General features: G+C 39.0%; 4 protein-coding genes across 8 annotated transcripts; 2 read left to right on the top strand and 2 right to left on the bottom strand.

Annotated features, from left to right (window-relative positions):
* Nucleotides 1–14,445: 14,445 nt before the first annotated feature.
* Nucleotides 14,446–18,577, bottom strand: LOC149847811 (uncharacterized). Of its 4 annotated transcripts, none has more exons than XM_090009525.1 (6): nt 18,474–18,577; nt 16,106–17,251; nt 15,834–15,910; nt 15,610–15,745; nt 15,450–15,496; nt 14,446–14,862 (listed from the first exon to the last, which is right to left on the bottom strand). In XM_090009525.1, the coding sequence occupies exons 1-5, from the start codon at nt 18,513–18,515 to the stop codon at nt 15,467–15,469; spliced, it is 1,431 nt and encodes a 476-aa protein (XP_089865651.1). In that variant the 5' UTR covers nt 18,516–18,577; the 3' UTR covers nt 14,446–14,862; nt 15,450–15,466. The 4 variants fall into 4 exon arrangements, with proteins under 4 accessions (XP_089865651.1, XP_089865645.1, XP_089865655.1 ...); XM_090009519.1 differs by lacking the exon at nt 18,474–18,577 and adding an exon at nt 17,481–18,411; XM_090009529.1 differs by lacking the exon at nt 18,474–18,577 and adding an exon at nt 17,481–18,411 and having other exon boundaries at nt 15,610–15,742.
* A 2,668-nt stretch (nt 18,578–21,245) lies between these two features.
* Nucleotides 21,246–26,248, top strand: LOC149847810 (uncharacterized). Of its 2 annotated transcripts, XM_090009509.1 has the most exons (5): nt 21,283–21,520; nt 21,951–22,035; nt 23,018–23,131; nt 25,704–25,805; nt 25,994–26,248. In XM_090009509.1, exons 1-5 carry the CDS (start codon nt 21,399–21,401, stop codon nt 26,048–26,050), a joined length of 480 nt encoding a protein of 159 aa, XP_089865635.1. In that variant the 5' UTR covers nt 21,283–21,398; the 3' UTR covers nt 26,051–26,248. The 2 variants fall into 2 exon arrangements, with proteins under 2 accessions (XP_089865639.1, XP_089865635.1); XM_090009513.1 differs by lacking the exons at nt 25,704–25,805; nt 25,994–26,248 and adding an exon at nt 25,390–25,662 and having other exon boundaries at nt 21,246–21,520.
* A 659-nt stretch (nt 26,249–26,907) lies between these two features.
* Nucleotides 26,908–27,989, bottom strand: LOC149847809 (light-harvesting complex-like protein OHP2, chloroplastic). The gene is made up of 2 exons (XM_090001985.1): nt 27,409–27,989; nt 26,908–27,092 (listed from the first exon to the last, which is right to left on the bottom strand). The coding sequence occupies exons 1-2, from the start codon at nt 27,840–27,842 to the stop codon at nt 26,978–26,980; spliced, it is 549 nt and encodes a 182-aa protein (XP_089858111.1). The 5' UTR covers nt 27,843–27,989; the 3' UTR covers nt 26,908–26,977.
* Nucleotides 27,990–37,658: 9,669 nt separating this feature from the next.
* On the top strand, nt 37,659–52,161 carry LOC149847808 (putative potassium transporter 12). Its single transcript, XM_090002310.1, has 12 exons — nt 37,659–37,664; nt 37,820–37,989; nt 39,632–39,725; nt 46,677–46,905; nt 47,057–47,305; nt 47,402–47,452; nt 47,557–47,817; nt 49,704–49,756; nt 49,869–49,983; nt 50,076–50,330; nt 51,044–51,733; nt 51,785–52,161. Exons 1-12 carry the CDS (start codon nt 37,659–37,661, stop codon nt 52,159–52,161), a joined length of 2,550 nt encoding a protein of 849 aa, XP_089858436.1.
* Nucleotides 52,162–72,089: the final 19,928 nt, after the last annotated feature.

The raw sequence follows: 72,089 nt of genomic DNA, 5'->3' as shown, positions 1-72,089 counted from the left end.
CAATTTGGGTGACTTTGACGATGACCAAAACTGACAAGCAGACGTCGATAACAGCTTGGAGTAACTCTGAGACTAATTTGATAAGCTCTTATACCAGTGTGGTATGCTCTGATACTCGTTGTCACAACCTTTTTTTCTACGTCTTCTTATCTCGTGTGGGGAGAGAACTTGGCAGGCTTTTTGGATCATGCGACACACAACTTGCCTTATACGAGGAGTTATGTAAGCCTGATGGAAGCAGATTCAAGATAGTGTATACGCTTAACACAGTAAAATATCTGAAGTGACATAGTCAAATGGGTTGATAGAGTGAGGCGATGCTAAAGTCTTTGGCATATAACATTCAAGCCAAGGAGGGACTGAAATGTCGTCTTCCTGTGATGAACGCACAAGCAATCGAGGGTCAATAGAGTCAGCTACACATCCGAATAAGAATCATAAACATTAGAGTGAGCATTGAGTTTCCAACATGCACTGAAGGAGGGGCATATTGTATTTTGGGACTTGCAGGCCCCAAGGAGCGCAACACGCTCCCTATGAGTAATCTCTCACTAATGGAGAAGATATTTCAGCCCCCAACCTAAGGCCGTTGCTAGTATGATGTAGTGAAACTCCTTATCCAAGAGGAATCACCATTTCTCTACATGCACTTGTCGAGCCCCTCACAAGAGTGTGAGGTTGGGCAACAAAGCGGGTGATAAAAATGAGCCATGCGCATACCCGAGATCCCCATGAGTAATTTGCATACTTGTAAGCACCCCCGTGCACTCAGATATTCTACTCACAAGATATAGGGGTTGCCCATTTCAGACCACATGGTAGTGCATCAATGTAGGTCAAGAGGAAGGTCCTCTATATTGGTGTTATAGGCACTCTCTCCCGCCAATAGGAGGAACACTAATATATCTTAGAAACATATCACTTTTGTTCTCAATGAAGTTCCCGAATGTAGACTTTGTATTTTGCCAAAACAATCACATCGGGGTCTTCCTCACGTATAAATATGTCAGCAAGATTTTGATCTTGGCTCAATGATTCTCAATGAGCATAAAGATACATGGCCTCAAATTTTGGGCAAACCTGCGTGGGCATCGATATGGCACCTCCAGGTGAAGTAGCTCCTTTCAGTGTTCTGACTTCACGGACGTATTCCCCACATATGATTGTGGGAGAGAATAATCGATTGTGGCACATGATTTTTGCATGAAAAGCTTCTGTTTATGAACATAAAGTTGAGATGGGCCGTGGGTGGCATAGCACCCCCGAAACATGACACATGGCCATGGGTGGCCAGAGAGACCCACATGGCATGGAGCATGGTGTTGAGCAGATGCACTTGAGATGTAGCATCCATACTAAGGCTTTCTTGTTGAGTTGCTAACAAGCAATGTTGTGTTGATTCGTATTGCCTTCGCATGTCATAGCCAACACATGAGTTTTTCACTTAGCAACATGCGCATCACCATAAGCCCCATCGCATCGCATACACATTGTGCCACTTTTGGTCGGTGATGAATAGAATTTGGCACAATGCAGCACACTCCTTAACATAACCTTAGCACACACACACACCGCTTATGGACCTCGCACCACACCACGTCCCATTACGCAACACACCACGAGCTTCCAAAGCTCGAGGTGTGACACGCTAATACTGACATGCCTATTAAAGACTAATTACCATTGAAGAAGAAAACGATAAAAATTACTTTTTTATAATCCAAGAGTAAACCCCATTGCTGATCACACATTGGCTGCCTTCGTTTGGTAAAAACCTTTGACGTGGAAGTACACCCAGCTTTGACCTTGCCACAAGAGATGCCACCCATGGGTTTCAAACTTGTAACATTCGGTCTGTTAGAAAAAGTTTCAAAATATAGCATATTTGTAAAGTTTTGGTGATTTATTATTTTCCACCAAAAGTGCTTTGAAAATGGTTCTTTACCACAACCCTGAAGTCTCAAAGATTAAACAAGCACCCCAACAGTTATGCAGTTGCTTCTGCAAATGCAGAGTTCCATCTTGCCGTGTGCGGTCTCCTTTGTGCTAAAACTCTATATGGCTTAGCCTTCGGCATGGTCTCGCTGATTGCATTGATTGCTACAGTATACTCAGCTGCAACAACACTTACCCCGAAGCACTTGACCCTTAGAGCGCTATGTTGGAGAGTCATTACCACTTGGAAGAGGCCCTTGGTCACATGGTTTTATATCATGTTGATCGTTATGGCACTGGTGCTTCTCTATGGGCTTTCAATTGTTGTAGTGACCAAGGTGGTTGTGGATGTGGATACTACTGCATGGACTACCTTGTTAGTAATGGTGTCGGTATTGTCGTTGGGTCTCTTTGTATATACTTTATGGCCCTTGGCTTAATTTGGTTATTTCTATTGTGGAAGAGAATTGTTATGGTATGTATGGAAGCACTAGGGAAGGCTGAGGTGCTCATCAAAGGGGGAAAGATTCAAGGGCTCACTCTTGTGCTGATAACATCACTTTGTGGTGTTATCACCTATACCCTTTGGAAGGTGGATACGAGCACACGATTCGCGCTACGAATTGGGGTTGACACAGTACTTGTTTGTTTAATTTGCTTTGAAAAACTGTGGACATATACCGTCTTTCATTGTTTTCTATTGGGAATGCAGGAGAAGCTGGAGAAAAAGTAGAGCTAAAAGGCCTGTTTGAAGGGGGATCTGGGTATACTTTTGTACTCACTGCTGTTAAATTGGAGCCGGTTATTGTACTTTGGTTGTCAGTTTTTAGAAGCTCAAGTCTTAAATGTAAATAAATGAATATATATATATGGGCTAATATTTGGTGCCATTGAAGGCACAAAACTACATAGAACTATTGAGCCAACTCAATCTGACCAAATTCATGTGTTCAGGATGGTTTGTTTGCTATGGATCAAACTTTGGATCGTGTCATTTTGATCCAAAATATAATTTTGAATTGGGAAATTTTAGTGCAATGTGAACCATTCATTTTTCTAAGCCATTAAAAACCTGCTTATGTGCATTCAAAACTCATTTTCACTAAAGAAAACATATACATGGGATTTAATCTACAAAAGAAATCTAAAACCTATGATTTTCAACTCAATAGTTCTATAGAATTATATAACTTCAATAGCACCAAATATTAACGATATATATGTGTGATTGTGTGAGTAGGAAGGGGACCATGCAACCAAAGGTATCTGCAACATCTATAACCAATGATGATCGGGCAGCATTCTTTCTCTAACAAGAGTTTTTTTATAGATCAGGCTCTACATATTGCATTTTTATCGGCCACACACACACACACACACACACACACACACACACACATATATATATATATATATATATATATATATATATATATATATATATATATATATATATATATATATATATATATATATAGTGGTAGCTGCCTGATCACGTTTGTGCCTGACACAAATGGATGTGCACTAAGGGTCCATCGCACGTAAGTGATGGATGCTCAGCGTGCGACCTGTATAAAAGGGACTTTTAGCCATGGCTTTGAAGCATCGCTACAAGTCCGAGAGGGATTTTGACTTTAGTGGCACTTTTGAAGTGTCACTAAAGCTATCATCATGATTTTCACATTTAGCGGCTTTTCAAAAGTTTCTTTTACAGAGGGTGCACGCTGGATGCTCAGGGCGCATCAATTTGTGTCAAGCACAAACGTGATCAGGCATCAACCACTTTCTCTCTCCCTTGTATGTTAACCAATGATGATTAGGCGACGTTCTTTCTCAATCAGTCGAGGTTTTTTTATGGATCGATCTCTACATATTGCATTTTTATCATTTATTTATCAAGAAATATTTTTTAGATTGTGAAATTTTCATATTTAGATCCATTTTTAAGTGCTAAAAATCGATGGCCGACAATAATTTGTATTATAAAATTATGATCCATTTATTTTTCATGTTTTAGAAAAACATGTCTAGTATAAGCAAATAAAAGCAAGAAAAATGTGTAGGTATCAAATTTTGCCTCGAGTTAAGCTTAGGTAACCCTTCCTACAATGATGGTGAGTCTAACGATGAACGAGTAAAACCTCGGCTAGGCGTGAGAGGCTTGGTGAGATAGGGATCTAGACCTAATATTCTCTCACTTTCTATGGTGATTTCTTTTTTTTTAAGGCAAGCTGGTGGATAACGCTCATGATTTGAACCCAAGAGACTGTGTTGTGAGTGTTGGTGTGAATCGGCTTATACGGATCATATCGCCAGAAAATCAACATGATACTGACCTGAATCAACTATTTTTTAATAAATATAAAAGATAACTTAAAATTTGATTTGGAGTCATATGAATCGCAATCATAAGAGGCCCTTTGTGATTTTGATTTTGGTAAATGAGAAAATGACTTTTGAGTTTTATGCAATTGTTTCATAAAATATGTGGTGTAAGATGCCCTAAAGGGGCTTGGCGTAGTGGGATGGGGCCTATCCTGCTAGGCAGGCAGTCTAGGTTCAAATCTCATGGGTGTCACCCCTTGCTCCAGGCGAAGCGTGGCAACTCTTTTGGGGGTAAGAGGTAAGCCCACAGAGTTTTACGCTGCCAAAACAGTAATCGTAAGTACAGCAGGCAGTAACAGCATCTGGGGGGTGGTTTGTCCATGTAAATATAAAAACAAAGCCGTGGAAGATCAATGAATTTTTAGATCTTTTGTGATCCTAGTTCCAATTATCCAGTAATTAGGAATTTATAAGTTTTACAAAAAGTTACCACATTGACAAACAGCTTGGCGGGACTCGATCCAGATCCATCATCAGATTTCAGGTGGATCAGGTCCACACCTGATCTGATGGGACCTGGACTCATTGCGGATTTTAGGTGGACTGGGTCTACATTCGACCCAAACCCATTGGGGGTTCTAGGTGGACCAAGTCTGATCCTGACCAGGACCTGGATGCTTCAAGTTGGACCAGGTACAGTTATGAATCCGAATATGTTTGATTCAGATCTGGATTCAAACTGGGTCTAGGTTTATGAGATCAGACCCAAGATCCATTTGGATTGGGTATGGATTTAGATTAGGTCTGGATTGGGAGATCCGACCCATGTAAAGTTTCGGGTTGGATCAATCCATGCACTGTATGACCCTTTTAAGAAGCAGAATCAGTTCAATGACCGATTTAGAGGATTTGTAACTTATGAGGGCACACACTTGATTCACATAGGTCTAAGTTCCAAAAGCAAAATCTAACCTTTAGTTTATGTTTGGCATGCTCTATTTATTATTTTTATGTGTTGACTAAAATATGATGTTTTATACCCTTTATTAATCACTATTGTTTCATGAACTGTGAGCCGCTGATTTTTAAGTCTAAAATAATGGAATCTTTTGGTGTATTAAACATGATAAAATCTTTTAACATAGTAAATAATCCATGCTAAACACATACGTATGGTTAGATCTACCATTTGGTAGCTAGATCTATACAAACAGTACCTCTTGGACGAGCAAGTGACGAAGCTAGAGATGTCAACCGGTTGGATCTAGGCATTACCAAGTTCGATTTAATCATATCTGACCCAATTGGATTTGGATTAGGAGTGGGATGAAAAAAGATAGAACAGAATCTGGATTTGACTAGTCCAAAACCCAATATTTACATTTAATCAGATTCAGATCTTAGTCAGATTAATTTGAGTTTTAATCAAAATTGGGATTCAGATGTTAATAAAAAAATAATACCAAATCTGAATCCAAATTTTAATGGGATCCAGATTTGACTACCGAAACTGTCTAATCGGATTGGGCAACTGAATCCATCTAATCAGACAGATTTGGATTCAGGTCATATATTGGGTTACATCCAACCCGTTAACATCCCTAGGTGAGGCTTTTTTCTTTTTTTTCTTTTTTCAAAAAGCAAGTTGGGGTTAGGCTAGGGGTGTCAACGGGTAGGGTTTGGTTAGGACCCTAGTAGAATCAGACTTGAAACAGATTTTTTGGTATGGTATCGGGTCTGAACTCAGGTCTAATCGGGTCTACTATAAGGGAAACCATACACGTACCAGATAAGAACTACATGAACAAGATCCAGACTATACCCAATAAAATAATATTTTTTTATCATTTTTACAATTAAAAATTGTGGGTCTTAATTGGAACTATACCCGGACTCTTTAGGATTTGGTCCGGGTCAAATCCAGGTAAACCATACGTTACAAAAAATCCTTTGGAAAAAATAATCTGCAGATTGGTTTCCTAATTTGACTGATGCACTTCTTTAAATTGACAAGCAGGTTTCGATATTCAATAAAACTTTTATGCATATGAAAATAAAAAGTGACCTGAAAGTTCACCCATTTAACTAAAACGTCGGTCCACAGGGAACATGCACGTAGATCAACAAAACACTTATTAAGGCTGTTTGGATAGAATTAATGTATTTGGCAAAAAGTTGGTCAAACTATCACCTGGTGGTTGTTTGGAAACTGATAGCTGGGATGGGAGTTGATGCATTTGGGATGGGAAGTGGTATTGTATTTACACTAAGGGCTTGTTTGGAATCTGTAGCTGGGATGAGCGTTTATGGAGTTTATGCATTTGAAGAAGTGGCAGCTGCCGAATCCATGATTTAGTGTAAACACAAAGGAGAAAGGGCCTCACTTCCCATCTCAAATGCACAGGCACCCATCCCAGTGCCGAGATTCCAAACAAGACGACCAAGGTAGTTTGACCAAGATTTTACCTCGCGACCACCAAATGCATAAACTCCCATCTGAACACCGAGATTCCAAACAAGCCCTAAAGCATGAAATTAACAGCTACCACCTCTATGTGGTGCTTCCCATCCCAACTACTATTTTCCAAACAGAGCCTTACTTATGGAACGACAGTAGTTATTGCCTCAAGTTTCTTTTGATATTCAATGTGTTTGATGCCGAGATACTCTCTCCAAGGAGAGATTTATCTTACCCAGTCTCTCGCTTTTGGTGGAGAAATTTTCGGCGGAATCAAACAAGCCATTAGGGGGCATTTGATTCATGGGACAAACGTTGTGTGGACAGAACGCCGGACAAAGGGTGGGGATAAAGTGGTCCCTGCAGGGACGCTTTGTCTCTGCGTATCAAACACGGGACCCGTGAATGAAACATGCCCTTAACGAAGGAAAACCCCAGTTCAGGTGATGAGATTTGGGAGAACATTCATGCAATATGGCAAGGGACGAGCTCACTTTAGGTGTTGAATTATTGACGTCCTTCAACTTGTATGACTTAAAGCAGACCCACCAGAATTCCCACTCCATGTGATACTGGTCTGACCAAGACCAACGATATTAGCCTCTCTGACCAAGACCAACATATCTATTAATGACAATCTTTACCATTGAATAAGAAAGAATGAGATTTAAAAGGAAAGACAAAAAAAATGCCTTGAAGATAGATATATGATGTTGACTCAGTAAAGCCCAGTTTGCGTGTTATACTAAACTGATGGAGAATATCGCTGACTTACTTTTGGTGGGACACCCACGAAATCGAATAGAGCCAAAGACTTTCTAATTATATATTAATCAAAATTACTATTCTATGCAAAATCCTTCTCTTACCAAATAGGTTATGCGTAATCTGCAAGGACTTCTAAAAAAAACAAGTACTATGCAAGGACTTTAGCATTAAAACTTAAAAAGGGACTATATCTTGAGGAAAGACAGCATTCACAAAGAAGCCAAAGCAGGTTATATCTTCCCCCTTGGAACACGCAGGTGCGTGTTCTCGGGTCTGAATGAGCGCCACGTATGTAAGCACGCGTGGCTCGTTTCCCCGTGTGTGTCTGCATCACTTAGCATCGAAGTTCATTATGTTTACAAATACTTAAGTACCCTTTCCCGTCATTAGTGTCATGAAACGATGTTTCAAGTAAAGGACAAAAATATCCTCTCGTCAGAGTTTGCAAATACTTAAATACCCTTTTCCTATCATTAGCGTCATGAAACGATATTTCGAGTAAAGGACAAATATGTTCTTCCACCATAAAGGGTTAAAATCATCATCGTTTTCGCCTTAAGTTGTAAACTCATCTACTTTAACAAGAGCTCCTTGCAATATATCGCCCTAAACGTTTTGGATCACCCTTTGACGATGCACCATCTACTGTAACAGGAGCTCCCTTTGACGATGCAGCCTTTGCCATCGTCTACTGTCGTCAGAGCACCCTTTGTCGTCGTCTGCTGCTGTCGGAGCACCCTTTGTCATCGTCAGCTACAGTCAGAGCATAGTCGGAGCATCGTTGCCACCATCGGTTGCATCTACCTTCTAGGTGTTTCTCCTCCACTATCGGATTAACGAAACTTATGTCCTAGAAAGTGAGTTTTGTATAAGTTTTTGTTATGTAAACAAATCGATTTTTAAATCTGAATGTTAAATCTTACAAGTGGTTATACTATACATGTTAAATAACACTAATTTTCATACTGAAACAAGAGTCGTGAAAGGCAACAATATATACTTATGAAGGCTAAATTTATACAACGATTTGTAAGTATGAAATTAACAAAGAGTTATACATTTAATACAATAGCGATTTGTTTGGTGCATCAATGATTTATATGTTTAAAGCAACAACGATTTATGATTTATGATTCATGATTTATACATTTAAAGCAGAAACGATTTATACATTTAATGCAATAGCGATTTATGATTTACAACAATGTGTACTTATGAAGGGTTTGGTTTCTACAATGATTTATATGTTTGAAGAAGCGCTTTGTACGTTTGATGCAACAACGATTTATACGTTTGAAGTAGTAGTCATGTATATTTATGATTTATGAAGTTACTACGATTTGTACTTAAGTTTGTCAAATCATACTACGATGTTTACTTAGGAAGCCAAAATGTTACAATGATATCTACTTATGAAGGGTGTGATTTGTACAATGATTTATACGTTTGAAGCAACAACGATTTATACGTTTGATGCAGTAGCGGTGTGTAATTATGAAGTTACCTTGTTTTGTACTTAATTTTGCTAAATCGTACTACGATGTTTATTTATGAAGCCAAATATTACGACGGCTTATAATGTTAGTGATTGTTTAACAAATGTGATAATTTGTAATAATATATACTTGAGAAAGTGGTTGTAACATACAATGATGCGGTTAAATTTATGTGTTGTGCAGGTTAGCAATGATTACAATTTGTAAGACAAGAAAACGTTCATCGTTTGAGGGGATGACTCCTGGAGAAATCATCCATCAATCTGATATATGTAAGGGTTATGTAAAAAACATTGAGAATGAAAAAGACAGGAACAAATTGTTGGATATTTATTATGTAGATCATGATCCTTCAGATATTGAAGATGAAAAGCAAACAAAGAAAGATGAGGAAAAACTAAAGATGATGAAGAAGAAGAAGGATGACGAAGAGAAGGGAAAACAAAGGAAGGAGGAGGAGAATGACAACTACACACTTATGAGCAAAAGGATTTCTTCTTGCCGACCATGAAAAATTAAATCTAGATGCACATCATTCTTCATGTTATCTGTCATGATCCTTAGTTGCATCGCACTATACTATGCATCAAGTTGTTATTTACCGTGCCAATAAAAGAAACGACTTATAGTATATGTGTGTTGACAATAGCGATTCAAGAGACAACGATTTAATGATATCTACGATACTGCAAAGCGATTTTAATTTTAATCGTTAAATGAACAACGATTTGAATACGCACATCGACACTAGCAAACACATAGTATATTACAAATCGATATACATATCACAGAATATATTACAAATCGATATGAAAATTTAGCATAATAGCTTACAAATCGATATTAACAAACAAAACAATATCTCGTAAATCGATAGTATGTTACTACAACCGCGATTTGCGTTATAATATTTCAATATTTTCTATACAAAGGCAAATCGTTGTTGCTTACATAGACGTCATTGCTTAAATGGCAAACATCACAACCGGAATCTAGGTCTCATAAGGCATACCAATTTTTTATAATGAGCGGGATGTGAAACAACGTTTCTTTTATAAATGAATGACACATATTTTTGTAACAAAGGCAAATCATTGTGACAATTTATGATTTATGATTTACACATTTAAAGCAGCAACGATTTATACATTTAATGCAGTAGAGATTTATGATTTATAAAGTTACCAGGATTTGTAATCAAGTTTGCTAAATCGTATAACAATGTTTAATGTTGAAGTCCAAACGTTACAACCATATGTACTTAAAAAGGGTGTGATATCTACATCGATTTGTATGTTTGAAGCAGCGATTTGTATGTTTAAAACAGGAACCCTAAAACACTTAATGCCTAAACCCTAAAACCTAAAACCTAAACCTAAATCTTATACCCTAAACCTAAAGCCTAAAGCCTAAACTTTTAATATCTTACTAAACCCTAACCCTAAACCCTTAACCTAAACCCTAAACCCTTAATATCTTACTAAACCCTAAAACCTTAATATCTTACTAAATCGTAATGCTAAACCATAAACCTTTAATATATTACTAAACCCTAAACCCTTAATATCTTACTAAACCCTAACCCTAAACCCTTAATATCTTACTAAACCGTAATGCTAAACCATAAACTCTTAATATCTTACTAAACCGAAAAGATACTTACGATGTGACGTTAATGGCACTTGTTGAAATATTTGTGCGCTTTTTTTCCTTACTAAACCGTAATGCTAAACCATGAAGAAGAAGAGAAGATTGTAAAAAGAGATGGCCGACAAATCCCCCTATGACGCCCACCAATGATCAAATCAGTCGTTCAATTTATAGTTATCTCCACAAGGTAGGAACGAGCTGAGAAAATGTTATTTTTTAATATTATTTTAAACATGTCGCATTCTGATTGACACGTAATATTTTTTTAATTATTTTTTGGCCTATTCAGAACAATTCACTTGCAGTATCAACAGATTCACCAGAATTGTTGGCCAAAAGATACAGGGCGGATACCGATACTAACATTGGCCTAAATTTATTTTCAAAACTATTCAGGGAATCGGCAGATTTCCAATTCTGAACTGAATTGATCTGAATGTGTCAGTCTTCAACCAGGGGATGACATGTGTAAGTAAATATTAAAATAATATTAAAATTATTAAAAAATATTACAAAAACAATTTTAACGATTTCTAAGCAATTTTTGAAAAAAAAGAGAGTCGAATCAACCCTGTTTCGGACCGATGTGAAACTTGCAGAACTGACAACATTGGTCATGACTTTGAATCAATGTTGGCAGTATCGTTATCACCGATTCAGCTGTATCGGCTGATACCGATACTCAAAGTGAATCGTTCTGTATTAGCCAGAAAAAAAAAAAAACATTATGTGTCAATCATAACATGACACGTCTTAAAACCATTAAAATAATATTAAATAAAAAAAATAATTTTTAGTATTTTTTTTCATTTATTTAAAAAATAGCCGCGATTCAGTGTGAAGCGTATTGATTTTCTGCCGATACGATGTATTGATAACATTGGTTTGAACCCAAAAGGGGCATCCAAGTTACGCAAGCCAAAGCAGAAAGGTCCCATGAAGACGAAGAATGGGGTCGGGGTTTTGCACCGCGAAAGCAGGTCTCTAACTCGAGGTACGGCTTCCCCATGTAACAAACAAAGAGAGAATGGATTTCATGTGTGCTCCTTCCACATCTGATGATAAACACTTGTCGAGTTTGGAAAAAAAAAAAAAAAGATTAATAGCTGCCTGCATTCACCCATCTATCGTGTGAGAGGGTCAGGTGCAATCACATTGCACACTTTTAGTGTGAGGCTACACTTGACCTCCCTCCATCTGCTGCTGGGCATCGCCACCACTTCCCAGTATTCAACATGTTTGTCAAGCCCAACGTGTCAAGTTACCACTTGGAGAAGGCACTTTTTTTATTCCAAAATTAGGAACCTTTTCAATAAAAATTTTGTGCATAAGAAAATATAAAAATGAGCCAGAAGTTCATCCATTTGATAAAAACACGAATCCAGAGAGATATTTAACAAGGGAAAACCCTAGTTCAGGTGGTAGAACTTAGGAGAGACTGACGTGCTGCTGTATGACCCATCCCCAAGCTTTTCTTTCGCAAATCTTGTCCACCAGGGAACCTACTGCTTTGACTTGAAGGCAAGAGAGAGACACTTTAAGTATCAAACTCTTGACGTCCTTCAATTTGCAATGCCTTAAGTGGACCTACCTAGCCATTTGTTACTAGTACAAAATAGCAAGGTCCTTAGGGTAACTCTTTGAAGGAGAAGAAGGTGCTCCATGGAGGTTGAGTCCATGAAACTGTTGGGTACTATTGGGATTCTGAGGGAGGCCTTCAAAATCCCTGCAAGAAATGGAAGAATCATGTTCTTGGTCAGAGTCCTTACCCTCCTTCCCCTCTCAAGTTTTGCTTCTTTACCACAACCTTGCCATGTTGCCCCTGGCTGAAAAAGTACTGTCTAAAGAGTCTCAAAGCTCAAACAAGAACCCCAGCCATGCCGCAGCTGCCTCAGAGGATTCAGAGTTGCATAGTGCCATGCTCAGTTTCCTTGGTGCTGAAATTCTATATGCTGTAGCCACCATCATCGCCTCGCTGATTGCAGCATTATACTCAGCTGCTGCAATGCGTGCCCAGAAGCACTTGATGCTTACTGCTCTATATTGGAGAATCATTACTACTTGGAAGAGGCCTTTGAACACATCATTTTATATCATATTGATTGTTATGGCATTAGGTTTATCTTTGGGCTTTCAATTGGTGTAGTGACCACGGTGTTTGTCGAAGGTAATAATAACACACACATGAATTAGACTCAGGTATGTGGAGGCTCAATATCTAACTGCAAAATTTCTCTGACAATTCTAGGGTTAATGGTACTTTCATTTTCATTTTATTGAGACCAAAATTATGGCTACAAGAAGAAAGTCGCTTGTGCTAGTATTAGTACCATAGATGTCGATCCTACTTCATTGCATCCCAAGAAATACCCATGTGTAAGGTATGGATAAGATGTCCAAGCCAGCTGAATCAACTCAATTAGATTTAAAACCCTGAAAGGAACAAATGAGGCACTGCTAACCCCGCATCATGAGTTCAATCTGGAGCCTGTTGTGCAACCCGAAGCAGCGGGCTCTGTTGGAGAAGGGGCCTCGGGGTTTGATGCCAACGGAGGAGCAACAATAGCTCAGCAGGAATTTCACATTCAGCAGGTCTCTAACTACAGTTGCAGTTTTCCCATGTAACAAACAAAGAGAAGATGGATTTCATGCGTGCTCCTTCCATATCTGATGGTGAGACAAAGGAAATGTTTTGGTAACCACTTGTTGAGTTTTGGAAAAGGAAAAAAAGTATTGACTGTGTGCCTTGATTCAAACCCATCCATCGTACAGGAGGCTGCACAAACATGCAAGCTTGATTTACAAGCCAATGAACTGATTAGACAATGATTCTGTAAACATTTGACACTCTTTGCCATATCACACAATACATGGATAGCCTCAATGTAATCTTTGGATGGGACACACGACCCTTATGCTTTAGGGTGAGTTTGAATAGCAGATGCCCGTGGACAGGACACACCAGGAGGTCCACGCACATCAGCAAACAGGACAGGACGCATTGTCCTGCCCTGTCCATGCACCCCTTTTTTTGTTTTTTTGTCCAAGAGTGTCCGGCCGTCCCCACTGTTCCGTGGGGGGCACGGAGCAGTGGTGGACGCCAAATAAGCATCTGCTGATCGCACCAATATTGTGCCCGCATGTCCAGCATTTGCGTGGGTGTGCAGACGTGCATGGGGCTCGCGCTTGGTGCAGCCAAGCAGACAGGATAGGACAGCTATTCAAACGTGCCCTTAGGGTATCATAATAATAACATTCTTAAAGGCTAATAAATTTCAGAAACACTGAGAGCAGCTAAAAATTTTACTGAAAGGTACCTGCAGCTGTTTGGATGGCAAAGTAAAGGATGCTCAGGTTAAGGTTTTCTTTAGCCCTAAAACTATGCAACGTTTGCACAAGCGGGTTGTGTTCATCCAAGACCTCCTGCAGCCGTCGAATCACTTGCGGACATAACATTCTAAAGAAAGACACTTTATTTTCCACTTCATAATCAGGATCATAGATATATACCTGAAGGAAGGTCGGCAGCTCATCCACAGGCGACAAATGGTCAATTCTATGATACAGCTACCCTTGGATCCAAAAGCCGTAAAAGGCAAATCAAGATAGAGGGGTGGAGGTTCCTCATCTCATGTCTTATTCAAGACGCCCATGTATTAGAATACTGCACATAGAACGACTGTGTCGTTGCAATGTAGAGAACTTAAGAATTACAGTCTCTGATAACAATTTTATCAAGGTAATATTCATCAGAGAATATTTGCATTGAGATTTTTGTAACAATCTATAGCAATTAAAAGCCAGAGCAAATCATCAGAAAGATCATATTCATTGGTTAAATTATAGTAGCCATTAATGGCCAAGGAAAGTTACAGAATTAGGACAAAACAGATAAAAGTACAAGACTTATATGACCAATTTCAATGTAAGTTACATCAACAACATACCAACAATCAAGCTAATATCTCTGCACTTGAAGATCAAGTTAATATCCTTGCACCATCTCCAACTTCAAGCTCTCTAAAGCATTTTTCTAGCCCTTGGCTTGCCAAAACCAAATCTTAAGAGGGTCATTCTCTGGCTAAAAAGAGAAAACAAAACCTACAAGAGATCGTGGGCCTTCCCTGCAGATTGATGCCATGTCACTTCAAGGTTGTCAATGCATATCATCCGAATTACTTTGTTTAGGCAATCATGACAGAAAGGCATGATTTTGATGGACCATGCCCGCTGCATCCAGGAAAAAAAATATATCCCATTAACTCTTCATTTTGTATAAGTGAGAAATTCCTACCCAATGTACTAATGGTGCACCCGAAATATCTACAAGCCTGAATCCAATCCATCCTACTCTTATACCAGATGGTACGTATGCATCACTATTGAGACTAGCAGAGCAATGTAACGCAGAAAATTCAACAGAAGGCAATACCAAACAACAGCTTAGTTGATCTATTATTCATCATTCACCTGTAAAAATTACAAGAATCTTCCTTTGTGAATGGTTAACAGGGATCTAATGAACCAAGCATTGGCCAAAAATCTTAAAAAATCAAAAAGACAAGCCATATAAATACCAACAAGTTTTCCCTGTGAAGATAAAAGATTTCTGGTTAAATTGGTTTTAGGATAGGATGAGATCATTTCCAAGATAAGACAACTAAGTTAACTTTTGTCAATTATAACATATTTTATTGCTTAAATTGTATCAGATTGAGTTCCAATTCTATACAACTATCAAAAAGTATGGAATTTACCCAAGTTGAATAAACATAGTGCACAAGAAAACATACTTGTATGTGCACAAGAAAACATACTTGTATGTGACATCGAATCATTTGCTCGCTTGTTGATGAACTTGCTCCTGTATACAATTTAAAAACACAAATTACCACATAAATTAACTACTGAGAATGAATTAATTAAAAACTAGGTCATAACATCAAATGTTAAAGAACTAACTCAAAAGCAACATACCATTAATTTTGTGAAAGTGGGTGCCTCTTGGGATGATTGAGGAAACACATATGGAACTATTACAGGAACATAAACACCATAAACATGTTTGCCTAAAATTCTTCTATTTGATTCAACCACGTTTGCTTCAGATCTTCTGGAACAAAAAAATCAACATATCGAAAGAATTCAAGTTTCAACTAAAGTTCCAACTTAATTCACATTACGGTATATTTTATGCATACCTTGAATTTCCTGGAGGAGAAGAACTTGTTTGCTGGGTATACTGAACACCCCATGGAACCAACTGCATTGCCCTTCCCTAAGTATCAGGAAAAAACGAAAACTCTTGAGATTAGCTGAAGACACAAATTGCATGATAAAGTAGCATGAATAGATAATTTTAAACAATATTCATCTGTGCGCACGTGAATAGATAATTTTAAACAATATTCATCTGTGCACACACACACACACACACACACACACACACACACACACACACACACACACACACCTGAGCAGTACTTGACATGGGTCCTTGCATACCATCAGGTGCCACATTCGCCTCTAACCTTATTTTCTTTCTTTTTTCCTCGAGTATGCGTTTGGCCCTAGATCGTCTTTGATCACGAGAATCCTTCTTTTTCGTGTTATTCATATTCTTTGTAGTTTCTCCTTCATTTTCATTTACTTGCACGCTGGAATTGCTAGCATCTTTCATATTAGGTGGTTGTGCAATAGAGAGGCATCTGGTAGATTCAACATCTATAGCTGGAGTTGGATGTTGAGTATGGGTACTTGCACGCATGGCACTTGTGCTCTTTTTCAGCATGCACTCCACTACATCCTTAATTATTGTGGATTGACTTTCAAGATACTTGTACGTCTCTTCACTTTCTGAAGCCATTATTGCAATCTTAATCAAAGCATTGCTTATAAGGCTAAACCGTGTTGCTATAATCGACTTGTCATTATCACTTTTCCCTCCAAATTGTTTCTCTATGAACGTGTAAATAGGTTTCGGTGTTAAGCCCAAACTATCTGCCAAATCCACGATTGCCGCATGAGCTTTTGTTACATTTCTATGTGACCTTAACATATGAACTTCATGTGGACTAGCAAGTTGATGGTTGTGTTTAGGCTCAAATTCAGCCACATATAATTTGTTATTTGAGCCTCTCTTCAGGATCAATCGGGCAGGACAACCGCATCTAGCATTAGGCCTTATCTTTATTAAATTACCATTCGGACGTGGCCGAGGATAGCCTTCCTTATGACATGTAAATGTCTTGCGTGTCAACACACCTTTAGTGTTCATATTCCAACTGTTAACCCGGACACTAAACCCTAGTTTTTGTGCATAAAAGTTATAAAATTGGAAGGCACTATGCTCATCATCAAACTCCATACCCAGCATCGGCACATAACTTTCATCCTCAGACATGATAGAGTTGTCACTGGGGCAATGACGCCCACGGCTTCCATGAGTATCGCCTTCTTTACAGACACTATTGTCAAGCTGTGGCACAATACTGTCATTCCCAAGGTTGGTAGTATCATCCTTGGGACGATTGTCATTGGAGCAAACACGCTCACTGCTTCCATCAGTATCATCTTCTCTAGCAACACTGTCACCTTCTACAGGAGGGTTAGCCATCTCCTAAGACAAAGTATTATACAACAAAATCATGTACTTGTTGGTAACAATACTACCACAACAATTTCCACACTTAACAAACCACTACATAAAGAAAACAAGCGCACACACACCATCTTTTCTTGTAAGAAGATAGATATGCAATCAATGCATCAAGAACCTGAGATATGTTACAAAAGGTTTTGAAATAACAGTGGTCATGAAATCAAAGAGCAACATATAACGACATTACCAACAGCATTTTGAACAAGCAATCCACTAACGAATTACACATGCATCCTCAACACAAACTTGTTTGGATCCCTCCCCCATTCTCTGAATGGCTAGTGAAATTTCTTCAACTCCCATAGTACATGATAAAAGAATTTGTACCTCGTCGGAACCCCAGTAAGAAAATGCCCTTCCGCGCACCGGAGCCAAAGAAGCCGCCAAGTAATACTCTGCCCGGAAAAAGACGGTTCACCTCATGAAAATCTTGAAAACGAGGGGGCGGGGTGGAAACAGCTCCAAACCCTAGATACAAAACCTACATCACGGAGACTGTAGGAGGAAAAATGCCCTTACAACAACAGAAGCTACCAAAAAGATCACACATAAAGAAAAATCAGACACAAACCATCAAAATAATATTTAAAAAGAGCAATGGTGGCCTAAACCCCGCCTGCAGAATCACGTTCAGAGAGAGAGAGAGAGATTAGGGTAGAATCAAACAGAGGCCGCCACTACCCATTTTCTATAGTATCAACAGCCACATAAATGCCTAAAACTCAAGAATCACGCATACCCATCGCCACCACCCACTTTTCTACAGTACTAACCAGCACCATAATACCAAAAACCCTGGAATCACGCATACACATCAACCCATATCATGTTTCAGTGAAATATGCAACGTCATACCACAGAAAATTGCATTTCTAGAGAGGCAAACAAAAGAAACTCCAACCCCAAACACATAGGGGAAAAGACCATCCACCATCTCGCAGAAACAAAAATGGTTCTCACACCAAAATCCAAATCCACGCGAAATCCAAGCTAAAAACACAAAACATGTCCAAATCTTGCGATTTTCTTCGCCTTTTTGTTCTTATCAGGACAATGGTGCCAAAGAATCAAAACCCATCGATTCAATTCCAACAACCAAAAAAGTAGCAGCAGAACCAAACACCAAGGAAGCAGAAGAATGGGGGGAAATTGATGAGAGAGATGCACAGAATCCACTAACCGTGTTTGTGTAACAATGGGGGTGGGGTCTTGAGGAATCCATCTTCTGCCAATTGTTGCACGCAAGCGAAAGAGGTGGACTCCCTCTGCTTTTCTTGAGGACAAAACCGTGTTCGCAAGAGCGGAATATGATAAAACAAATGGTGAAATGGAGGAGGACGCATGTTAAATAATATTGGCGTCCCTTATCTCATGGATATCCAATGTCTCGGTATCCAAACACTTGAAAACCGTATGTGAAAGTGGGGCCCACGCACACCTCCCACACAATCAAGATTGTGTTTTGAACAGTTGTCAGTATCGGTATCGGCCCTGAATCGTTTGGCCAACGATCCAGGTGAATCGGCCGATACCGATTCTCAAGTGAATCGTTCTGAATCAGCTATAAATTAATTAAAAAATATTGTGTCTCATGACACGTGTTAAAACAAATGTTGTCAGTATCGGTGCATATTGACCTGTATCTTTATCTGTATCGGTAGAAAATTGATACCCTTCACCATTGAATCGGCTATTTTTTAATATAATTAAAATTATTTTTTAATATTATTTTAATGGCTATAACACGGGATACATCCTTGCCTTTGGGGCCTATGGCTTGTGCAGAGAGGAGATGCCCATGAGAATCGAACCTTGACCACCTGTCAGTGTTTAGTGGCCAAGGCCCCACCACACTGGGTCAACCTCATTGGAGCTATTTTACACTATTGATTTTATAGGAATGAACTCTTTGAATCTTCCGGCATATGGGTAGGTTTGAATAATGTTTAAAAATCAATAGTATAAATTTTTTACAAAATATCCAAGCTGAAAATTTCTTTTAGTTTTTCATAAACAGAAAATACAATCAGAGTGTTATTTTCTAGCAAAATGATGTTGAACACGTGCAAAGTTAGTTTTTCAAAAAAGTGCTCTGAAAAACCTCCCTTCACTCACGGGAGGCTTCTAACTTTGGTGGGTACCTACTTTTCACTGATATATAGGAGAGGCTGGACGGCCTCTCCATTGAACAACTGTCGGATACGCTTGGTGGGTCCAATTTGGTGAAGTGAAGAGCATTAATACTCGGTGGTCATGACCGCTGGTAATGATCTGGCCAGAAACACACAAAAAATTGTAGCTGCTGATCTGTGCCGGATCAGCAGCCACTGACGGGCTTCTCTCTCTCTATATATATATATGTATGTATGTATGTATGTATGTATGTATATATATGTGTGTCTCTGAAAATGAGAATCTACTAGACTTCATTCATGCCCGACCCTTAAGAGATGGAGTTTTTTCAAAAAAATTGGTATTTTTTCAAAATTTTAACCTTACAAATGTGTTCTAGGTGCTTGTTTTATTAGGAATCAGGTCTTGGATTATTTGATTCAGATGCGTAGATGGATTTTTATAAGGTTCCAAAATCAATGGTCTACAAATTTTTTTTTAAAACTTTTGAAGCTCCAAAAACCATTTTTTTCATAAAAAATGCATGATCCACGAGTCAATTTCTAGTGAATCGAACATGAAGAACACATCCGTAAGGTTGGATTTTCAAAAAAAAAAAAAAAACATCGGGTATGGGTCAGGTATATTATCGCGGATCTCTCTCTTTATATATATATATATATAGGAAAAGTATTTGTTATTCTCATGCGCTATTGGATAAAGAATCCCTAGTTGAAACTCTTTTCAACCTCAGCTGACCCGTATTTTAGAGTGTTATGAAAGATAATATTTGGTGATGACAACCTGACCATTGGAATGAGGCAGAATTCACATCCGAAGGCTGTGTGGGCTCACTCCATCCTTATAGATGTGTTCAGCAATGGTCTAAATGTTAGGAATAAACTCTTGAACCATGATTTTTCAAATAAAAAATATTATTTTTTGAGCTAAGAAAACATCTATATTGTAAACTGTTGATATTTCAAGTCTCATGAAATTATGCTTATGTATTGTATCGTAATAGAGTGATCCAAGAGCCCGTTTCCGCAAAACAACCATGTCCATCACATCACATCACATCACATACGTAAGGTTAGCTGGAAGCAGATCAAGGTCATGCTGAAAATGAGCGTTTTTGCTCATGCTGACATCGTGGCCATCCGATTTGCATTTTAAAAAGTTCAAAAGTCAACAAAACCACGTGGCATTCATCCAAAATGCAAACAGACGGTCACGATGTCCGCATGAGCAAAAACGCTGATTTTCAGCATGACCTGATCTGCTTCCAGGTTAGCCTCATGACCACAATAAAAAAACAAAATAATTCATTCAAATGTTAACCTTCTTGTAATTCATAACTTTGTGAAATGCATGCATTAAATTAGAGAATATGTTTTCTTAAAAAAAACTTAAAGAATATATTTATAATATATATAAAAATAAGAAGATCAAGGGTTCATATTACATCCAAAGTTTACCATAAAATATTTTAAGGCAATCCATGGAGATGATCTACGTGGGCCACGTGTAACCAAATCACTGTATGTGTGGTACTAACACGAGGGGAAGCGGATCAGGTCATGCTGAACATGAGCGTTTTTGCTCATGCTGACATCGTGGCCATCCGATTTGCATTTTAAAAAAGATCAAAAGTCAACAAAGCCACGTGGCATTCATCCAAAATGCAAACAGACAGCCACGACGTCAGCATGAGCAAAAACGCTCATGTTCAGCATGACCTGATCTGCGGCCAACACGAGGTTCTCCGCGCCCATGAAAAACGGATATGGATGGATACGTGGATTGTACCCCTCATTCAACTGCAAGTGGACGCTTTTCTATCGTCCATCTGAGAGATGGACGGCCTTCGGTCTCTTCTCCGTACGAGCGGGAACATCTGAACTCAATACGTGCGAGCGCACAGGTGACACGCCGAAGCCTAACTACAAACTGCCGCATCCTGTACGCTCGATCCCTGTGTGGAGGAGAGGAGATGGGCAGTTTCGTCTGCTACAATGGCGTCTCATGTCTTCCTTCAACGGCCAAGATCTCACCATCTCTATCTCCCTCCGGGAAGACTCTCCCCACACCACCATCATCATCATCATCCTTCAGGTAATGAAAAACTCGTGTTTTTGGGGCTGTTAGCTCTGTATCTGTGGTACCAAGTGACGTTTTATTATGTCTTCGAAGTGTTATATGTGATTATTTGAAGTATTACTTGGGAATCACTTCAACCCACATAAAGAAACGCAACAAATGTCCACCAACATGTGCTTATTGCAGTTACATGGGTGCCCACCAACTGTTTGGTGGATAGTAATGTTGTTGGTGGACCTATGGATCACCCCAGTAGAATGAATTTGTGGGGTTATTAGCTTTTTTTTTAATGTTGTGGTTATTGGTTCTTTTTTCACGTTGCTTTCGGAGTTGTTGAGTATAATTAGATTCAATTTTTAACGGGGAAGTAGCTATTTTCTTTCCTGTCAGTTCCTTTTGAAGTGGACCGTCTGTATATGAATTCCTCTTTTCTGTCTGATGTCAGTTGTCAATGGAAAAGGAAGAATTCTGCCAACATGGTTGCTTATAGAGCCAGTTCCCGGAACATCCGAATCTTCGCTAATTTTACTGTACGTACTTTTTCACCTTCATCATGGCTACTTTAAAGCTAATAGCAAGAAGGGAGAAATATATGTGATTATCTTGACGTTAATAATTACGTACAAGGCATCGTTGAAATTAATCAGATTTCTATTCTTGTAAAGAAGAGTATCATCTTACAGTTGTATTAAATATAGTGCTTTCCCATAAAATGCGGAGGCACATAATGCCAATGATCATGTAAGCTTGATGCTAAGTGGGCATATGTTTCTCATGTCTGCAATCATGTAACATGCTTAACTCTGTCTGCTCATGTATATCCGCGCACTCCCTGTTCTTTTAGAACAGCAAACAACTTGGTCTTCAAAATAATTGCACATCTTATGAAGGCACTGTATTGAGATAAATGGAACCCGTAATAAGATGCCAAGCAATTGATGCCCGTTACCTATAAAACTTACCCCAGTTTCCCGATCAATTTTCTTAGTGAGTGTTAATCTGTTGCAGCTTGTTTACTTTTACCATTTTGAACTGGATTCACAAAGACAGAGGCAACACTATGACTGTGTAGAAATAAAAAACGGATCATGACGTGTTCTCTTCTTGTTAGGTGTTGAGATCCAAATTTTAACCACCACTGTTTCCATATTCCGCACTCGTGCTGTATCTAGTAATGGCACATTTTTGTGATTCCTCCCACAGAATAAGTGATCCTCACAAATGTGCATCTGTGCCTCAATCAGCATCTAAGAATCCAAGGGAAAACTCCCTTCTGGAGAATAACATGTAGAAGATATGGAAGAAGTCAACAATCATTATCTATGAGTTTAATATGTGCTTTTCCAATTTTATATGCAAATACATAAATAGATGGCAGTTTAAGGTACTATAATTTCCACCTTGCGGATATAATTTTCCAGCAAGCCATGTTTTGAGACCAAATATAAGGAGAAACAAATATCATGCATACCTCCTTCAATTGTTAAAGTTGATAATTGTTGTACAATTCAGGTGTCATCAAGAAAAGGAACTGCAGATGACAAGGTGATTATGGTAGATCCTTTGGAGGCAAAGCGCCTTGCTGAAATGCAAATGGAAAAGTTGCGAGCCCAAGAGAAGTTTAAAGTAATTTCTTCCCCAAAGCTTTAATTTTAATATCAGTTCTTGCTTCATGGCACCAAACGTTATTGACAATTTACTCATTTTTTTACAGAACTGAATTACATGCTAGAATTTTGTTGCATCTAATGGTCTTGCAAGAAATATCAGCCATAGCTATTATGTGTTTTACTCCATGTCCTGATGTTTAGGATGTGAAATGCCATCTTCTATGATACTGTATTGGAACAAACTTTGTCAAAGAGCTTAACAATTAGAGAGATTGTCACAATGAGAAGTTATTGTGTTTTGGGGAGTATAGCCAACAACAAAGTCTAGTCTGAATAATTTCAACTTTTGTGAAGAATGGTTGTGTGTCGTTTCATCAAAATAACTTTTTTTTCCTTTTTTCTCTTTTTCTTTTTGTTTTCCCGTCGTACTTTTTGGAATAGCCAAGGGACTTGTATAAAGTCCTTTTCTTGATAGCCAAGCTGGGAGATAGCACCCTTTGGGGTTCGTTCCTATAATCCCCTTAGTTGAAAATGAAACTCTACCAGATTGGTTATCACATTCATGGGTGTTAGCCACTTACTGTGTAATGTGTGTAGCATGGAAAATAACTTGGAAAATCCTTGCTGCATGGCCCTGTCAGGGTTGGTGTTGGTGCTGATATTGATATTGGTGCTTCTGCTGTTGCTGATGCTTAGAAACTTTATCACGATATTTCCTGTGATTAGAGACATCTGGGTATCTGGGTAGTATGGCTCTTTTAGTTTTTTTATGTTGGTCCCCATTCTTCCTTCATCATGCCTAGGTTTGGTTATCATTGGGATGCCTGATGGCTTCTACATTCCTTTTAAGCATGAAGTAAAAAAGGGGCATGAAGACAAATGTTTATGGGACGGGGTTTTTAAATTTACTGGAATGGAAGAGTCTGGCCTAGGTTTTACAGAAAGCAATCTTTGTTTTTTATTTTCTCAATTGTGTGGGTATCCAGCATCTCTTGCATCACTTTTGACTCTCAATACTTGATATAGCACCTGTCAATTCAGCTCTTATCATTAAGTCCTACGTAAAAGATAGCCCCCGTTATATACCAGAATCTTTCTTGAATAAAGTGTTTTCCTATTTGTTTCTTCTAAGAGGAATACAAACATCTTTAAGCTGACACCCAGCATATCCAAATTAGGGATTGATGGTGTTATGGTTTGACTTTTAGTTTGGAAACTCCTTGTGGTGCAATATAATGATTCAAGGATCACTAGGGAACATCAATTGTCTGGATTTGGACTGTCTAATGGGAACATCTATAGGACTTGATGAGTGCAGTTTGTCAATGGAAGTTAACCAATGGGATCCTCCATCATTTTCAGGGTGGAATTTGAAAATGATGAAGCCATGAACATGAATGAATTCCAATCTACTGTACTATAACTATTTCTTAGTTGACTATCTTCAAGCACAAAGTTTCTCAATTATCAAGCTCTGGAGCTATCCATCATACAGTGATGTGAATTGTTCCAAGAGAAAATTTCCTCAAGGAAGTGTCAATGAAAGAGATTGGAAATGGAAATTGGGGACAGTCTTTTCAACACGTTATCTGTATTAAAGTATCAGATGCAACAATAGAGGCTGGCATTTGAATGCCAAGCCAATCATGTGCTTAATTAGATATCTAAAGGAGATTGACCACCCCTATACGTATTCCTATTGCTTCTATTCTAATGAAAGCATTCCCAACCATATTTGGCAACTGAAAGTTCCATCCATTTTCGTGATCCTCATCAATTTGCACTCTTGACATCTACGGAGAGGACGACACATTCTATCACTTCCTTCTTAGGTTGCTTAATTTTAGCTGCCTTATCTTTGTCTGGTCTATTTATGATCTGCCTTCCTTCTTAGGTTGCTTAATTTTAGCTGCCTTATCTTTGTCTGGTCTATTTATGATTTGCCCATTCTGAGAGTTGCTGATAACTTTTGGATACTTGGTACAATACTACAGCCATTTTCTCAAATTATAAAAATGAAAACAAAAACGGAAATAGCAATTTCAGATGCATGTCAGTACTTAATTTGGTGTTGGATACTTCAATAATCTGAAATTTGGGGACTGGGTTTCTCTACTTGAACTTGCTCTCCTGTAGAGCTTAAATGATGAATTTTCAGTGTTTCATTTTGTTCCAGAATCTCCATTTTACTTAACAGCAACTGCTTCTACCAATAAGCTCACATTCTGGTGATGGCAGTCTAGGAACCTATAAGGCTAAACTTCTAGAATTTAGGCTTTTCTCAGGAGCTGGCAAGGCAACCTTTGCAAGATGGGAGTGGGTGTCTTCTTGGTCCACATGCAGAGGAAAGTGCTCAATGCCCCAATATTCTTGAAATGCTTATGGATACTGGTCTTGAGTGCTATCTTCATTAGATGCAATTCGAATTCCGATCTTAAGTATCTAGAAATATTGCAACTTTTGCTGTTGTGGTTGATTTTTCATGGTGATGTTGCTCCATGGTTATCATGAGGGACAGAACTGGTTGCAGTTAAACATAAACAGATTGTGATTTAATCTTTTACTTGTGCAAATTGACCTTAATGAAGAGACAACGTCAAATTGAAGCAATCAATGGAGCATGGGCAATTATTGGTCTTACTGCTGGCTTGATTATTGAAGGCCAAACTGGAAACGGTATTCTAGCTCAGGTGAGTTTAACATGCTCTATGTGTGTGTGTGGCTATGTGTGCACGCGCAACTGTCTCTGTGTGTGTGTGTGTGTGTGTGTGTGTGTGTGTGTGTGTGTGTGTGTGTGTGTGTGTGTGTGTGAGAGAGAGAGAGAGAGAGAGAGAGAGAGGTTTTCATCTGTTGACATAGTTCTTTTGTCTGTAAGCAGTTGGCTGGATATTGGAGTGCGGTTTCTGCTTTCCTACAGAAATTTAGCCCACTATGACAAATGCTACCATCTCCTCGTACCATGATTTTGCATAAGGCCAAGTTAATTCTTCCTTTTTCTTGTGGCAACAGAGATTCAAGATGTTTCATGGTAGAGCCTTCTAACTGTGAAGCTGATAACTTTTACTTTGTAACATATTCGATTGTTTGTTCATGTAATTTGCAACAGAAGATGCAAAGATCTCTTCATCTAAAATGAGTACTTCAGGCATTAAAAGCCATTATACATGTATGATAGTTTACACATACAAACTTTGACAGAGTTCTAAACTTTCTGAGATCTATATTCATCCAAGGCATTTTCAGTGCCATTCCTTCAAGAGCTATCAAACAGCCTTCTTTCAAGGAGAAAAAACAAAAACGTAAGAAAATACCCGTCTCAACGATTTGTATATTTGGTGTACAAGTCTGTATTTGATAAAAATAAAATAAACTGAGTTACAATCGCTAACACTTACTAGCTGAAACAGCAAAATGCAGGAGGAGCCTGTTTCGTCTCCTGTTTCATTTCCTTCCATAAGGCAGGGAGAAGCCTAACATAGCAACATTGGCAAAAAAGAGCGTGTCATTTGGCCTATAAATCAGAAGGCTTCTGATTTTAGTTGATGGGGATGTGAACTTCTAACCATTTTCAGAGATCATGCCAATATAATATACAACGATTCCCCCCTTATCAAATTAAATTTGCCTTCTTCAACTTGGGTGTTTGAATATCTCCTTTGGTTTTGTTGGAGAGAAATCCAGCATTGTATACCTTAAGAACAGTGTTGTGAGTGTATTTATCAACAATCTAATTAACAAATAACCGGTTATGTTTCATATTTGCACACAAAAAAAGAAAAATAAGAAAAAGGCTTTAGAACAAGAGAAGATACAGTAAGAAGTCCTTAACAATTGCATGGATGTGAACAAAAAAAGGAACAGATCACTCAAGATCTACAATTCCAAAGTTGGAGAGAAGAATCTTCAGTTGATCCACAAAATCTGAACCTGTTGCGTACTCAGTCAGCAACCCAACAGCAAACCCAAACATTGCCCATCTGCAGCCATAGAAAACCAACACCAACTATTCAGATTCCACTAAATTCTTCTGTATAGAAAGCAATAAACCAATAAAAAATGTTTGATGGGTGCGCCCAAAATTCATAGAAATTGCAGAAAAAAAATCGTAGGCTGCATCCAAACTTCACAGAATTGCACAAAAAAATTGTTGGGCTGCGTCCCAAACTCACAAATTTGCAGAAAAAATTTGATGGTCCATCAAAAAATTCACAAACCGCAGAATGAAATCGTTGGGGCTCATCCAGACTTAGCAAAATTGCAGAATAAAATCATTAAAACGAAGTTTATTGTCACCTTCCATTACTAATCTCGTTCTTCGGAAGGAATCCAAAGAAGGGTCCTTCATTTGCCTCTTCCAACTTCTTCCCCCGAAAGTATTCCTGGAGCTCCTTCGCCATCTTCCTCTGGAACTCGAGGGTGATCACTGCCGGTTTTTGAGAGTCGGAAACCGTTCTCACAGAGACCGGCTTGGGTGGAGATGGTGGTGATGAAGTAGGAGGTGGGGAGAGAGTTGGTGAAGGTGAGGGTGGAATTGGAACCACTGGCTTTAGTGGAGGAGTGGGCCCTCTCAATGGTGCAACCGGTCTTCTCAAGGGGCCTTCTGCTTTCGAGTTCCTGATTGTGGTCGATAATGGCTTCTTGGGGACCCCTCTAATTGTGGTGGCTGAGGAAGACGATGAGGCTGAACATGACAGTCTCAGAGAAGGGATCGTTGATGCCATGGACATCTTTGCTCTTTTTTTCTTCTTTTTCTTTCTTTCTTTGCTTCTTTTTTTTTTTGTTCTTTTCCTTTACTGTTGTTGGCTATGGTACGAAGATGGGAGCAGCTTGCCCCATGGTTGATGCAGAATCTGACGCATAGGCCAAGGAAGGTGTGGATAAAATTAATCCAAGTTTTATGCTTTTATAACAGGAGAAAAACTTGCACCATAGCTGGCAAAATTCCCCCCTTCTTTTTTCCATATGGGCCATCAATATATTTTATCATAAAACAAAATAAGTTTATGCAATGTTATGGCTTCATCTTCATTAAACTAATTATGGACTTAACCTATGAAATATGATTATGGGGCTGATTTAAATTGTATTTGGAAAACAAGCCAATACTTTTTTTTTTTTGAAAGGCAATACTTGAACTTTTTTTATAAAAGGTATTAAGAATTTCACATCAGCTACTTGATGAGACTAAATAAGATTTTCACCTTAATTAATAAACTTGTCAGATAAAATGCAGGTTTAATTTTCAGGTTCAATTGGTTTGGTACCAATTAGATGATTCAGTTTCAAGTTTTCAGCAAGTCCTATTTACCGTATCGGATTATAACGTGCGTGTTTCCTTGGCAATACGGAATGACTTTGTGGGAGGGTTTGTATGATTTTTGGGTGCACCCATCAACGGATTCAGTTTCAACTATCGGATTATCAAAAAAAAGAAGAGAAGGATGCTATAGAATTGTATACAACTACAAATTATTCAGGTCGAATGAGATAACTAGATGGTTAGGTCATATTATCATAACTGAGAGGTTTTAGGTTCGAATCCCAGGGGGTTATCCTCTAGCTTGCATATCAAAAAAAAAAAAAAAACCTTCAAATTATTCATCTTTGTGTCAATCATTGCGTACCTAAGACCTGCTAATGACATTCAACGCCTGTAATCCTGGCGCCTAAAGTCTTGAATACCCCTTCATGTTCAATTTTGAGAAATATAGCACCATTGAAAAGGGAACCGGCATAAACTCGCAATCACAACATGAAGGTGAAAAAACCATGGACCTTTCATGCATACGTTACCATGGTGGCCGTTAGAAACAATATGGATTTGGGTTCAGGTCTGGTTCTTGGATCCAAATCGGAACTTGTGAAGGTCAATTCAAGGACCAGCTTTCCCAAGGAAGAGAAGGCTAGCTCAGAGGTCAAAGATGATCTTTCTAACGAGGAGAAACGTGTTACCTTGATGACTAAGATTCCTAGAGAAGAAAGAAGACCCTATTGTTAAGGAAATAGCTTGTTATGATACGCATGAAAACAAGATGTATTGGCATGGCAGGTTCATTAGAAAGGAAAAAGGATATTGTCTAACCTTGTAATTCATGTAAATTGGAAACTCTTAAAGCGAAGGCCAAACGTGTAGATAAGGATTTCTCTCAACCACCTCTTGTAATATATATGAGAATGGAAATCTATGAGCTCCTCAATTGAGGGTTGAGAGGAGTCTCATCGTGGACGTGGGTTAATAGTATTAATACCAGACCGAACAACGTTAAAAGCTTAAGTCTTTTAGTGGCAACTCGACAAAATACGTAAATTGGACTTGTTACACTGCCTGTGACATTAACAAAAGAGTTTGTATAGTGGGTCTGTTGTAGATAAGTTAACATCAATAATAATGAGGGGGCCTTAATCCCCAGCGTTATTATCGAAAGAAACCATCCAAAATGAATTTCAAGATCTAAATCCATTCTTGATATTCAAACATAAACACACAAAAGAGAAGAACACGACTATGTAATGTGGTTAGGCTGTTTGCCTACCTCCACAACTAAAACTCTGCTCTCTTTGCCTCTTTTTTGTTATTTTTTTGCAGGAGAAGAGATGGGGTACATAAAAGACGATGGGCAACTATCTCTTTCTATATTAGGATAGTACCTTCCCAAAAAACAAAATAAACAACAGAAGGAAATCTCCAACGTATTCTCAATCCTTCCTAAAAAACCATAACTAAAAGATACGGATAACAATCTCCCCCTCAAGTTGGTGCGCAAATGCTAGTTTGCCCCAACTTGTTATACATATCAATGTGTTTATCTCGATGCAAAGGTTTTGTAAGAATGTCAGCCAATTGTTCGTTGCTCTCAACATGAGACGTGCGGATGACTTTGTTTTGAATTTTTTCTCTCAGAAAGTGACAATCGACTTCAATGTGCTTTGTTCTCTCATGAAAAACAGGATTTGCTCCAATATAAATAGCTGCCATATTATCACACTTTAGCTCCATCGGTTCATTCACATCAATTCGCATATCATGAAGAAGAGATTTAATCTAAACAAGGTCACACGAGCACGTGGCCATGGCATGATATTCGGCTTCAACACTGGATCTAGCCACTACACTTTGTTTCTTACTTTTCCAGGTAACTAGGTTTCCACCAACAAACGTACAAAAACCAGTAGTAGACCTTCGATCATTTGGATCTCCTGCCCAATCTGCATCGCAATATCCTAGTACACTGAGGTCCCGATTCCTTTTCATAATAATACCTCTGCCTGGACTTCCTTTCAAATATCTCAAAATACGGTGAGCTGACTGCATAAGATATGTCAGGTCGAGTGATAGTCAAGTAAATCAATTTTCCAACTAACCTTTGAAAGCTTTCAACCTCACTTACTATTTTTTCATCATCTATTCTCAGTTTGGTGTTGGCTTCAAGAGGAGTATCCACCTCCTTGCTTCCCATCATCCCTGTGTCTTTTAGAAGATCCAAAATATATTTCCTTTGGCATAGAAAGATACCCTTGTCAGAGTGAGCCACTTCAATTCCCAAGAAATATCGAAGTTTCCCGAGGTCTTTGATTTCAAACTTAGTGTGGAGAATGATTTTTACCTTCTGCATCATTTGTTCATTGTTACCTGTCATAATAATGTCATTTACATAGACTAAGAGGATAACAATACCTTGAGGCATACAAGAGATAAACATAGTGTAGTCAGCAGTGCTACGTTGAAATCCAATATCAGTAAGAACAAAACTTAGCTTTGAGAACCAGGCTCGTGGGGATTGCTTCAACCCATATATGGATTTTTTAAGTCTGCATACCTTGCCAGGTTCATGGTCATATCCCAAGGGAGGATCCATATACACTTCCTCGTCCAAATCACCATGAAGAAAGGCGTTTTTCACATCAAGCTGAAATACTCCTCAATTTTTATTGGCAACAACTAAGAGAAGAATCCGGATGGAGTTCATTTTTGCAACAGGTGCAAAAGTGTCAATAAAATCAATTCCTTCTTTTTGAGTATACCCTTTTGCCACTAACCGAGCTTTATACCTTTCTATAGTTCCATCACTGTTATATTTGATCTTGTAGACCCATTTGCACCCCACTGTCATCTTCTCTTTTGGTAAATTTACCATGGTCCAGGTATTATTCTTTAGCAATGCTTCTAATTCATCCTTCATAGCAGATTTCCATTTGTAATCTTGCATAGCTTCTTTGAAAGACGTGGGTTCTTGATGTCTATAAGTGTTAGCCAAAAAAGCAAGGTAAGTCTTAGACAGTCTTGTCAAATCAAACAGATTTTCTATAGAATGCTTTCTGGGCGTCTGATCTGAGCAGTAATAATAATAGTCTCTCAATCTGACTGGCGGTTTAGATACACGTTCAGACCGTCTTACACTCTCTTGAATTTGCACATTAGATGAACCACTCTCACCGGGCTCAGCAACATCATTGGGACTTGTACTTTCTTGAATATCTTCACATACCAATTCAGAATTGTGAGATATGGGAAAGACGATGTTGGGCTCTTGCTTATCTCTTTCTTTGTGATGTCGACTATCATAGGAAGGATCACTAAAGAATGGCTCATTTTCAAAAAACTTGACATCTCGAGATATATATAATCTCTTATTTATCGGATCAAAGCATTTAAAACCCCTTTTTGAGACGGAATATCCAACAAACATACACTTAACTGCTCTACTTTCAAGTTTGTTCCTAAATCTTTCTTGAATATGAACATAGCACTTACACCCAAACACTTTTAAATGCTTTATGGAAATCTCTTTCTTCTGAAGTAATTCCATGGGGATTTGATTGCTTAAACTAGAGCTAGGAATGCGATTAATAATGTAGCAAGCAACAGATATAGCATCAGACCAAAAATCAGAAGGAACATTCATATGAAACATGATGGACCGAGCAACATTAAGTAAGTGACGATTTTTACGCTCGGCAACCTCATTTTGTTGGGGGGTTCTAGCACAAGTGTTTTGGGGAATTATGCCTTTCTCATCCAAGAAGGATTTTAATTCTTCATTGACATATTCTCCCCCATTATCAGATTTAAGATGCTTAATCGTGACATTATATTGTGTAACCACCATATTGTAAAACATTTTGAAGACTTTAGTCACTTCACTTTTTTGTTTAAGAAAGTACACCCAAGTGACACAAGATTTATCTTCAATAAAGGTAACCTAATATTTAAATTCAAACACAGACTCGACAGGCGTGGGTCCCCACACATCAGAGTGAACCAAGTCAAACAAAACATTGCTTCTAGTAGCTAACTTAGGGAAAGGTAACCGAGTAGCCTTGACACACTCGCAAGCATCACAAGAGGTATTTTTAGAAGGTAAGTCAGGAATCAAAAGTTTTAGAACACTATGAGGAGCATGACCAAGGCGAGAATGTCATACATTAAAGTTATTCGAGACATGCCCACGACTAAAGAAGGTTTTTCCAGATGAGTTAAGATAATATAATCCACTTCGTTTGACACCTCTACCAATCTCCTTCTTCCTCGTATGGTCCTGAAACACGACATCCTTAGGAGAAAAAATGGCCAAACAGTTATGAGACTTAGTGATCTTACTAACAGACATAAGATTAACAGCCAAATTAGGAATGACCAAAACTTCAAAATTATCAGACTGATTGAGAAGTTTCAATTTTTTTGTGACCCTTTTGCCATTATGATAGACCCATCGGCCGTATACACAGGTTTCACATGTGTATGTTGATCAATAGGTATATCCATGCTTAGCATATGATCGGAGGCCCTAGAAACAACAACTCACTCAATTTCAGAGGTGTAAGAGACATAAGCACTAGCATTCTTACCTTTGTCGTCAGAGCACCCGGGGTTAATGCGAGAGGATGACAGTAGATTTGTTTTACCCATTTGTTGAAAAAAATGAGCTAATTCTTCTCTGGTGACAAAATTTTCAGCCTCACGATTTGATCCAATATTTTTTCCTTGGTCTTTCTCATGAGTCGGTTTGCCAACAAGATCCAAACATCTTTCTTTTGTGTGACCGGTCTTTTTGCAATAAGTACACTTAAATCTAGATCTGAATTTTTGACGATCATGATTAGAAAGAAAACTAGTATGATTATCAGTTACCTTCTTATCGCTCACTTGAAGGGCCATTTGTTCTGGCTGCTCCTCTTTGTTTTTTTGAGACCGTGGGTTCATAACTTTTCTTCTAGTCTCCTCTCGCTGAATCATAGAGCATACCATATTGAAAGATGGTAGGGGAGTAGTCATTAGAATTTGACTACGAAATTGTTCGTAGTCGGGACCGAGGCCGGCCAGAACTTTAAAAACTTTGTCTTCTTCAACCCGTTTCTGATTAATCCCAACATCCCCGGATGGTGGCCTATATTGAAGAAGTTCGTCCCACATTCCTCTCAGTGTACCGATATATGCATTAAAAGATTTGTTTTCTCTGGTGAATTTCGCAATCTCCATCTGCAGCTCATACACTCGAGCAAGATTATTCCTCTCGCCATATATTTCATTTACAGCGTCCCACACATTTGTTGTTGTATCCATAAATAAAAAACTCTTTGCAATTTCGGGTTCCATGGAATTTAGAAGCCAACCCATAACTGTGTCATTTTCTGATTCCCATTTTTCATAGGTCGGATCAGACACATCAGGTTTACTTATTTTACCTGTGATATATCCCACCTTTGATTTGCCACTCAAAAAAAGTTTCACCGATTTCGCCCAGCTAATATAGTTGTTTCCTGAAAACAACGACGTGGTGATGCGAAGAAAGTGGCCTGACTCCGAGTAGCCAGATCTGAGCTCGCCATTAAGATGTAGTGAAACGGGTTCAGACGTTACACCCGCAAGTCGTGAAGATTCTGCCATATGAAAAATGGCTATGCCAAAAAACAACCAATAACGAAAAAACGCAGCACTACTTGAACAGGATCCCCCCAAAAAACTGAACTTAACAACACAAGCTTGTCAAACTGCAGTGTCTAATTTCTATTTTAATCATCTGATCCGCTATCAGAACAATATATATCAGATCTAGGATCTGAGTCAGCACACAGACTTACCACAATAACAAGGAGAGAAGAAACACTGAAAACGTGACAGCCTTCTCACGTTCAGCAACCTTCACACGTTCATAGATAAAGAAAAGTCACAACAACAAGCTGGAAGATGGATCAGCACACGGTAGCAACAGACGATCAGCAGAAGCTATTAGATCTGGGCGCTGGAAGGCGTCAAAAAATCAACAAAAAAAGGGATCAACAGAAACGTCTGCTATCAGATCCAGACAATAAACGGCTCCACAATGATGATCTGAAAAGCCAGCAGGTTATCTTCATAGCTCTTCCAACATAAACACACAAAAGAGAAGCACAAAAGAGAAGAACACGACTATGTAATGTGGTTCGGCTGTTTGCCTACCTCCACAACTAAAACTCTTCTCTCTTAGACTCTTTTTTGTTATTTTTTGCAGGAGAAGAGATGGGGTACATAAAAGACGATGGGCAACTATCTCTTTCTATATTAGGATAGTACCTTCCCACAAAACAAAATAAACAACGGAAGGAAATCTCCAACGTATTCTCAATCCTTCCTAAAAAACATAACTAAAAGATACGGATAACACTTGATGCCTCAACATGCCTGGATGGTGATACCCAACTGCCCATTACAGAGGTTCATAACTAAAAAGATGGGAGAGAATCATCTTGTTTGACAATAACCACTTGCTTCAATAGAGAAAAACTTCTAGTTTTTGAAGAACACTTTGAATAAAAAAATGAACAATAAATTTTATCAATACATTATTCCAGAAAACTCAAACTTTGTGATTGAAGCATGCCTTCACATGAGACAGATAGCCGCCATCCTAGATTACAAAAAAATTAGACTACCTTGTCACTTTTTTTAAACACTTAACCTTCTCAAACTCTGGTGTAGTGTAGTTCTTTTCCAGCTCCCATGCAAGTTGTGACAAGTAGGTTAGTGATGATTTTGCAGCTTTCTCATCCGTTACTTCTCTAAGAAAAGGAATGTGAACCACAAAAATGTCCTCGTCTGGTGAAAGATTCAAATCAAAACCCAACCTGTCAATCCATATCATTCTTGCCTCTACTACCTGCAATAATAACTCTTTTCTAAGATTTCTTATCATTGCTAGAAGTTGGGTAAAATAACTGCAACTTTTAGAGACTTCTCAAACAATACAGCTTATAACTGAACAATTAAGTCACAGATTCAATACTCGAATCTTAAAATTCTGCATGTTAAATCAGTTATCATAACAGCTATGATACTACAGACGATCAGATGCCCATTGATGCAATTGCAAACAATAAGGCCTGTGATACGCTCTTCTATTCCCCTTGTAGGAAAGAACAGAATGAAGTTTACTATAACAAAAAGTGCATGTATAAAACCCCATAATTTCGGGAAGTGCTTGGCGTACGAACCTGAAATTGAAAGTCCACAAAGATGTTGCAAAACCGTTCAATATCTTCCATATACTTATCATTCATCTCGTTTACAATCTTTTTTGCACAAATTCGTAGAGGATCTGGAAATGCACTTCTATATTCAGCTCCTGTGACCCATATGCCATCCTGAAATGTGGTTGAAAGAAAAGTAGATCAGAAATGGACCTTAAATTTCCAATGGCACACTAAACACTGAATATTTTTAACAAATTTGCTCATTTGGTGCATGTTAGTGACAATTTCACTTATCTAGTTCCTGTTTTCACCAGTTCACGTTCCGGCATCAGACAAAATATACATCTTGTTATCCAAAAAGAGTTTCTACTTTTTAACCCAAAATCAGAATATGAAAAATCTTTACATTGGGATTACTTGGTAATGGCTGATTAAGGGAATTTTTTTTTTTATTCCAGAGTGGCAAGAAAAATAACATGCCGGTTTAGATTCTAGGCAGCTGTGGCCTTTTAATTTTTTTAGGTGTAGGCACATACACACCCAAGCCCTGTGCTTAGGAATCCTGATGCAATTTAAGAAATAAGTCACAGCAAGATTATTTTCATCAGGAAAACCCACAAAGGAGTAGACCCACAAGTATATATCACTCTTATTGAAGCATGGAAGCTCTTCAAGATGCATACAATGCTAATCAACAGATTAAAAAAGAAGAAAAAAAAGACTAACCAAGAAGCATAGTCACAAATTTCAGTCTCACAACCAGTGTTGTGAGAGGCGTACACCTCAGTACCTGAAGCGTACGCCTCAGAGGCGAGGCGCACGCCTCAGAGGCGAGGCGCACGCCTCAAAGGCGAGGCGCACGCTCAAGGTACTGAGGCGTTGCTGTGATGCGCTTAAAGTAAATATAAAAAAAGTACCACCTATACTTGAGAAGTAAGATCACTTGAGAGTGTGATACGAAGCCCTCCAAGACATGTAAGATCACTAGTGCGAGGCGTTGAGTGTGTTGCCACATATTTTTACGATATTTTAGATAATACCACGGATACTTGAGAGTCTTATGTTGTGAGAGGCGTACGCCTCAGAGGCGAAGCGCAGGCTCAACGCCTCGCTTCGCCTCATCGCATTTAACAACCTTGCTCACAACAATATTAATATCTTCAGAAAATTTAAGATAGATCTTTTTTCCTCACAAAATCTTAAGAATCATAGTCACAAATTTCAGTCTCACAACAATATTAATATCTTCAGAAAATTTAGGATAGATGTTTTTCCCTCACAAAATCTTAAGAATCTTTAATACAAACTGAGAATTAGAAGCCAAGGGAAAAAAAAACCCATCACCAACTGCACATTGGCAGGCCTCCAGTTGGTAAAACTCTTGAGGTCTCCCCTCCTCACTGGGGAGTACACCCAGCTCCCACCTTACGGCAAGGGATGCCCCCCTAGGTTTCGAAACAGTCACCCCATGTCAAATGGTAAACCACAGTTGCCCCTATCCCAGAAGGCAGAGCCCGCAAGGGCTATCATGATTTTTATTTTGCTTCAATTTATCCCAATATTTTGAGGTTTCTTAGTTATTGAACTAGAAGACTGGAAATGTGATAACAACAAAATGCTCAATGTCTGGGAGTTTTACTAGGCCAGTAGTGGCATCGACAGAAACTGGCTCATGTTGAAAAGCCATGTGAAGCAATGGATGTTGGGTTCTCCAAAATCAACCTACAAGAGGTGATCTTTAGCCTCTCTTAAAGGGTTTGAGAATGAAAAGCCCGAGGTTCACCCCCTTGGCAAGATTCACAAGCCGAACCAAATTACAAGCCCCGCCAGCAATAACAGTACTCTCAAAGGTCTTCAGACATTGAAAGATGTCTTCTCTGGTTTTTAAATTTTAAAGAGAGAAAACCTTTTTATTTTATAATTAACCAAGAGAAATAGGTAAGAAAAAAGGGTTTAACTACTTCGCACACAACTCTGCAAAAAAAAAAACTTCCTTGTCTGTAAGTATATCAATGGATAATTAAAGAGAAATAGTTGGGATGTAGGCATCAATAATTAATCAAATGGAAACTAGGAAAGGGGAATAACTGAAAGACATGGAGGTAAGACATAAACTGGTAAAACTAAGACAAGTAAGAAGCACGGAGAATGGGAGAAATTAGGCTTTGCAAATAGAGAAACAGAAGAATTATTGAAAAAAAAAGATGGTGGAACAACTGGAAATTAAAATAATAAGTTTATGTTAAGAAATCAAAAGAAACCAATTCCTGGAGAGCAGGAAGGAACACTTGGGGTCTCCTTCAGCCACAGCAATGGAGCATTTTGGAGTCTTGAGGGAGGATTTGGAAGATGGGTGACGCTTAAAAGAGGCAAAAAGGAGGATTTTGAAGGTGTCAGAGAGATGACAGATGGGTTGAAGGAGACAGTGTGAGGCAGCATTGTAGTAGGAGAGAGACGGGGAACTAAATTTGTGATGGTTGTGCTCTAAGACGAAGAAACCTCGGGGCCGCCCACTGTGCAACCCACGGCATTGAGAGAGGAAAAACTTCTGCAAAGTAGATTTGGCTGGGAATGGGATGGACCGGCGGCTTGAACCAAAGCAATGGAGTCCTATGATTAGATACAGAGGCTGTTCTTGGATGTATTCAGATTTGCCCATGTGCAGACCGCTCATCTTGGATATCGACGGTCCAGATTTATGGTCATAGATGCGGGCAATGCTTACTGTATATACTACTACTGCAACTCACACAGCTGTTCAAATGACATTTCCAAGAGCAATGATAAAAAATAAAAATAAATAAATAAAACGTGTTTGGTCATTTCAATTGACTGAACACTGCTGAAATTTATGTCATAGGCAGTTCAACTCTATGCATAGTATAAGTATGTAAGAATAGAACACGTACATAATGCTAAATGAAAGCGGATTGGATATATATAATCCGCTCACAAATTATATCCATCTGACGGTTGTCAGATAATAGGACGAGTCTCCATATTGGAGAAAAGGGATATGGGTTAGCTGGATACCAACTACCAAGCCCATATCCTACACATTGACATTGCCATAAACAAGGCAAGGAAGCAGCCGTCCTAATAAGCCCAAATTGAGTGGACAATGACATTCACAATCCATGCAAGCTTGTTATAAATCAGACCGTTGGCTGCAAGAGAGATGGATGGACGTAATAGGGCAGTTAACAGATTGCACCACCATCCCAAGATGGACGGTTGATTTGACAACAAGGACCCTTTCATTAAAAGTTGTCCTCGAGAAGTTTACCATTCAAACCTGCTCAATAGGTTTGGATGCAGTTCCTCTCAAAAAAAAAAATGCTTCGGATGCAGTTCTATCATTGTTGCTTGTGGCATGGAAACGAATCACGATAGTGAATGTGGGTGAATAAATTATAGTACCCTCTAGAAAGTCAAATATTTCAAGCAATGCATGAGGAAAAAACAAGATCGTTAGAGCGTGCAAATCGGCAGCTTCCAAAGAATGCCCTCGTAATGCGGATCTGGCTATCTCCCTTCACCTCATTGAATCGAACAAAGATCTCTCTCTCTCTCTCTCTCTCTCTCTCTCTCTCTCTCTCTCACAGGAAATGCTGGTGGCTCCTGAACCTGCATGAATCAACCAGGGGACGCAGAAAGGATGGAATGCTCAACGCCCAGAAAAGGAAGGGTGCTGCCCCAGCCTGGCCCTCCCCCATCTCTTAAAAGGCTCATGCCAAAACGCAAATGGTTGGATCCCATAGAACTGGACACCATGTCACCTGCCAGCATTGCCACACACCACTCGGAGGTCTCTCTCTCTCTCTCTCTCTCTCTCTCTCTCTCTCTCTCTCTCTCTCTCTCTCTCTCTCTCTCTCCACAACACTAGAATCATACTAGGAATACAAGGGTGCTGGTAATGGCGCAAAACTAACCCAGGCAACCCCTTCCAATCTTGTTTTAAGATCTCTCTCGCGGTCAACCATGCCGGTGGTATTTTTCTCTTCAGTAAGAAGTCTTTAAATTTATCACAGCTGGATGTGGGTCTCTATTTTTTGTCTGTTGCTTTCAGCTTACAGTCGGTTGGTCGGAGAGCAGTGGTCTTTGAGGTTTATGGACCCAACCTCGCTGTCAAGAGGCCCGCGTTTTGGGATGACCTTGATAGGGTGGTTACTTCTAATGATCAGTGCCACTTCAATTGTTTGCTTTCTCCTCATGATTCCAATTCTATCATCCTTTCTAATCTCTATATTCGAAGCTTTCAAGACTTTGTTCACCAACATCTCATTTATCATCTTCCTCTTATCGTACCAGCGAGTGCTTCTCTTGGTCGAATAGGCGATTGCGCTCGTGCTGTCGGGTTTTTGACAGGGTATTTGTCACTCCTTCTTTGTTGAACCTCATCTCTGACGTTAAATGTGTCTTGCTTGCGCCCTCTATCTCTGACCATGGTCAGCTCATCACTCTTTGAGGGGATGGCTTCTCCTTCACCAAGCGTTTTGTTTTTTAGCATGGTGGTTTCAGGAGCTAGATTTCAATTTGGTTATTTCGGCCTCTTGGTCTAAACCTTCTTCTGAGAACCAGACTGTTCTTTGGCTTATCAACAAGCTTTCGCGTCTTGATAAGGATATCAGGGCCTGGATCCATAATTGCAACATTGTGAAATTTTAGCATTTGGATGCCTGGGAGCGTGAGCTTTCTGAATTATATCAGTCTATGCCTTCCCCTGATGCTTTTTCTGAACCTCAACTTTTGAGTTTTCAGGCTAGGTCTATTGAGCTATCTATGTTGTTGGATAACTGGAGAGTCGGAGATGAAATATGTTGGAAGCTGCGATCCAGGGTGAATTGGCTCAAAGCCGGTGATGGCAACACTAAATTTTTTCACTCCTATACGTCCCATCATCAACGAAGGAAGGTCATCCCTTCTGTCTTCATTGGGGGTGTCTCTTTCTGACGATGCCATTAGGGTGGTGATTCTCTGATGATGCCATTAGGATGGTGATTTCCTAATGATGTTGTTGGGGTGGTGTTTCTTCAGCAATGTCGTCAAAGTGGTGATTCTCTGATGATGCCATCAGGGTGGTGATTCTCTGATGATGTCGTTAGAGTGGTGATTCTCTAACGATGTCGTTAGGGTGGTGGTTCCTTAACGATGATATGATTAACAATGTTATGATTGACGATGTCATGTGAGTAATAATTCTCTCTGTTTTGCTGTGTTAGGGTGGTGATTATCTAACGTTTGTCGGCTAGAATGGTGATTTTCTAGTGATAACGGCCTTGTATGGTGTTCGCTTAAGTGTGCGATGGAGCTCGATGTGCGGCAGACACGAACCCACTCTTCTAAACACATCAAGGATCTTGGCAGTTGTTGTTTTTGTAAAGGGAATGGTTGTACTATTTGTAACATGTGAATAATAAAAGTTGTTTCAAATCATGTTGATTCACTCCTGTGACTCGCCCAGAACTTTCGGCTTGTTTTTCCTTTTTGGTACTTCTGCAGTTGCGCAAACGTTTCAAAAAAAAAGAAGTTTATCCTAAACTCTAAAGGATTTTCAAAGTCAGGAATTCTGGGGCGTTGCACTCTTTCTCTGATAAGCTTGTCAACCCGGCCATAACGCGCTATTTCAAGTCTATTTATGTCTCTTCAGTGATTGCGGAGGGAAAAATTGGGTTTGTCATGCTACGGGCGATCTCTCATGACCAAGCATGTGCTTTACAAAGAAGATTCTCGGATGTTGAGATCTTTCGTGCTATCAAGGATTTGTCTAGTTGGAAAGCACCTGACTTTGATGGGTTTCATGTTGACTTTTTTAGGATTTTCTAAGATTCTATCAAATCGAACATGGTTAGCCTCTTCGATGAGTTTTATCGCAATTCCAGGCTGCCCTACCCTTTTTATTTAGCCATTATTTTGCTTATTCCTAAAGATGTCGATGCTTCAGATATCTCTTAGTTTTACCCGATCTCAGTGACGAGTGCTCTTTACCTTATGATTGTCAAGGTTTTGGCAAACAGGTTGAAATCAGTAGCTTAGCAGATCTTCTCGGACTCTCAGTTCGCCTTCATCCATAATAAGAGGTTTCATCATTCTTTTATCATGGCAACCGAGGTTTTGCACTATTTGCATCTTTGCAGTCAGCTTTCTTTCGTTCTTAAATTAGATTTTCATAAGGCCTTTGATTTTGTGCAATGGCCCTTCTTATTTCAAATGTTATCAAACTTTGGGTTTGGTCGTTGGTTCTCTGATTGGGTTAGGAAACTAGTATCGAATGCCTAGGCTATGCTGAATATCAACGACACTATCGGGGAATGGTTCAAGCTAGAGCGGGGTCTGCGTCAAGGTTGCCCTCTTTCGCCTTTATTGTTCAATGCGGTCGTCGAGGGTCTTGCTATGCTATTTAAGCGGGTCGCTGCCTACAGTTTCATTGATCCCTTACCGGTCCAAGACTTTCATGTTCATGCTCTTATTTATGATGATGATATGATCATTTTCGACCACGCTAGTGTTTAGCAGATGCTTTGGTTCAAGCTTATTCTTCATCTTTTTCTCTCTTTTTTTGGCCTTTCTCTCAATGAGCAAAAGTGTTCACTTTCTATGTTTCACGTTCAGTCCTCTATGTTAGCTGCTGGGATGAAGATTTTTAATTGTGTTATATCTGAGCTACCTATGTTGTACTTGGGTTTGCTGTTACAAGTTAAGTGCCTTTCCTCTGTGGCCTAGGCTCCGACGCTTCTTTAAGTTAAGCGCAAATTACTCTTGTGGCAAGCTTCTTATCTCTTGTACGCTGGACGCCTAACTTTAGTGAAGCACATTCTCTCGACCATTTCAAAATTCTTTATGTCCATGTTTCTGATGCCTGTGGGTGTGGAGAAGCAACTGACACGTCTGCTGGCAGGCTTCCTTTGGTCTAGGTGTCATTTCAAGGATAAGTACCACCTGGTTGGCTGGCATTCAGTGGTCTTGTCGCATTGTATGGTCGGTTTAGGTGTTCCTGCACCGAGACTCAGGAGTATTTCCCTGGTCTCTAAGCAATGCTGGCTTTCTCATCAACCGGATAATCCTTACGCTAGTTTTCTTCTCTCTAAGTATGGGCCTCCTTCTCTCTTTCCAGTTTTCTTCCGCTCGCAGCATGGAGCATTTTTTCATCTGCGTAAGTCATGGTTGTCGGCTTTAGCTTTTTTCAGCGATAATTTTGATGATCCCGCCGATATTGGTAACTGGGTGCATTGGGCTATTGCTCCTATAAAAAAGTTCTTGACCAGCAAAGTCTATAGATCGTTGCTTCTCCAGGTGGTGGCCTGGTTGCCCGAATTTCCGCTCTGGGCAAAGGGCCCTTCACCCCGTTCTCGTGTCTTGGCTTGGTTAATCTTGCACGATAAGGTTCAAACTCACTCTACCTTAAAGAGGTGGAGCTTCCAGCTTCCAAGCTAGTGTGTGCTTTGTCATGCTGCTGAAGAATCCTCGTTCCACATCTTCTGGTCTTGCCCTACCTTTGTGGAGATCTTTCGTAGGACTTGGAGGCACTCGGAGGTCCTGGTTATGGAGGAGTCTTTTGTGCTCGACCTCATCTTGGGTCTGGTCTGCCTTCGACGCAGTAAGCGGTGGTAGTTAATCTAGAGGTCGTGGTTGTTTACCACTTGGTGGTTCGTTTGGATAGCGCGCAATGATGCCCTTTTTTGGGAATCTCCGGTTGATATTAATCATCTTGCGCAAAAAATCTTAGTGAACGTTTACGCGATCCTGCGTATTCATTTTTCTGATCTAACGTTTCCTCTTGCTGTTGCTCTACTTCCTCCAGACCTTATTGGTTTTGCGGCTCCTGCGTGAGCCACTTGTTTTTCGTTTGTTTTGCTCCTGTTGTTTCTATTTTGTTTTTGTTTTTGTGTTTTTCTTCTCTTTGGGGTCAACATATATATATATATATATATATATATATATATATATATATAGAGAGAGAGAGAGAGAGTCATTTTATGATAAATCTGTCCCATAGTTTGAAGTGTTTTATGATAAATCTAAACCATTAGATGTATTTAGCATGCTAGATTTAGTGGAAGTCTACTCTTAGATAATATTTTTTCAACAACAAAATGTACAAAAATTAATTCCTTTGTAGCCATTGATTTTGGATCACCCGAAAAAACGTGTATTCAGGTAAGATTCCAATGATCCAAAATCATCCATGCATGTTATTTATAGTAATAATAGTCATAGCACCTACTCCATCAATAGATTAGTCTTCAATCCAATGGTTAGAAAAGTAAATGAAGGACCGGGAGGCAGCATTAATTTTGATGATTTTCAATTATTAGCAACATCTGAGAACTAAATGAGAGTGGCATGGTAGATTCTAAAGCTAAAAATTAAATGTGACTTATTACTTTTCTCTTTTATAGTTATTATCATGAAACAATGTCCATTATCCAGAGTCCATCCATGTCTGTCATCGGTTCATGCATTCATGCCAATATATCCATTTATATATATGAAAGAGGGAAAGTGCATGGATGCATGCATCCATGCATGTTATGCATCCATGCCATTCATCCACATGCATGAAATACGAAAGAGAGTGGGAGAGAGAGCAACTACCTCATTTATTTTTTTGAAAATCATTAATAATGAAAGCCCCTCATTTAAGTTCTATATTAATGGTAAAAGTCTGAGATTTTCAAACCCCATATAGACCATTGGTTTCAAAATAATCCAACGGTTTAGATAAGGGAGTAAGTGCTATGAGAGGACTTTATCATTACTATATATATATATATATATATATATATATATATATATATATATATATATATATATATATATATATATATATATTTATTTATTTATTTATTTATATATAGGGATGCACAATGAGCAGAGCTAGTTCGGGCTCGACCCGTTTAATCTTGCCTCGAGCTCATTCAAAAAATATATAAGCTGAGCTTGAACAGGTAGTCCAGCTTGGATAGGCTCAATAAACCCGATTAAGATCAGTTTACATAGTTATATAAAGAAATTAGATTTTATATATGTATAATATTTTTCTTTACATGAATATAAAAAGAGGTATTACTTTAGTGGTCAAGTCTTTGGTTTCTTTTGAAAGTGGCTTGGGTTTAAATCCCACCACTTACCTTTTTTCTAAAAATGGCTTTTGACACAAATTTTAAAAAAACTTTGAAATATTTTTATAAACGTGTTCAGCTTGCGACTCGTTCCCGGGAATAGGCTGTTCAAGCTCAGCTTGAGCTCGAGCCGAGCCAACAAGCTTCGCTCACACACACACACACACACACACACACACACATATATATATATATATATATATATATATATATATATATATATATATATATATATATATATATATATATATAAGAGAGAGAGATGCGGGTAAGATTTGGTTATCTCAAGGTAATCATATGAATGAGCTAGGAATCATACATAGGTACAGGTTGTGTTGACTCAATCGGAACCCATAGATGGGCTCACCATGGTTGAAAGGCTAAGGATAGGCACCTCGATCATGTTTTTCCAACAAAGAAAAACACAATTTTATGACACAAATTAAAAAAAAAACATTGAAAATCTTTTATAAACTAGTTTAGATCGAGCCAAGCTTTGCTAGAGCTCGATTCGATCCCAGGCATAGGCTGTTCAAGCTCGGCTCGACCTCAAGCCAAGCTTGAACATTTAGTTATTCTTCTCGAGTCAAGCCAGCCCAAGCTTGACTCGTGTGCATCCCTACACACACTGGGTAGGTGTTTAACGCATTTTTGTGCCTGCCACGTGCCTATCGAGCTTTGGAAAGATTGTTTCTATTTTTTATAAAATCTGACCATTAAGATGTGATCTACATGCTTGATTTTGTGGGAATTTACTTTTGGATTGTCCAATTCTAACACCAAGTTAGGTTTTTATAAGATTAAAAAAATCAGCGGTCTACAATTTTAAAAATATTCAGTGCATAAAAATCATTTTTTCTCAAAAATACATGATCCAAGTGTGATTTCCTGGCAAATCGCTCATGCAGGACACATCTCAAGGGTCAGATTTTATGACACCTGGAAATGTCTCATTGTAAACAGTTGATTTTCCAAAGGCCCATAAAATCGTGATTGCAGGTTGTAGTTAAACAGCCCAAGAGCCGATCCCCACTAAGCCATGTAGATCACGTCAAGAAGGTCAGTTTCATGAAAAAAAAAAAAAAGAACGTTTGGGCATCATGGCAACCTCACCACATCTTATACATGAACTTTAGAATGAATCAAGATTTTCATGATTTTATTGCCTTTTTCTTAAATCTGATTATACATGATGTAATCTACATGCTTGGTTTTATAAGACTGGCTCTTTCATCATCCGATTACAATGCACAAATAGGATTTTTTTAAGGCTTCAAAATCAACAGCTCATAATATTAAAAATATTCAAGCATCCAAAATTTGTTTTTGGGTAAAAAAAAAAAAAACACGATCCAACAGTCTGTTCCTAGCAAATAAACCATGTCAAACACATCTGCAACATGATTCAGAGCCTCCATAACAAATACTTGTATAAAGAGTGTCAATAGCATAACCAAGAAAATAACCTAAAATCTAGCATATAATCATTACTTTAGAAGTAGAGAAACAGGGACCATTCTACAAATTATCAAGATCAAAGGGATCTTGAAGAAAACTGACAAAAAAACAAGAGCAGACAGTTGTCGGGTTATTTTCAAATTACACAGCCTAAACGACTGTCCTTATATCAACCATGCATGCATACAAGCTAGGGAGACTAGCTTTAGGATTTGTAATCAAAAGGAAAGAATCTGATCTAAGCTAGAGCTTTTTTAACATACAGTATCTGGCACCATAACCAGCCATACACCCAAGAAGGATGTCAAAAATATTTACACACTGCAATGGTGATCAAACACCATCAGTGAAGCATCGCTGCTTCACCTCAGAGAAATCTAGACCAGATTTTGTGTCTAAACCAAACAGGAAATCGCTGAGACAATAGTCTTTGTTTAACCATATAGGGAAGAAGCAACCTACCTGTTAAAAACAGTTTTTCGATCCCAAATACCTCAGTATTGTACATTCTGATAACTCCATGTTACTTTTCAGGATCTATCTTTGTGGCATACCTTCACCTTGGCATTTAAAACACTTGGAGTTGTCTATGGTGATTTGGGAACCAGCCCCCTCTATGTGTTCAGTGATGTCTTCAGTAAGGCACCTATTAATGCAGAGGATGATGTGTTGGGAGCATTGTCTTTAATAATGTACACAATAGCTCTCTTCCCTTTCGCCAAGTATGTACTCATCATGCTAAAAGCCAATGACAGTGGAGAAGGTAAGGATGAGAAGCTCAAAATTCCAATAGGCTTTACAAATAGCATCCAAGTTCTTAAAGGCACAATAGCTTATATTTGCTTCTGCTTTGTTATGCCTCATTTTAATTCATTATGATGGAAGGTGATCGAGGATGGTAAATTCTGATGCAGGAGGTACTTTCGCTTTGTACTCCTTAATTTGCAGATATGCTAAAGTCTGTCTACTCCCTAATCAGCAGCGAGCAGACAAACTAATTTCCAGTTTTAGGCTCAAGGTACCCACTCCTGAAATGGAAAGAGCATTGCACATAAAAGAGCAGCTGGAGAGTAGGTCATCATTGAAGATGCTATTATTACTATTGGTTCTGATGGGAACTTCAATGATAATTGGAGATGGAATTCTTACACCTGCGATGTCAGGTCAGATTTCCTGCATAATCAATTGGATGCAACTCTTGAGGGGCACATACACACACATGAAAGAAAATAATCACATACTTTTTTTTTTTACTGCAGTAATGTCTGCTGTGAGTGGTCTTCAAGGAACAATTTCTGACTTCAATGAAGGTAGGAAGTCCTCTGGTTCAAATCTGACTATAGCAATCGTTAACTCCTTTTCCTATTGCTATCTGCTAAGATAGCAGTCTGTGACAGGCCTAATTATTTTGCAGATGATGTGATAGCAGTTTCAGTTGTGATACTTGTGGCATTATTTAGCATACAGCGGTTTGGCACTAGCAAAGTAGGGTTGACATTTTCTCCCGTGCTAGCACTATGGTTCTTTTGCCTGGGATCAATAGGGCTCTACAACATCCTTAAATACGACATCACTGTTCTGAGGGCATTCAATCCAGCATACATCTATTTATTTTTCCAAAGAAATGGCAGAAGGGCATGGTCAGCACTTGGTGGCTGCGTTTTGTGCATAACAGGTAAAGGACCTGAACACCATTCACTAGTTTCTGAAGATAATAAATTAGTCTAGCGACCAGTCAAATTCTCTTATAATCTTCTCCGCTAATCTCCAGATCATATAAAGAACTTAGGTTAACCTATAACACATTATGTTTTGGAATTGGTTGTAAGTTCAAGTATTTAAGCAGTACCCTCACAATAGGCATGAACATACATCATGAAGAGTTACCTGATATTTTGCTCTTCAACAGGACTCTTTAGGACTCGTGAAAAAATAAACAGGCAATAAGGCCATCATACATGTCATGCATCCCAGAGACGAGTTTTCTCCAATGAGATTATTCAGGATGTCCTAATGCACCTGTTACCAAAAACACGATTTGAACTAAATTTTCTTTTCAGTTTGGAGAAGATTAATCACCAAGTTCATAGCAGTTTTCGAAAAACAGCATAACTCAAAAAGTTCTTGACTGAAAAATTGGTGCATGTTTCCAAAAACACAACAATCATCATTTTAACTAGGCTCATATATATATTTATTAATCAAATGCTTAAAATCAAGTAGTTATACATGGAAAGGGTGAAAGTGATGCGAATTGGATGGGGCCATAATTGTACATTTTAGCCAAGGATCATCTATCCAGTTCCACCCTTACCATCACAAATTATTAAAGAAAAGGAAAAGAGAGGTAATGCAAGCAGAAAACATCCTGTGGACAAAACTGCCACAGGACGATCCCAAGAGCTTTCTTCAACACATTCCTTACCACAGACATGAGTATCCCAAGACTCTTAGTTTAAGGTCCTATCATCATCTCAGAATAAAATGGCTCCCATTTTTTTCCATATTAGCATGTTTAGTTGTCCAACGTCAAAAAAAGGTAGGGCACACTTTATGTCACCTTGTTTTTTGGATAATCCAAGGGGAAACCCCCTCCATCATCGTCTGCACACTGTCTGGTCTCCCGATGGTAAAACCCTTGAGGTCCCCTTGCCCACCGGGGAGTACACCCAGCTTCGACCTTACGAAAAGGGACACCACCCATGGGTTTTGAACTTGTGATGTCCCGTCAACTTGGTGATATTCAGAAGTCCCTCCTACCAGATGAGTGGAGTCCTTGTGGGCAACTTTATGTCACCTAATTGATGCTCATCGGATAGAAAAAATCATGGCACCATCATATCCCAATTAATGCTCACCACGACCGCAGATCAGGGTCACAAGATGGCATGGGCCTACAGACCTTCATATGCTAGGAAAGTGTATGCCAGAATGCACGAGAGTGTGCATGCATTCATGTGATTGTCATTCCATTGGAAATATGATGGCTGATTCATAAAAGACTGCATATGGCGCCATCACAAGTGCTACAGCACAGTAATAAGATCACCCATGTCCTCTCTCTATGGTTACTTTATTGTCAGAATCATATGCATTATCTGGAGAAAATTGCATAACACATGTTCAAACATATAGCAATGATACCAAGATATGCATCATGGTTTTGTATTCAGGAAAGACGTGACAGAAAATTTTTGAGAACCAAGTCTAAAACTTCAGTGCATCCGTCACTTGCAAAAAATTAACTTATACAGACACATTCAACAAACTGGAAGAACAAGATTCTGAAAAAAATACAACAGCAACTTTTTACATCTAAGCCAAGAGAAAACAGGGTGAAAGACCTAAATTATTATGACTCTGATTAATCAAATCTTAAACATGTGATTAAATGCATACAGTGGCAGCATGGTGAAATTGTTCACTCAGCACTTTGTCTGCATCGAACTGCAGCCCATACTTAACAGTAAACAATTAAATCTTCTTTCATATGGATTGGAGTTTATAACCAAATACTTTCTTTCATCATGCCATTCTGTCTGATTCTGGTATAACTTACAGGGGCTGAAGCAATGTTTGCTGATCTGGGGCATTTCACTGTAAGATCTATCCAGGCAAGTCTCTGATACTCCTTTATCCAAAACAGATCAGAGCATGTCCTTTCCTTTATCCAAAGCAGATCAGAGCATGTCCTTATGACAACTGACTTCAGGTAACAATGTACAGATTGCCTTCACATGCGTGGTATTTCCCTGCCTACTCTTAGCCTACATGGGCCAAGCTGCATATTTAGTGAAATACCCATCTTCATCCGAAAGAGCATTCTATGCTTCTGTTCCAGGCAAGATTAAACAAGACAGTTTCTTGTTTTTGTTTTTTTTTTTTGTGTGTGTGTGTGTGGTATATTGAAGCTTCTTTATTTGTTGAATATAGATGGCTTCTTCTGGCCGATCTTTGTAACAGCCACACTCGCTTCTACGATTGCAAGTCAAGCAATGATTTCGGCCACTTTTTCATGCATTAAGCAGTCCATGGCGCTAAGCTGCTTCCCACAGCTGAAGATAATCCGCACATCAACCAAGTTCATGGGACAGATATATATTCCTGTTATCAACTGGTTTCTGATGATAATGTGTATAGTTGTCATTACCACTTTCCGAAATACGAATAGCATTGCCAATGCTTACGGTGAGTGTGGATTAAAAAACAATTGTCTCATAGCGGTAGCCCTGATGTATACTTGCATAAGCACTAAACACACACACACACACAGATATATATATATATATATATATATATACAGTGCTATCCAACATGTCAGGGCATGTTTCATAGAGACAGGTAGACTACATCACATGGAACGCCTGGCACATAAGGGGAGTTCGCAAAACTAGGACACAGACATCACACGCAACACTCTGAACGACTGTTTTTGCAAAACTGGAAACAGGGATATGGCATGTGTCTGTATTATCACAATTCAAAATCTACAAGTGTGAACTGTCATCTAAAAATCAAGAATTCGTGAATCACAATTTCATGACATTATGTTTAAAACAACTGATGTGGAAGGTTCAATATAGAATAAATAATCAGTTCAATGAAAGCAATATCCATCCTGAGTTAGAATGCATTTTAGCATGCCTGCATATATTGCATCATAGATGCAAGATCATTCATGGAATTTAATAGTATTGCCTTACACATAACTGCACTTATACACCAGGATTCACTGTTGATCAGAATTCACATTATAGATTTGTTTTCTTTTTGCACTTTAGAATCTTAGATGCCCATTAAAGGAAAAAACATGTCTGTGATATTATCATTTTCCATCAATGCAAAAAGTCTGCCTTGAGAAAAGACTAACTTTAGTAGACTGCATTCTGGTCCATTTGCAGGGGTTGCTGAGGTAGGTGTGATGATGGTGAGCACCACTCTGGTCACTCTAGTGCTACTTCTCATATGGCAAAAGAACATATTTTTGGCCTTAAGTTTTCCCGCTATATTCGGCAGCATAGAGGCAATCTACTTGTCATCCGTGCTGACAAAAATAAAGGAGGGAGGATGGCTTCCTCTTGCACTTTCTTCTTGTTTCCTCTGTGTCATGTTCATGTGGAACTACGGCAGTGTCTTGAAGTATGAAAGTGAGATGAGGGATAAGATGTCAATGGACTTCATGCTAGAACTCGGCTCCGACCTCGGAACAGTAAGAGTCCCAGGAATTGGTTTAATCTGTAACGAGCTTGTCCGAGGCATTCCTTCAATATTTGGGCAGTTCCTGGTGAACCTTCCTGCAATTCACTCCACCATAGTATTTGTCTCTGTTAAGCATGTCCCAGTTCCAATTGTCCCCCAAGAAGAGAGGTTTCTTTTCAGAAGGATCTGCCCTAAGGACTATCACATGTTCCGTTGTGTTGCTCGATATGGGTACAAGGATCACAACAAAGAAGACAATGGATCATTTGAACAGTTACTGATAGAAAGCCTTGAAATGTTCTTGCACAAGGAAGCAAAGGAAATCTTGACAGAGAACTACCAGCTAGAGATGGAATTGGAGAATGAGTCAAAAACATCAAAGGATACAGCAAATTTAGAATCAACAACACATCAAAGAAGCATACACAGAACCTATGGTGAACCTTCAGTATCAAAAGATTATTCTGATCTTAAGAAGCCACTAATGTCTGGTCACAAGCATGATGAAACCAGCCATATTAATTGCTCAAAAGGGTTGCCACATTTTGGAAGCCAAGAACTGCCAACAAGTGCTTTCTACATGGATGAAGATCCGGGCCTTGAGTATGAGCTTTCAGTTCTGTACGAAGCTAGAGATTCAGGAGTCACATACTTCCTTGCCAATGGAGACGTGAGGGCTAAAAAGGAGTCATGGTTCATCAAGAAATTAGTGATAAATTATTGTTATGCATTCCTGAGAAGGAATTGCAGAGCAGGGTCAGCAAATCTCATTGTTCCACATACCAATCTTCTGCGGGTTGGAATGACATACATGGTTTAATACTCATATTTGTGGCAGCGTGAACATAGTGGGAAAAAGTTAAAGACCTTGATTATTCAGTTGTGGGTTTCTTGTGATATTTTGACATTTTTATTATTGTTAGGCTTTTATCAGGAATTTCTCAGCAAGAAATAGGAAAAATAAAGTGACATCTATGGGTTTCTTGTGATATTTTGACATTTTTTTTTTTGTTGGGGTTTTATCAGGAAATTCTCAGCAAGAAACAGGAAAAATAAAGTGAACTTATGACAGTGTTCCACTATATATGTCAATTAGGCGAGTTAGGGACGAGAAACAAATTGTTTGAAAATGAGGGGCTTAATAAGAGGAGCATCAAGATGTAACGCCGGAGACACACAAGAGAGAGATATCACTAATGACGATGGCACCATTCTTGGCGTGAATCACGGATTTGATAAAATCAGGAACAATACTGTTAAAGGAAATAACAGTATTGTTGATAAAGATAAAAGCAGTAACAATGCAGCTAAAGGAAATAAGAGCATTATCCAATTATTGCATCAACCAATAGAGGGTCATTTTCAGTTAGTAAAAAAGATATTGCGATATATTAAAGGCACATTGGATCGTGGGATGCAAATCCACTTTAATAGTGGTCTTAATCTTTATGCCTTCTCATATGTAAACTGGGTCAGATGTCTTCTCACTCGTCGCTCCATTGTTGGTTTTGTAACACCCCGATCTGGGACCTTGGGAGTCTGAGTTCGGTTGGTATTACTTCCCAAAGGGAAAGAGTACAAAGTTCACACAGAGAAAACGTGGCAAAAAAAAATTTTCTTTATTTTTATTCCAATAATCAACTTTTTCTTAACAATAAACATCATTCATAACAAAGAAAAAGCAATTACATAATTATTCAATAACATAAAAATAAAATCTATCAAATGTCATGTTGAAGAAGAAGAAGTTGATCAAGTTTTGTCTGTGCTAATGTGCCTGCAACCTACAGTTGTAATTAAACATGGATGTGAGTCTATAACCCAGTAAGAAATCGTTATAAGCAAAACATTTAAACTTACAACTGTAGTAGGTTCTAAGCCCTTAGTCTTAGTTTAATTTTTGACACAACACAAAACTTGGTATATTTTAATTACTCCCACTAACTTTCTTAAACACTTTCTCACAACAACTATCACTATGGTGGCTATACCAGTCATAACCGTCTATGGGCGTAGCAATCTCGTAGAACACACAAATTATACATGTTGGTCAAACAATGAACCGTACACTCTCAGTGGTCCTCGAACCACCAGGCACTGTAGTGAACCACCACGGAGACCCCACCGGTAGCTAGCCGAGAGGTCAAGCTCTCAATCTCGGTATGGTTCATGCTACATCCTAACCATGATGGTTATCAATCATTCATGGTCCTCCAGAGTCCCAAACTCGATGTGAGTGTAACCCTAAGTCATGACTAAGTTTAACACATTGAACCACATTCTCAAACTCATAATTCGCTCATTCTCTCACAAGTGATGTCATGAACGAACTGATCACAACGAATCTCATTCTTAAATCTCATGATGACCTTAGGATTCACACGCATCTCTCGCTAAGCATGCAAAGATGTAGTGCCTCTATATCGTTAAATCACTGGTGGCACACTCTTCATGGTGGCTGCACTCTAGCTGCGAACCAGGTATCTCTTACCACAGGTTGTCACTTTTGGGATTTAAGGAGCCCTGCATGATGATCTCAAAATACCTATCCATACAACATGAATAAAACAAATGAGACTCTAATCTAAACATAATCTCATCATAATGCATGATATTAATAATCACATAGACATGCGTTCACAATTCTAATCTCTTTCTAACATGCATGACAAACCATATATCACAACACACATGTATATGAATTCAACTCATAATGTTAAGCATAGTAATTTTATGCATGTCATGATCTTATTCATAAAGTATCATGCTAATCATATTCATTTACAACATTGCAATAACATATAATGTAAAAATGTTTATTCACATCTAAAATTGCTTATAATATCCCTTACCTCAAGTGTGAATATTGTGCTTTCACCGCAATTGAGTCTCAAGGTGCTCTAACAGTAGGATCTGTTCATTACACCAACATATTTATATTAATATACAAAACTTCTTACAGAATTACCAAAATACTTCTCTCAAATTGACTAATGAAACCTCAAATTTTTTTATCACCAATTTAACCAGAACTACTAAGTAAGTAGATTTCTCTCTTCAATATGAGTCCAACGCACCAAACCTCACTCAATTATGAGCTCGGGGTGCAAAGTTACGTCCATTTTACCAAAATGGATCTTGGGTACCCAAAAGGGTATTATGGTTATTTTAGATTTTAGTATAATTCGAGATTATCTTATGATCCGATCTGGATCCATTTATGATCTAGATTCAATCCTATCTGATTGGATCTAGATCCATTACTCATCTGGATCTAGAACAATCTGACTGGATCCAGAACATTTTGACTGGATCCAAAATAGTCTGATTGGATCCTGGACATTTTAACTGGATCCAAAACAATTTGATCTATACCCAATTCTGATATGGATCCATGACTGATCCAATCAGATCTAGAACAAGTCCAGATCTAACTGAGAACCCAGATCTAGTTAGATCGAACCACTTCGGCCTAACTCAGGTTTATCCAAACCGGTTCAGCTCAGACCCGATTTGGTCTGAACCGGTTCAATCAAAACTGGCTTGGTTTGAACCGGTTCAACCAAAGTCTCTCCCCCCACCCCCCCTTTTTCAAGGTTGTCTTGGCCTAGGTGCGACCCAGACTAACCCGGTTCGGTCTGGGTTGCACCCAGGCTGAACCGGACCCTCCATGTTTTTTTTTTCTTCTTCTGGCTCAGTCTGGGTGCAACCCAGACCGACAGATTCGGTCTAGGTCACGCCCAGACTGGCCCAATTTAGTCTGCGTCACATCCGGACCAACCTGATCCCCCAAATAAAACCCCAACAGGGGGCGGAAGGGGCATCACCTCTTTCGTCATCCCCTTCTTCTTAAACAGAGAGGGGTCGTCCCTTCTCAGTGGCAAAGGGGTCGGCCACTAGTGTCGGTCGACCGGTCCCCTCCTTCTACCCTTACTCTGACTCTCTCTCTCTCTCTTTCTCACCCTCGTCCTCTGTATTTTTTTTCCTCTATGCATCGTCGGCAGTCATGGTTGTTGGCCTTTGCTCATCAGAAAAAGGAAAGAAGAAGAAGAAGATGAGGAAGGAGAAGAGGAGGGGGTACTCACTTAACTGTCGTTGTCACTGTCGCTAGTAAGTGCCCCTCACTCCCTCTCTCTTCCGCTCTCTTCCGCTCTCTTTTTGTTCCTCCCTCTATAGCTTGTTGGGATGCGGTGGAGGGAGGCTCCATGAGTGCTTTTATAGCTCTCACGCAGGGTGAGGATAAGCCTCACCCTCCAAAGATTTTGGGGTTTGAGGTTTATCCTCACCCCCTTTGGCAATGTGGTTTCCTCAAAAGGGAAATCATTGTTGCCTCTTTTCTTTTCTTTTAATACTTATCCCCTTCAGCGACTTCGTCGGATGGAGTTACAATTTTACCCCCCCCTTAAAAGAAGATTCATCCCAAATCTTACCTAAAAATAATTGTGAAAATTGCTCATGGATGTCTGATTCACACTCCCATGTAGCCGCTTTATTGTTGTGATGACTCCATCTAACCAATATCAGAGATAGCTCTTTGTTTCTTAGTTTTTGAACTTTTCTATCCAGAATCTCTATAGGCTTCTCACTCAAGCTTAAGTCATCTTGTATTTCCTGTACTGACTCAACATTATCCAGTATATGGGAGGAATCAGCCACATACTTCTACAGCATAGATACGTGAAGCATATTGTGAATTCGAGACAAGAAAGGTGGCAAAGTTTGTCTGTATGTTGTCTGACCAACTCTCGCAAGCATGTCGAAGGGTCCAATATATCTTGGATTCAATTTTCCTGTTCGACCAAAACACATCACTCCCTTAAAAAGATATATCTTCATAAACACATGTTCACATTGCTCAAATCCCAACTCACAACATATTTGGTCTGCATAACTTTTCTGTCGACTTTGAGCTGCCAAAAGACATTTTTGAATAAATCTCACTTGGTATGTCATCCGCTGCACCAAATCAGGCCCTAACAATCTTTTTTCTCCAACCTCATCCTAACATAAAGGTGTTCGACACCGTCGACCATATAATGCCTCAAATGGAGCCATGCCTATACTTACTTGAAAGTTATTATTATAGGCAAACTTCATCAAAGGTAGAATATCATTCCACGAGTCATTATACTCTAAGGTACATGCCCGGAGCATGTCTTCCAGGGTCTGAATGGTTCATTCTGACTGTCCGTCAGACTGAGGGTGAAAAGTCATACTCATTTTTAATTATGTTCCCATAGCTTCCTGAAAACTCTGTTAGAATTGTGATGTGAACTTTGAGTCTCTATCTGAAACAATCAAATCCAGCATTCCATGATGTCTAACAATATCTTTGATGAACAACTGGGCTAACTGGTCACAAGAGTGAGTCGTCTTACAGGCCAAAAAGTGAGCTGACTTAGTTAGCTTGTCTACAGTCACCCATATTGAGTCCATCCCATTCTTGGATTTTGGAAGTCCTGAGACAAAGTCCATCGTGATATCTGCTCATTTTCATTCAGGTATGGGGAGTGGTTATAATAGTCCACCGGGTCGTTGGTATTTAATCTTCACTTGCTGGCACACCAGACACTTGCTTATAAATTCAGCAATGTCTCTCTTCATATCACTCCACCAAAATGAATCTTTCAAATCTCGATACATTTTGGTGCTACCAGGGTGAATAGCATATCTAGAGTGGTGTGCCTCATCCAATAACTGATGTATAAGCTGATTATCCTTTGGAATGCACACCCTATTACAAAATTTGAGAAGTCCTTGATCATCAACTTTGAAGTCTGACTCCACACTTTCTGAAATCTTCTACCTCACTTGGGCCAACTCAGGATCTAAGGGTTGATTTTTCTTAATTTGATCCTACAATTTTGACCTCAATGTGGTTTGAACAAACAGTAACTGACCTGGTAAGCATTGGGCTTCTACTTTCTGATGTGCGACCGAGGAAAATAAATCTCAATCTATGAGTCTGGCTAATGCTCTTGACTTCCTGCTAAGAGCATCAACGACTACATTTACTTTTTCAGAATGATACTTCAGCTTAAAATCAGTCTTTTAAAAATTTCAGCCATCTTCTCTGTCTCAAGTTCAAGTCTCTTTACGAAAACAAGTATTTAAGGCTTTGCTGGTCGGTAAAAATCTCAAATTGTTCGCTATATAAGTAGTGTCTCCAGATTTTGTGGGCAAAAATGATTGTTGCAAGCTCTAAGTCATGTGTCGGATAGTTGACTTAATGCATTTTAAGTTGGCGAGATGCATAAGCTATCACCTTACCATGCTACATCAAAATACAACCCAATCTCGTATGAGAGGCATCACTATAAATAGTGAAACCTTCGAATCCAGAAGGTAAGACCAACACTGGAGCAATGGTCAAATGCTTCTTAATATCCTGAAAACTTCGCTCACACTCGTCATTCTACTTGAACTTTAAGTCCTTCTTAGTGAGTTTAGTCATTGGAGTTGCTAATACAGAAAATTCTTCCACGAATCACTGGTAGTACCCCGCTAATCCCAAGAAACTACGAATCTCGGTAGGATTCTTGGGTTTAGACCAATTGGTGACTGCTTCAATTTTCGCAGAGTCTACCATAATTCCATCGATGGCACACTTAGAGAAATAATATGTCCAAGGAAGGACACTTGTTCCAACCAAAAGGCACACTTAGAGAATTTGACATAGAGTTGATGTTCTCTTAATGTTTGCAAAACTATCCTCCTGCTTCGTGGTGGAATAGACGAGGATGCCATCAACAAATACCACCACGAGCTTATCCAAATATGATCTGAACACTCTATTTATCATATCCATGAAGGTTGCTGGTGCATTAGTTAGACCAAAAGGTATGACCAAGAATTCATAATGGTCATATCTTGATCTGAATGTCGTTTTTGCCACATCATCTTTCTTAAATTTCAGCTGATGATAACCCGATCTCATATCCAACTTCGAGAAACATGCAACTTCTTGAAGTTGATCGAACAAATCATCAATTCGTACAACAGATATTTATTCTTGATGATCACTGCATTTAGCTGCCGATAATCTATGCACATCCGCAGTGATTCATCCTTCTTCTTGACGAACAAAATTGGAGCACCCCAAGGAGATACTGACAGTCGAATAAAACCTTTCTTCAGTAATTCTTGCAGTTGCTCTTTAAGTTCCTTAAGTTCTGCGCGTTTCATCCGATAGGGAGCCTTCGAAATGAGCGTTGTTCCCAGAATAAGATCAATTTGAAACTCAATTTCTCGATCGGAAGGGAGACCTGTAAGGTCTTCCAAAAAAATATCAGCATATTCACAAACTATATCCACGTCAGATATGGTGAGATCCTCTCTCTCTCTTCGATCTTCATGTAGACCAAAAATCTTATGCATCCTTCTTGAATGTATTTGTTGGCCTTTAGACGAGATATGATCATCGATTTTGGTAGTTTTCTAACACCCTAATATGAGAAAGTTAGAGTCTGGGGGTTTTGAAAGCTAATAACCTTTCTTCTACAATTAATGGTGGCACAGTGGTCCGACAACCGGTCCATGCCAAGAACGACGTCAATGTCCTTGAAATCGAGTTGCAATAAGTTCACCGGCAACTCACAGTCTCCTATATTCAGATGATGATATTGAAGACTTAGATATTGATGATGACGAGACACAACAAGAGCCTAGGCCCTAATTCATATCATAGAGCTATTGGCCATTTATATGTTTTTTGGGTCTTTTAGTTGTATTTGTGAATGTTAACACTCTCATTTTGAAGAGTTCTGGACAAATACATTAACATTTGGTTGTTTAAAAATACATTTAAGAGAATATTTTTTTTTCTTTTTCTTTTTAATTTGCTTTCGTTTTGGTCGGTCGGAGATTGCATTCTGTATATATATTTTTTGTTTCGATTCAATTGCCACCTGATCAATATAGGTGTGACCGTGTTGGATTGAGTTGGATTGGGAGCTGTAAGACCCGATACCAAATGGGTCGGCGTATAGCCTTGGAATGTGGACCCATACGGGTTAACGAATTCGGGTACCTATCGAGTCCAGCATAATTGAGTCGGATCTTGAACAAACTCATTTCTAATCGAATCTAAACATTTAAACAATATGCAGTCGATCTTTATTCAGACCCATTTTTATTAGGCCATATACTTGTGTTGGATTAGGTCGCATTGGGTGTGAAACGGGTTTGGGTACGGGTTAACATGGGCGCTAAAGTTGGAGCCAAACCCAACCTATTCTAATTTTGGCTCAGATTTGAGTTGGAGTACAATTGTGGAATGTGGACCGATACATGTTAGTGGGTTTGAACAGACCCGATTTGTAATAAGATCTAAGGATTTAAACAATTCCTGAACTTTTTTTTTAATTTGGGTGGAACTGAACCAATTTTAATTCAGCATCGATTTTGGATTGGGTATAGCTGTTGAATGTGGATCCATACAGGTTAACCGGTTCAGGTATATATCAAGTCCAACATAATTGAGCCAGGTCATGAACAGACCTGGTTTCTAATCGGGTTTATGAATTTAAACAATACCCGAGCGATTTTTATTCGGGTGAGTTCGGGTTAGGGTATATAACTGGTTTGGGTTTCCCTCGATTTCAGTATGAAACGGGTTTGGGTATGCATTGTATTCGACATAAGTGGGACGGGTCTTGAGAAGACTCGATTTCTAATCTGATCTTATCAGTACAGATGCAACCGGGTTGGGTCGAGTTGGGTCTTGAACAGACGGCCAAGACCCATTTTTATTTGGGTCCAGGTTTGCATAAAGATATATAATTGGTTTGGGTTTCGGTATGAAACAGGTTTGAGTCTAAGAGTTTAAACCATACCTGACCCATTTTTATTCCAGTCCGGATTCTCGTTAGCGTATATAATCAGTTTGGGTTTGTGTCAATTAAAGTGCGCAACTGGACCCATTCTAATTCGGCGTTAGGGTATATAATCAGCCTGAGTTTGGGTCATTTCGAGTATGAAACGGGCTGGGTATATACCAGGTTTGGATTCAGGTTATTTGGGTTTGGGTCAGTTTGGTATGAAACCAGTTTGGAGTCTAAGAATTTAATCAATACTACCCGACCCAGTTTTATTCCAGTTGACTTAGAGTATATAATCGGTTTTGGTCTTGGGTTGGTTTGGGTGGAAACTGGACCCATTCTAATTCCGGCTCATGTTCGGGTCACAATGTAGTTGTGGAATGTGGACCCATATGGGTTAATGGGGTTAGTTTGCTTATCAAATGGATTTAGGTACCGGTTAACAGGTCCGTGAATGCATTGTGTCCAGCATAATTGGGTTGGGTCTTCAACAAACTCAATTTCTAATGGGGTCTAAGAATTTAAACCCTACTCGATTCATTTTTATTTGGGTCGGGTTCGGGTTAGGGAATGTAATCGGTCAGAGTTCGAGTCATTTTGGGTATGAAATGGGCTTGGATTTATGTCAGGTTCGGTTCAGGTTGGTTACGATAAGAAGAAGATTTTGAAATTATATATATATATATATATATATATATATATATATATATATAGAGAGAGAGAGAGAGAGAGAGAGAGAGATGCTCATAAGTTAGGTGCTAAATGGGTTTTTCAGTCGGGTGCTTTTTATGTGGTTTTGGCCCTATAAATGTGTTGGGCATGGTTGATTTACAAAGAATTCACACCGGGATTACGTGTTTTCAATTAAAAAAATGATGTTTGGAGCCTCTAAAGTTTACAAAGATTTTGGTCTACTGATTTTTTAAACCTTATAAAAAGTCACTCATATTCAAAGTGCAACTGGAGTGTTGTGCGACCGTAGAATGTCATTGCGGTTGAAAGAAAAGTTTTATAGAATGACTATTAGGCCCGCTTTACTATATGGTACGGAATGTTAGGCTGCCAAGAGACATCATATTCAAAAAATGAGTGTAACTGAAATGCGTATGCTTAGATGAATATGTGAAAATACAATAAAAGATAAGATTCGAAACGAGGAGATACGTAAGAAGGTAGGCGTTGCACCCATTGAAAATAAGATGAGAGAGAATTGTTTACGGTGGTTTGAATATATTCGGCGAAAGCCTAATGATGCTCAAGTTAGAAAAATGAAGAAATAAAAAAATATATTAGTTAAAAGAGGTCGGGATAGGCTTAGGAAGACATAGATGGAGATGATAGGAAAAGATATGGAATGCTTTGAACCTCACCGAGGACATGACATTAAATAGAAATGATTGGAGGAGAAAGATTCATGTGAAAAACCCAGAATGATATTTTTTTTTGTTCATATCGCCCACCCCAATTGTTTTGAGATGAAGGCGTAGTTGTAGTTGTATAAAAAGTCACCCATGTATGGCAATGGAACTCTTCAAAATATGATGCCTATAAAATCAAGTACCTAGATCATATTTGTACAATTAGAATTTATAAATAAAATGAAAAAAAAAGGCTGAAAAACCTATTTTAGCACCTAAAGTATGAGCAGCTCTCTCTCTCTCTCTCTCTCTCTGTGTGTGTACATAGATAAGTGCTAAATGAAATATTCTAAATAGTACTGTTAAATGGGTTTTTTCAAACCCATAAATATGTTACGTACGGTCAATTTATGAGGAATCCACACCTGTATCATGTATTTTCTATGAAAAAAAATATATTTAGAGCCTAAAAAATTTACAAAGATTTTGAACCATTGATTTTTTGAACCTTATAAAAACTCACCATGTGTCCAGGCCAAATACTTCAAGAGTTGATCCCTATAAAATCAAGTACATAGATCACATATGTACGGTCAAGATTTAAAATTAAAATGAAAAAAAAACTGAAAACCTCATTTAGCACGTATCATTTAGCATATTTCATTTAACACATTCAAACAATCATGGCTCTCCCATGTTGCTAATTTACCGTAATTTTCATTATTTTTATAAAAATAAATTCTAAATGATAATTACAAATCTATCCTTAGAAATTAATTAGATCTTGGTAGAGAATTTTGAAAGGGCCGGCCTCACATCACTCTGAGCCAGCGGGCTGAGTTAAAAGTGGCCAACTTACAAATTGGTTCCACTCATCCACTAAATTATCGCTATCTTACTACACCACCTTTAGATTTCATTGATGCAAGTTGTTTTGATCAAAGGTGACACCATCCATGTAATCTACATCATTACTTTAGTGAAGATCAACATTTAAATCGCCTAAATCCAACTTGTGTGCAGGATTTTTTGGCAATTCAAAAATCAACGGTTGACAAAACACAATATTTAGTTATTTAAAAAATTATATATTTTTTTATAAAAAAATACAATTCAAGGGTCAATTCCCATTAAATTGACAATGCTGAATCTTCTATAAAGTCAGATTTGATCAAAACAACTTGCATCATAAGATTCACGAGTATGAAGATGGGGATGAGTGATACCGAACTGGCCAGTCAGTGAGTGCACCTCCCCTTGTATTGAGACATTGCAAGTTCAAATCCCAATAGTATGGTTATATAACTGGTGGGGGTCTACCTAACCCCAACTTGCCTAATAATAAATAACTAAGCAAGTGAATATAATCAAGGAAGACTACTTACTTTTAGGATACTGGATATTGCTACTATACTTTTACATATACGTAAAAGTTTTGGGGAGCTATATTCATACCAAAAAATCCAAAGCAGGTTATATGTTCCCCTCCCGATGATTCACTGAATCCCACGTCTGTGTTCGGGGCTTTGAATGAGCACCACGTATACAAGCACATGGGGCTCGTATTCCCGTGTATGTTGACATAACTTTGCATCGGACTCTGGTGTTGTTGCAAAGACTTAAGTACCCTTTATTGCTATTCTTCTCATAAAGTGATGGTTTGAGAAAATGACAAAAATGCCTTTCATTCAAAAAAGAAAAAACAAATAGTTCAAAAAAAGGACAAACATGTCCTCCATCCAGAAAGTCGAGGATGATGTTGACTCTTCAAAGTCTTCTTCTTTTTCTTTTCAAAAAAAGGACAAACATGTTTTCTTCTTCTTTCTCCGTAAAACACTGTAAAACCCTTTCTCTCTCTAGAGAAGAAATCAAGGAAAACAAAGAGTTCTTCCTGGAGAAGGCCATGAACATCAACCCTCTCACTCTCTCTCCCTTCTCTCTCTACTTCTGTGCACATCCAACAGACGATCCTACATTGCTGCATCGTCATCTTCTTCTTCTTCCTTCTTCGTAAAACCCTCTCTCTCTGTAGAGAAGAAATCAAGAGAGGTAAAGGGTTCCTCCTGGAGAAGGCCATGAACACCAACCCTATCACTCTCTCTCCCTTCTCTCTCTACTTGTGTGCCTGATTTAGAGTTTTTGCCCTTACAGGAGGGGGGTCCGGGGGCTCCCCCCCCGGCGCGGATCCCGCTGCGCGGTCAGCGGGCGGGGGTCCAGGGGGGCCGCCCCTGGCGGGGGGCAGCGCCCTCCGGACCAAAAATTTTTTGGGCCTTCCAACAATGATTTGTAGTATTATCGGGCTTTCCTACAGCAATTTGTAGCATTTGTAGTGTCTTCCGTAAATCGCGAAACGCTATAGCGATTTGTAGTGTCTTCCGCAAATCGCTATAGCGATTCGCAAATCGCTATAGCGATTCGCAAATCGCTATAGTGATTTGTAGTGTCTTCCGCAAATCGCTATAGCGATTTGTAGTGTCTTCCGCAAATTAGGACCAACTTGTCAGAGTCATATCTCCCTAACCGGAGGTCATATTCCAAATCCGCGATTTGTAGTGTCTTCCGCAAATCGCTATAGCGATTTGTAGTGTCTTCCGCAAATCGCTATAGCGATTTGTAGTGTCTTCCGCAAATTAGGAAAGCCCGATAATACTACAAATGCTACAAATTGCTGTAGGAAAGCCCGATAATACTACAAATCATTGTTGGAAGGCCCAAAAAATTTTTGGTCCGGAGGGCGCTGCCCCCCGCCAGGGGCGGCCCCCCCTGGACCCCCGCCCGCTGACCGCGCAGCGGGATCCGCGCCGGGGGGGGAGCCCCCGGACCCCCCTCCTGTAAGGGCAAAAACTCTAAATCAGGCACACAAGTAGAGAGAGAAGGGAGAGAGAGTGAGAGGGTTGGTGTTCATGGCCTTCTCCAGGAGGAACCCTTTACCTCTCTTGATTTCTTCTCTACAGAGAGAGAGGGTTTTACAGTGTTTTACGAAGAAGAAAGAAGAAGAAGATGACGATGCAGCAATGTAGGATCGTCTGTTGGATGTGCACAGAAGTAGAGAGAGAAGGGAGAGAGAGTGAGAGGGTTGATGTTCATGGCCTTCTACAGGAAGAACTCTTTGTTTCCCTTGATTTCTTCTCTAGAGAGAGAAAGGGTTTTACAGTGTTTTACGGAGAAAGAAGAAGAAAACATGTTTGTCCTTTTTTTGAACAGAAAAAGAAGAAGACTTTGAAGAGTCAACATCATCCTCGACTTTCTGGATGGAGGACATATTTGTCCTTTTTTTGAACTATTTGTTTTTTCTTTTTTGAATGAAAGGCATTTTTGTCATTTTCTCAAACCATCACTTTATGAGAAGAATAGCAATAAAGGGTACTTAAGTCTTTGCAACAACACCAGAGTCCGATGCAAAGTTATGTCAACATACACGGGAATACGAGCCCCCATGTGCTTGTATACGTGGTGCTCATTCAAAGCCCCGAACACAGACGTGGGATTCAGTGAATCATCGGGGGCGAACATACACAACCTTCTCCAAAAAATGAGTCTCTCGGATAGCTTTACTGCTTGTCTCTCCCTCTCGTTGCTTCCCGACTTTGCTTAAAGGCAACTATTTTCATGATTTGAATGCATATACCATATACGGGTAATTAAACTATATCCAATTATATTTTTATATGTACACGCAGAAACCGCTCTCAGGATCAGAGACCTAGCCGTGATGGCTGTGCCTGCCACGATCACTATCCTGGCAGTGTAAAACTCTGTGGGCTTACCCCTTGCCCCCCAAGGGAGTCCCCAAAACCAGATCCAATCTTTTACTGTGTGCACCGGCTTCCACATCCCTATCCAGGACACATTCCAGTGGGCCGGACTCAATGCAAATGGTACGGGTTTGTGTGGGGTATATTGTATATGATCAAATCCGAATCCACTTGGTCTTTGGGCACGTATAAATTTAGATCCGGCTAGGGTATTTATAGCTAAAATGGCTTCGTATTCCATAGAGCTTTTTCCATGGGACTCCATACCTGAATAGGCTGCAATGTTGCGTATCTATCCCATTTGCATCTTGAGTCCATCCAGGATTAGACATTGAAGTTCTGGTTCATGGCATGGGACCAGGTCCAAGTGGACCTTGTTTGGTTAAGATCTGATCCAGGTCTGGATTTGAATGTCCAAGTGAACCTTGCTTACTCAAGATCTGACCCAGGTCTGGATGTGGATAGCAAGAACCATGTGCAGTGAATCTATTTTTAATTTTTTTTTTTTTTTTTTACAAATTACAAATTTGGATATAGGTTCATTTCAAGTCTTTTGCTTATAATTAGCTTCTAAACCAGAGTTGGGTCCACATACTACTTTTTATGAATGTGATATGATTGCTTAGCTGGGCTTACATTATTAGGTCCAAACCCTAAACTAGGGACATAAAAGAGACAATCTGCTTATGTTTGGCTGGTGCTCCGCTGGAAAAGAGCTCTTTTGAACTCAAAATAAATTTTTTTAAAATTTCGTCAAGCTGAACATAAACAACAATTGTTTGGCTCGACTTGTCGTGTGGTAATAAATATAGGGGTAACTAACCAAATATGTTTACCAACCAAATATGTATACTGGTATGAACCAAGATTTTCATATGGATGTCTGTTGGTTTTATAGAAAGAGACTCTTGAACCATCCAATTATGATGTATAAGAAGGATCTTTTAAGGAGTGGCTTAGGATTTTCATAAATATTCAAGACGATGATCCAAGAATCAATTCTTAGCAAACGGACCACACAGAATTCATCTGCAGGGTTAGATTTGCGAAAAAAACTAAGAAAATCTCAATTCATACCAGCAAACATATTTGGTTGGTAAACATATTCTAGTTTTCCATAAAATATAGTTCAGATTTATTTATCATATAATGTAGTATAAAATAAATAGTTAAATTATTCTGCTTGCAAGCAATAGATTTCAAGTAAAAAACTATTGCTTCCAGCTTTGAAACAGTGTATATTCTAGCGTGAATTCTTTTTTTTTTTGAAAAGCAAACTGGGGTTAATCGGACCCCCCACCAATTATTATTCAATGTACCACTGGGGTTGGTTTGAACCTGCAACGTCCCACCACAAGGAGATGCACTGGCAGCTCCTACCAACCACTTGGAGCCCCGTTGGTATGCTATATAGCATGAGTTTTGCTCGATAGATCTAGGTCAATGCAAATCCAATATTTTCAGCTTTGAAACCTTTTTTTTTTTGAGAAATTAATGAGTAAGCTCAAAGTCGGCTCATTTTGAGCTCAAACTTGGCTTGACTCACCCCAAAAAAAAAAAGCAAAAAAAGGCGAGCTTCAACACCTCATGTTCGGTTCGTTTAGCTTGTTTACCAAGCCTACCCTAAACAACTCCAGTTTGAAAGATGCAGCAAAGTGCAGGAGTTGAACGACCGGACCCAAACTGTCGAGTTACATACATAAAACAAGTTTATTAAACCTAATAGCAAAATATAAAACTTGCATTTAAACGCTCAATTTTATGATTCATATTATATGTATATAATCTAGTGAAGCAAATTGAGAGCGAGACATCGCTTGGACCCACAAGATTCGTTTGGATTAATTTTTGCTATTTGAATTTTTTATTTTTTTTGGATATTGTGTCAATTTATATTGTAATTAAAGTTTCTCCACCTTCTTTTCCTATAATTGAGCAGTTGCGGAAATTCTTTTAGGATGTTAATTTTTTTAGAGCCTTTTAGGATGTTAAATTGATTAGCAGTTATTTCTCCTCCTTTTATGCTTATTTTCATTGGTTTTCAGCAGCATTTTAATATTAGAATAAACTATCGTAAAATAGGTCCTAGATCGTAGCATAGTCTTTGTTATCCGACTTTGGCCTCCCCATCATCTAGAGGGTCAAGCTGAGTTTGTTTATGCTTATAAAAACCTAACCGCTCCTACCAAACAAGCGGAGCACCCCATGTTGGTAAGACAAATAATAAAAATTATAAGTGTATTTTTTGGGAAAATATTTGCTGCTAATGAAGGTAATTAGGAACTATTGATCTAAAAATCATATGTGCAAGTTGTATTAACTCAATCTAACTACATAGACTTGTTCAACATGGTTTGTTGGCTAAGGATAAAGCCTTGGACCATGCTTTTGTGATAAAAAAAAAGTGATTTTTTTTTAGCTATGATGAGATTTTGTCACATTGTGAGACGTTGATTTTTTTACCCCTTTAAAAGCTTAATCACTTGTCATAATCACATGATTCAAAACAAGTCTCCTACCAAACAAACCATGTATATCATATCGGAAACATTTGATCTAAAAAAAATTTTAAAAAAATTGAAGAAAAGAGTAATTTGTACTCGATAGTTTCGTACCTTCATTAGTACCCATATTTTTTGAATATTCAGATGAGCTTTTGCTGACTTGAGCTCAAGTACCTTGATTTGATAACTGCTCCTAATACTGGGTCTGATAAGATTGGACTAGAACCACCCACTAGTGGCTTCTGTTGGCTCATTTGGTCGGGCTGATTCTAGTCCAAATTTGATGCATGGTTGTAATCACACGAGTCAAAAACTTTTTTTTGTTATTCATTTTGTGTTTAGATCATATCTTCTAGATGTGATCTACATACATGCTTAGACGTATAGTGATGGAATGTTGTCAGTTTCGGTATCGACCCTGAATCATTGGGCCACCAATTCAGCTATATCAGCCAATACCGATACTCAACTGATTCATTTTGTATAGGCCCAAAAATAATAAATGATTATTATGTATCAATCATAATGTGACACGTGTTAAAACCATTAAAATAATATTTACATTTTATTTTTGATACATTTTATATTTATTAAAAAATAGCTGATTCAGACCTGCAGCTTAGCATCGTATCTCTAAATCAATGTTTTTTCAATGTGTATGCAGGTTTTTCTGAGAGTTGAGAAATCAATTGACTGAAAATGTACTCACCAAAATTTTATCCATCAGCACCTTTTGAAAAAAAAATGTATATTTTTACATCTAAAAAACGTGAATCGATCCTTTGTTGACAATGCTAAACACATCTATGGGATCAAACGTGGTTCACATGTTTCAACCATATAGTGACAAATGTTGCGAGATTTATGAAAAATATCGCGATAATATCGTGAGAAATAATTACCTGAAAGTTTATAATGGCAATTTATCCAGAGATTTTCAAAATATTGTGAGGTATATGAAAAAACATATATACCACAATTTAAATGTGATATTTACATTTTAAATGGCTATTTATCATGAAAAAACCGTGTGTTTTTTATTTTTAAATATATTTTATTAATATTTTATTATAAATTTTTTTATATTTTTTAATTTGTTTTTTATTGCCAAGATTTTGCCGAAAAACATGAGATTTATGAAATTTTTTAAATTTCTCACAAGTTTTTGAAAAACAAGATTTTGCCTAAATGCCTGTCACTATGGTTTCAACTGAGGCTTTTGGAACACATCAATGTAGCCAATACTTTCCTCTTAGTCCAGATCATTGAGCATAAAATCAAAGATTTAGAAATTTTGGTTTTGTTTTCGTAGGTCATGACTGAGCCCACCGTCTTTGAGCCTCGTGGAATTGACTAGACTAGCATAAAAATGGTATTTTGGTCTGCATCAATAATGCACAGAGTGTTTCATATATTTGCTACAATCGACTATACCTACAATCTAATTGAGATCTCATGATGTAAGTTGTTTTCACTAAATCTAACACCGTAATGTGTACAGCATGAACAATTCAGTGAGACTGGACCCTTGAATCATACTTTTCCAATGACAAAAAATAAAAGTTTTTTGAGTCACAAGATGGTGGTGTATTTGTAATTATCAATTTGTGCATCATCAAACGAACTTATACACATGTTGAATTCGGATAATCCAAAATTTGATTCCTCCTAAACAAAGTGTTAGATCATATGTATGATGTTGGATTTTAAAAAATTAAAAAATGAAAAATAAGTTTTGCTAAGTCGATTGTAGGTACAATCCCCTTGCTACAATGCAATCGAAGGTTTTATGGAAAATGCCAAATAAAGACCGTTGATTAATGTTCATCATCTTGGAAAATGCCATTTTTTTTCACATTGTTCCATAGGGTTTTGAAAAATGTTTATTTAGCATCACGGGAATAAGGATGGCAGTGGACTGGGGCGGGGGACAAGGTCTCCGCCCCTGCTCTGTCTCAAAATTCCGACCTGCATCCCCACATGGATTTGGATTTTAACCTCCATTCCCACATCCATCCCCATTTCATGTCCTCCATCCCCAGTTCAAACGGGGCGAGGCGGGGGCCCGTTTCTCTTCAGTTCATTGTCATCTCTAAAGAAGGATTGAGAACGGGGCAAGGCGGGGATCTAGATGGGGCAGGGTGGGGTAAAGCGTAAGTCCATCCCCGCCTCTATACCCGCACGGGTTTTGATTTTAACCTTCATCCCCGTTTCATGTGATCCATCCCCGGTCCAAATAGGGTGAGGCAGGGCGAGGCCCGTTTCCCCTCGGTCCACTGCCATTCCTACACGGGAAAGAAAAGGGTATCATTCTTAGTCCAATTTAATTAAGATCTAAATTGAGTTAATTGACACTACAAGAAAAACGTTAATTAGCGACAGAAATTTACGATGAAAATAATTTGTCGCAATTTTGCGACGGATTAGCAAGAAAAAATGAGTTGTCCCTAACATTGAAATTAGTTGCGGGATTAGCAACGGAATAATATCTATCGTTACTTAGTAACGGATATTATTTTGTTGCAAACATGTCAGAACTTAGCAACGAATATTATTTCGTAGCTAATTAGTCGGTGTTGGCGACAGAATTGTTCCATTGTGAATCTGTCACTAAGTTTCGATGTTAAACGCGCATCTAAGGCACGAAAATGTGTTTGTTGTCTCTCTCTCTCTCATCTTCGTCACGTGCCCCGACCACCTACCGCTCTCCGACGACCGCTTTGGCCACCTCCCGCTCTTCGGCGACCTTCCCAACCACCTCCCACTCTCCGACGACCGCCCCGGCCATATCACTTTCTTCGATGACCGCTCTGCCCCCTTCACACCCACTATTCCCCTGACCGCCCCCGTGTTGCTCGCCCCGGCCACCTACCGCGCTCCGACCACCTTTCGCTCTCCAGCAACAACCCCGGCCACCTCCCGCTATCCGACGACTGCCCCGTCCACCTCCCGCTATCCGACAACTGTCTCGGCGATATCTGCACCTACTCTTCCACCAAACAACCCTGTGTTGCTCTCCAGCGACCACCCCCACTCTTCCGCCGACCGCCCCTACTTTCTGACGACCCACCGATAGGAAAGTACACTGGTGAGCCTCCCGTACCCATGCCTCCCCTCTGTCCCTCTTTCTAAAATACTGTCAACAGGGGGCTGGACCCCCTGCCCTTGTTTAAGCAAGGGTGGCAAGGGATCCCCCCCCCCCCTCTAACGCTGTTATTTTTCGGTAGGGGGGCAGACCCTCTGCCCTTGTTTAAGTAAGGGCAGCAGGGGATCCGCGCTCCCCCTGTTGCTATTATTTTTCGGCAGGGGGTGGACCCCCTGCCCTTGTTTAAGCAAGGGCGACAGGGGTCCACCCCCTGCCACTGGTATTTTTTGGCAGAGGGGCGGAGAGCCCCTGCTTTTGTTTAAGCAGGGGCGGCAGGGGGATCTGCCCTCCTGCCATTTTTTTTGCTCTGTCGGTAGGGGTGGGATCCCCCCTGCCGCTGGTATTTTCCAGCGGTAGGGGGGTCTGCCTGCAGGGGCGGAGCCTCCTGCACTTGTTTAAGCAACAACGACAGGGGGATCCTCCCCCACTGCCATTGTGTTTGCTCAGTCGGCAGGGGGGCCCGCACCCCTGTCGCTGGTACTTTCTGGCCTTATTTAAGCAACAACGAAAAAATGATTCGCCCTCTACCATTGTGTTTGCTCTGCGAAGCTGGTACTTTCTTGTGTCTTTGTCTTTGGAGGGCAAGAGTAATGTGCATTGCAGGTGCGTAACATCGCAAAATATGCGATGCTTAATGCTAAGCATCGCATGCAGCTTAAAATGCTATGAAAAAATAAACAAGTAAAATGCAAATCGGGTAAATATCCGTAGTAAGTAAGTGATGCTAGCGCATCACATGATATTTAATTTCTTAGATGCGACATTTTTTTGTTCACACATTGACTTAGTTGTGGATATCTAGGACTGTTTTGATGGAGTTTGGAGATCATGCTAAGTATGATTTTAATGTATGAAAATAGAAGTGTTCTTATTTTTGGAGTACGAATTCCATGGTAGTAGTTAGCAAGATATTAGAGTGTGTTTATTGAAGGTACATGTTTGACATTGTTTTGATATGAATGATTTGAATGTATTGCAATGTTTGATGTGTCTGTATCCATGCTTGCATGAAGTTATTTTTCATTTGATTATATCTTCCATGTGAAATTGTATCATGAAAACATGTTTCAAATGAATGTATCATGTTATGGAATATGGTTTCATATTTCTAAATATCCTCGTGATGCGTATAAATATGATGTGATGGTGTTACACACAAAAATATTG

Source organism: Nuphar pumila, chromosome 1 (assembly GCF_984573655.1).
Source record: "Nuphar pumila chromosome 1, dmNupPumi1.hap1.1, whole genome shotgun sequence".
Taxonomy (NCBI): domain Eukaryota; kingdom Viridiplantae; phylum Streptophyta; class Magnoliopsida; order Nymphaeales; family Nymphaeaceae; genus Nuphar; species Nuphar pumila.
The sequence above is the reverse complement of the archived record's forward strand: the minus strand, read 5'-3'. Positions and strand labels throughout refer to the sequence as shown.

Excerpts from the sequence above, each read along its gene's own strand:
- LOC149847811 (XM_090009525.1), bottom strand. The coding sequence starts at position 18,515 with ATGGATTCCTCAAGACCCCACCCCCATTGTTACACAAACACG. Across the intron at positions 17,252-18,473 it reads CCCATTGTTACACAAACACG|GAGATGGCTAACCCTCCTGT; the intron begins GTTAGTGGATTC and ends ACTTTGTCTTAG. Across the intron at positions 15,911-16,105 it reads CCATGTCAAGTACTGCTCAG|GGAAGGGCAATGCAGTTGGT; the intron begins GTGTGTGTGTGT and ends CCTGATACTTAG.
- LOC149847810 (XM_090009513.1), top strand. The coding sequence starts at position 21,399 with ATGGGCAGTTTCGTCTGCTACAATGGCGTCTCATGTCTTCCTTCAACG. Across the intron at positions 21,521-21,950 it reads TCATCATCATCATCCTTCAG|TTGTCAATGGAAAAGGAAGA; the intron begins GTAATGAAAAAC and ends GTCTGATGTCAG. Across the intron at positions 23,132-25,389 it reads GAGCCCAAGAGAAGTTTAAA|GCTTTTCTCAGGAGCTGGCA; the intron begins GTAATTTCTTCC and ends TCTAGAATTTAG.
- LOC149847809 (XM_090001985.1), bottom strand. The coding sequence starts at position 27,842 with ATGTCCATGGCATCAACGATCCCTTCTCTGAGACTGTCATGTTCAGCC. Across the intron at positions 27,093-27,408 it reads AACGAGATTAGTAATGGAAG|ATGGGCAATGTTTGGGTTTG; the intron begins GTGACAATAAAC and ends CTATGGCTGCAG.
- LOC149847808 (XM_090002310.1), top strand. Across the intron at positions 39,726-46,676 it reads TTTGGGATGACCTTGATAGG|GATCTATCTTTGTGGCATAC; the intron begins GTGGTTACTTCT and ends GTTACTTTTCAG. Across the intron at positions 50,331-51,043 it reads TAGCATTGCCAATGCTTACG|GGGTTGCTGAGGTAGGTGTG; the intron begins GTGAGTGTGGAT and ends GTCCATTTGCAG.